Source organism: Marmota monax, unplaced genomic scaffold (genome assembly GCF_021218885.2).
Source record: "Marmota monax isolate L192 unplaced genomic scaffold, Marmota_monax_Labrador192_F-V1.1 WCK01_AAM20220418_F8-fsc00293, whole genome shotgun sequence".
Lineage (NCBI taxonomy): Eukaryota > Metazoa > Chordata > Mammalia > Rodentia > Sciuridae > Marmota > Marmota monax.
Window position 1 is genome coordinate 985,281 of NW_026694586.1, and position 72,089 is coordinate 1,057,369.

The following is a 72,089-nucleotide window of genomic DNA, read 5'->3' on the forward strand; positions in this document are numbered from 1 at the left end:
AGGTGTTCCTGAAGGCTTCCCCACCTTTTAAGGATGTTTCATCCCCAGTTTTTTTGTGGGTTTTTGAATTTCCAGGTGGGCCAGAGACATGATATATGCCAAGCCTGGAATGCCAAACACCCACAGGAATAATGTCCTCCTGAATTATCTCTGGTCTTTTTGAACTAGTCTTCTGTATAGCAGGGCTTCTGTTGTTTAGAAACACAGGGTTCCAGGAAGACTCACAATTTTCCTTTGCCTGACCTCTCCTTGAGATGTCCCAGGACTTCTTCAGATTTAGAAATGGGTTCCTATTGGGTGGTAGTCCATACTGGTGTAGCATGAACCTCTTTTGAAGATCTTGTTCCAGTTTCTCCTTAAGCTCAAGGCTGAGGAAATTCCGTGGGGGCTTGTTGATGGACTTGTGGTCACAGGAGGCCCTGTTCTCAGAGATGAGATTGCTAAAGATGTTCTGAGACTTTTGGACCAAATAAGGTAAAGCCTCTCTACTTTGTACTTGTTTTCTTAAAATATGGTATTCTAGATGTTGAAGAGAAGAGGAAAGCAACTGGGTCCCCTCTTGGTTTGTGGGGCATGGAAATCCAGATGCAGTATTCAGTTGAAAATGGCATGGCATGCTTGGAAGAGACAATGTGAGATGTTCCTGATGGTGGATCTGAGCCAGTGATGGGGACTGTGACCAGGATAAGGATGGAATCACAGGCTGGAGTTGGACAAGAGGGTGGAGCAACTGAGAGGAAAAGAGTGGTCCAGGTGTAGTCTGCACCTGCACTGGAATGTAATTAGGCACTTCATTGAATGCAATCGAGGAAAAGTCTGCTGAGGGCCCAGACATTCTGACAGTAGCCACCAGGGACTCGCTGTGCAGAATGGGGAAGCCCCAAAAGAACTGGCTGCATTTCTTCTGTAAATGGTCCCTCAGGACCCTAGTGTAAAAGAGCTGCTGAGAATCAGAAAGCTTCTCTGACTTGCCTTTTGTGTTCCAGATGGTAGTATTCTGCTCCCTGCCCAGTGACTTTACTTTGCTCCCCTGAGAATTCAGGGAGTAGACTGTTTCATCTTTTGTCTTCACATTACAAATTTTCCTTTCTGCTCTCTTGCTGATCAGTGTCTCCAATAGTTTATGGACATTGGGGTTAATGAAAGAGGTCCCTTCTGTCTCTACCTGAGAGTGTGGGTGGTTTCCCCAGAGAGAGTCCTCGGGTGGGTGAGAAGCATGATCTCTCTTGGATTCACTGTGTGGGGAGTGGGAGAGGTCACAGACTCTGGCAGCCATCTGCCACCAGGAGAGGGATGAGATGGGACAGGTGGAGAGAATATGGCCTGAAATTGCTGGGAGAGGAGATGGCAGTGGGACAGGAGATGGCAATGGGACAGGAGAAGATGATGGGCCAGGAGAAGGTGATGAGACAGGAGATAGCAGTGGGACAGGAGAAGGCAACCAATAGTTTTTGGGTGGAGAGGAGCTCTGTGGGTTGGTTCCCAGTGAAAGTGTCATTGAGTCACACTGAGAAGAATTCAGGCTGGGGCCTGGCAGAGATGCACAATGGGCCATGTGATCAGGAGAATGAGATTGGGGAGAGGAAATTCTGTGTGGCTGAGGTGAACATTGTTCTAGAGGAATCATAGACTCTTGTGATTTAGAGGCACTCAGGGATGAGTGAGACTCAAGTGTATCTGAGGAAGTCATTAGGTCTGGTGAGGAAGTAGAGGACAGAAGCAGAGGGCGCTTGCTCAAAGAAATCAGGAAAGCCAAAGGGAAGAAGGCAGTGGCCAAAGTATCCTCCACAGGCAGTGTACGTGATTTGTGGACTCCAGCTGACTTATCTGGGTCATCTCCTTTTATGAGCTGATGAAAGCTGCTGTCATTCTGGAGCTTCTGTAGGTGGCTGCAAAAGATAGAGGCACAGGCTTCAGCCAGGAGCAAATGGGCACAGGAGGTAGGGCAGGTGGTGCAGGGGTAAACAACTGTGATCTATGGCTCCTCACTGCCCCACTCACTAATATTACAAAGCCCTTGCTGTCCCATAACTCCAGAGCTTTAGACACATACTGCCCCACCTGAGGCTCCTTCCTCCCCTATGTGAGCTTTGTGTTGCTGGATGATGTCATAGTAGCAGTAGGAAGGACTCAGGATGAAGTGGAAAGTTACTCACTTTTGTAGAAGTGAAAGCAGATCTTCAGGCTCTTCCTCTTTCTTCCAGCAATCACTATAATCTGAAAATAAAGACCTGGTTATTGTGGAGAAGTGAGGATGAGTGGAATGTCCACATGGGGCAGATAAAGAGAGTAGACTCTGGTTGCAAAGCACCACTGTTCAAGTCTACATGATAAGTGACATGGATAGCAAAGAACATGGAGGAGCAGCATTTTGTCATTTACTTCCATCTCCACTAGCCTCCGTTGTACTAATAACCACAGTATTGGGAGAAAGATTGGACAATTTCAAAGAGGAATGTTTCTTAGGGAATTGAAAGCTTGTCTACACTTTGACCAGGAAGTCCCACCTCTTTATCCAGATGAAGCAGGGGAACAAAAGGAAGTCATTGTCAATAATAAATGACTGTTCCAGTCAGGAAGATGGGGGCTAGTAAAAAGTAAAGGAAACCTAATGATCTTTCCCCCTCATCCTCCCATGTTTCCTTCCCCCTTCTCCTCCAACCTGTTGTTAGGTTAACTGCCCCAGGAATTGTTCCTCCCTGCAGGGAGTTGTAGAGTTGTTAATTAATGCCTCCTGTGCTGTTACCTTTCTGCCTGGATCATTTCATCATGGGGCCCACCTTTGGGTCATGTATGCAGGATGGGAGAGAGAGGCTAGATAAGTGAAAAAGGAAGTTATGAGAACAGAGGAATTCTAAAGTGTACAAAAGGGACAAGACACCTCCATGTTTTTGAATACCCAGCCCTGGGGCCCCTTTTCTGTGGAGAAGTCTGTCTCTATTCTATCCTTTAAGTAAAACTTGCTTTCTATGTTTGCCTCTGCATTTCTTGAGTGTTCAGTCTTCACCCCTGGGGAAACAGAACTTGGCCCTGATTGATTCTCCTCACTGGCAGGATCACAGATAGCATGGCTCCAATAGTGCCCATACCTCCCTACTGGACATCACCCACCTCTTGCCCACCACAGCTTCATTCTGAGTGCAGGACCTGGGAAGTGTGTCTGGTATGATGATTTTCTTTCCAGGATCCTCCCTCTCAAATCTTTGTAACTGACTTCCTCTGGGACATGTCTCTGGTCTCTTTGGGACAGGTGACCACAAGTCCCCTCTGGAGTGGAAGGGCAGGGCCTTACCTTTCAGAATGTTGCTCTTCTTCCTTTTCTTTTTCACCTTCAGGTGCTAACCAACAAGAAAGAAAAAGAGGCTGTGGCCCAGTTCTCCTTCTGCTCTCCTAGATCAGCTGCAGGCATTCCATTTTTTCTGAACAGCATCACGTTCTACAGTTAGCTAGTTCTCTTTGTTCAGAGAACATTTTCAAAGTGGCAAAATAGTTCATTTTTCTTCTTTGGGATTTTCTACATGAACTAAACCATGCATGTCCTGGTATAATCACTGATCAGGCTCTTCTACAGAGGCTCTTCTCAGCTTCGACACAGGGTTCTGCTACCTGAGGCCAGAGGTTTCTCCAGTGGGTGATGGAGTCCTCAGGGCTCAGCACAGCCGTCACCTCAACTCAACACAGAGGAAAGGCTGGGATCTGGACTTTAACCTTCCACCATTGCAAATGAGTTCTGAGAGGAGGCACAGTAAATAGCTATCTGGGAATCAATGAATCTCACAGAAAAAAGAACAGCAATGGCAAGGATACGAACTCCTATCTCTACCAGTAACAAAGGGTTTAAAACTTTTTACACCTGCCTTCCTGAGTTAAAATTTTAACCTGCACAACTAGTTCCATAACTGTCTGAAGGGCCATTCACGGTTTCCAATTCACCCTCATTGTAAACTATAGAACTCAGACTCCTTCTGTAACCCATGGGTCATTTTTGTACCTAGAAAATGAGCCCTTCCAGTGCCTGATGGATTGACTGTGCTTCAGCATACAGGACAGCTTTCTGATTCATTTGAGGTCTGCTTCCATCCTGGTTATTTGTATTTTCATTATGGGGCTGAAATCATGTTGGTTATTTTTGCTTATATCTAGGGAGAGTCTTTCCCTGACCTGAACCATCTGTCCCAGAATGATGGTCTGTTCTGTCCTGAGTTTTATCTTTTTTGAAGGGCATCTATTTATTTTGGAAAAACGGAAAGAAGAGTAGACACAGTTTTTGTTGAGTCTGGTCTGAGGGTTTCTTACCTTCTTGAGTTTTTTCTTTTTCCTTGGTGGTGGGAAGAATAGATCACTCTGGAGGAAGGGCAATAAGAGAAGAAAGAACTCCAGTCCACACACAAAGGCAAGGATCCTATCCATTTCCCAGGTGGTGAATCTGGAGTTCAGCCATGAGGCACTAATGCTATTCAGAGGAAAGAAAGGATTCTCCATCATCTGAATCACACTGTCCTGTTTGGACAAATGAGCCCTGAGAGTTTTCTTCAGCAATAAGGAGTAGTGCCCTGGCCTGTGTCACAGGGCTGTGCCTTCTCATCACAAAGGGATCCTGACAGAAGGGGAGTAGCAACAATAAGAGGCAGCACCACACCTCTGCCCCACCCTCTGGCCAAGCATTTCCTCCACCCTCCTGTGCCTTCTAGATCTTTCCTTTCAACTTCACCTACTCACCCTGTCAGAGGACCCTTTTGTCCATTCCATATTCTTTCCCCCCAGAACCCAGATGTGACCCACTTCCTTGTAGATCTCTGCTTGAGCTCCAATAATTTCATAGCTTTTAGAAATTCGTATTATCTCTGTAATTTTTATGTCTCAGGGATTATTATTTTCAGGATCACCTCTCTTTGAAATTCTAACTTTTCCATATAATATATTCTTGCCTTGTATCAACTCAGCATAGAATTAAAATCGTTTCTATGTTTATTTAGTTATATAAATTTTAAATAAAAATTTTCAAATTTATTTTATTATCTTCATCTAGAGGATTCATTTTGCTGGCTGCAAATTTTTTTCATGCTCTCTTTATCTGAGAGTGTCTTTATTTTTCTTCATTATTAAAGGATATATTTTCTGGTTATGGAATCTCAAGGTGATCCTCCCCGGCTTCCTTTGATTATGCCACTCCACTACCTCCTTCCATTGTTTCTGACTGGGAATCAACTGATAACCTTACTGTGGTCCAGAAGTTTTCCTCTGCTGCTTCTAAGAGAGATCTAAAGAGAGATTTTGCCTTTTCACAGTCTGACTGTGATGTGCTTAGGAATGAATCTATTTGTTTTTATTTTACAAAGGCAAAACATTGAATCTAGAGGATATACACACAGACACACACACACAAACATAAATATGTGGTGTGTGTGTGTGTGTGTATAAATTTGATAAGTTTCCAGCCCTTATTTTACAAGTGTTTCTTCCCCCTTCTCCCTCCTTTCTCTCTGGTCTCTCTTTCCACATGTGTCAATAGCCATGGTGATGGGGATGTCCAGGTCATGCAGCACCACTTGCTGAAAGGATCTCTGCTCCATGCTGCTGTGTTACCTTTGCTCCTTAATATACATCAGTTGGCTGGACTGATGCGGATCTGTTTCTGGTCTCTCCAATCTGTTCACTCACCTATTTGTCTATTCTTTCTCCATTATCCCACTGTCCTGATAACCATTGCTCCACAGTAGGTCTTGAAGTCAAGTACTGTCCACCCTCCAGCTTTGTTTATCCCCAGTATTGTTTTAACTCTTCCGAGATTTTTGTCTCTCCTTATAAACTTTAAAATTGTTTTTTTTATCTTCACAAATGAACTTATTGGAAATTTGTTTGGATCACATTTAATATAGAGAGCAAATTGGGAAGAAGTGACATCTTAATAAAGTTCAGTTTTTCTATCCATGTTGTCAAATACCTTCCCATTCATTTAGATCTTCCTTGATTTATTCCATCACAGCTTCAAAATTTTCCTCATATTGGTCCTATAAATATTTTGTTAGTTTTCTTTCTGAATATTTAATTTGGAGGATAATAAAAATAATAATTAAAAAATTTATCTTCTAATTATTCATTGCTGGCATATGATGAAGAGACAGATTTTTCTACATTAATCTTCTTTCTTGCAACTTTGTATAATTACTTATTCATCCAATGTGTTTTCTTATTGATTGTGTTTGATTTTCTACCTAGACAATCCTGATACCTGCAAAGATAGTTTAATTTCTCCCTTCCAAATCTATATAATTTTCCATCTTTATTCTTTTAAAATGAGATTACATTAATTAATTAATTTATGAGGGTTGACACAGAGATAAATCCCAGTTGGTTTTACTATGTAATTCTTTATATTAATTGTTGAAGAATATTTGTCTATATTTTAATCCTTTTGCATCTCTTTTTGAAAGATATTGGTCTGTAGTATTTTTATACTATTTCTGTCTCATTTTGTCATTTGAGTAATACAGACCCAATATAATGAGTTAAAATATTGTTCATCTGCTTCTACCTTCTGAAAGAGATTATAGAGAATTTATTCCTTAATTTTTTTTATTAGGATTGACCAGACAACTATCTGGGCCTGAGGATTTCTGTTTTAGATGGTTATTTATTTTGGTACTGGGAATTGAACTCAGGGGCACTCAGCCTCTGACCCACATCCCCAGCCCTATTTTGTATTTAATTTAGAGACAGGGTCTCACTGAGTTTCTTAGTGCCTCATTTTTGCAGAGATTGGCTTTGAACCTATGATCCTCCTGCTTCAGCCTCCCAAGCTGCTGGGATTACATGCATGTACCACTGTGCCTGGCTTTGTAAGGTTTTTAATGTATAGATTCAATTTCTTCAATAGTCATAATTCTGTTAAGATTGTCTATTCTTTTGTGTGAATTTTGGCAGATTTGTCTTTCAAGAAACTAGTCTACTTTGTGTTGTTCATTGAATTTGTGGGCAAAGGGTTGTTCAGACTGTTCCTTTATTATCTGGTTGATGTCCATAGGATTCAGTATTAATGATGCTTCCTTAATTTTTTGTTATTCTTGAGTTGTACTTATTTAGTTTGTTAGCCTGTCTAGAGATCTATTTATTATATTGTTTTTTCTTTTCATTTTATTTGCTTCTTTGTATTAAATTTAAAATTATTGACATTCTAAGTAAGTTATAGAAATTATGAAAATCTTAGGCTACAGCTAATAAAACCTTACATACAAAAGTTACTTCTAATTTATGACAAGATTTACTTCCCAAATGGCTAATCACAGCTAGAATGATAGAGTACTTGGGAAATGTGGCAATATGGTTTATGTAAGTATCCTACATTATAAATCTACTGGAGATGCAAAGTAATTGGACTTTGTGGAATTCAAATCAAAAGAACAAGCAGCAAAAATTATTGTTGTGCCTCCAGATCCTAAGGGGAGAAAAAAATCAAAGGATGTAACAAGATCACAAGTAGGAGAATTTTTTGCAATCATTTCAGTTTCTCAACATCCTAACCAAAGCAGCACCAAGAAAACCTGGTATACTTGCCAAAACAGTGAAAATCAAGCCTATTCCAACAAAAGTGCTGCTATTTGTTTAATATTGAAATAGGTTAAACTAAACTAACATTAATGATAACTTGTTTAGTAGAAAACAAAAAGAAGAAAGGTTGAATGAAAAAGAAAGACAACGGCTGGGGTTGTGGCTCAGTGGTAGAGCACTTGCCTAGCATGTGTGAGGCACTGGGTTCAATTCTCAGCATCACATATAAAAAATGAGTGAAGTAAAGGTCCATAAACATCTAAAAAGAAAAAGAAGGAAGACAATGTCCAGATCAAAGAGTTAAATACAGACACAAGCAACATAATCATGTGTAAAATGAAAGATCAAGGATTCATGTCCAAGGACTGTGAAGTTGAAACACCTGAACTCCAAATACAACTGGCAACAAAGAGGAAAAAAACAGAAAAGAGAAGTGTCCAGCTTACCTGGAGTCATAACAGGAACAAGGAAGAGAAGTAGTTCTGAAGATGGAGACTACCTAGTTCCCAGAACAAAAGTAAAGAAAATGGCTCAGAAAGACCACATTAAAGAAGAAGCTACTGAAGTTTCCAAAGTAAACAGAGGTAGAACATTAAGGTTATGGTTTGATATGCTGTTAGTCTTTCAACCCCCTTAAAAATGTCTTTAACTGTACTTTGATTTCTCTAGATTTAGAATTCTCTGCAGAAGAAGAAAAGGATACTGGAAATGTGAATGACAGTTCTCTACTAAAAACAAGAAGGAAGCATGACATGACCTTCATCCTCTTGTGGGTATCTTGCACATATAAGGAGATTGTGATGGGCTATACAATGATGACATCCCAATGAATTACACTCTCCAGTAAATCTTTAGGTGGTTTCCTAACAATGATTTCCAATTTGGCCCCATGGTTTGATTTGGTCAATGATCTATCATAGAGTGTAATATAAGAGAGGCTACAAAAGAGTTTACACATTGGGCTTGCTCTCTCAGAATACACCTATCATCCACTGAAGCTCAGTCTAGCCTAGTGAAGGATGAGTGAGCATAGGAAGCACAGGCATCAAACTTCCAGTACCCTTTTGAGAACCTTGATATGTGGGGGAAACCATTTTAAACATTCTTGGTTAAGTCAGTTCATCAGCTAAATGTAGCTCCCTGAATGGCAATACTAGCTGAATAAACCGCAATCAAACCAGATGATCTCAAGTATTAAAATAGTAGTGTTTGAAGTCACTATGTTTTGAGATGGATTCTTGTTAAGCAATAGTTAACTGAACCACAATGGTGGTTTCTGTGTAGGTTTGCCTTCGGCACTGATAATTTGAATAGGATTTAAAATGAAGTCAATTTTGATATTTAAAACCTTTATAGTAGCTTGTATAAGCTCATGTTAGATTTTGCTCTACTTAAATGCCCCAGCTAAGATAAAATATGTTGGATTATTTTTATTGTCTTTTATTTCTAAATATTCAGTGTAGTTGTAAATTTGAAAGACCATTACTTTATCTTAAATTAACATTTCTGTGTTAGTGAATTGTTCTTTTTAGAAAATCTTCCAACTCTTTTACCCTGCTCTAGAATTGTTAGGGATATCAGCATTGAGACTGAGGGAAGGATGGAGAGCTCTTCTGCCTTCTCTGAGGCATCAAGACAAGCCCACTAAAGGAAGAAAAGCCACACACACACAGTGTTGATAATTATGCCATGAATCTGGCTGCACTTGTACCAAAAGCTGCTTTCAAGTTTTTTACTTAGTGAGCTAAATGGTGATTAAAAAAAAATAGAAACTCCTGTATAAGAAATACTATGCACTACATAATTTCTTACTCTATATAAGTATAGGATGTAACTAAGTGAGCTTACCTTAGTCCATATTTGATAGTACTCTCACAACATTTATATAGTGACTTTAGAAAATCACTTCTAAGGACTCTGAAAAGCAATCTCTCCTTCTTCATGTTCCACGAACTCCTGAAAAATCCTTTAAGTCCCTCATAATCATTGGCCTGCTTGAGTTTTCTCTATATGTGCCTGAGTTTTCTCCTAGACAATGTGTTGGGAGTTATACAGCTTTTTAAAAAATTAATGTTTTTTGTAAATTTAACTAATCTGTGTACACACCATAGCAATTTTTCACTTCTAGCAGCTGCCCAGTGTATGCTTGTTAAGTGAACACAAGAAAGATTTGGTCAATTCTGCTGCAATTTATTTTCACTGAGACTAAAGGCAAAGCAAATTAAATGAGTGCAAAGTCCAAGAAAATGAATCTGTCTTGCTGAAACAGTGCTCACTGTGAGGAAACAAATACTTTAGATTTACTTTGAGTGAAACATCTTACAGCAAATATATAATAGAGAAAGGGGGTTGGAGGGAGAGAGATCCATAAATTAGAAGCACATAACTTGCCCAACCCTGCTTAGCATCAGGGTCTATTTCTAAGTGAGCTTCTGTAATAAGGAAGAAGACCTATAACATAAATATTTCTAATAGTAATATTTTAAAAATTATTTTTAGTTGTTGATAAACCTTTATTTATATACTGCACTAAGAATTGAACCCAGTGCCCCACACATGCTAGGCAAGCACTGTACCACTGAGCTACAACTCCAGCCCCATCTATTGGTAATATTGTGATTTGGATATGACGTGTCACCTGAAAACCTCATGTGTTAATTCAGAATTGTCTAGAAGTGAAATCATTAGATTATGAGAGCAGGAGCATAATCAATGAGTTGATCCATTTGATGGAATAATAATTTGATTTAATTACTGGGGTAACTATAGACAGGTCAACTGTGGCCCAAGGAAGTAGGTCACTGGTTACTGGGGGCATCCTTAGAGTTATATTTTGTCCATGGCTATTTGTTTTTTGTTTTCTATCCACTACCCTTTCTCTCTCTCTCTTTCATGGCTGCCATGAGCTGAGAAGTTTTTATCTGTTATGCTCCTCACCTTGGGTCCACAACAATAGAGTCACCTGACCAAGAATTGAACCCCTGTAACTATGATCCCCCCAAACAAAAAAAAAAAACTTTTCCTCCTGAAGTTGTTCTTGTCAGGTATTTGGATCACAGTGATAAAAAATTGACTAACTCAAGCAATATGAGTCATTGCAATGAAAACATGACAGCACAGCTATTCACTGGTACATTCTAAAGCAACTGAAATTGCATCAAGATGCCCTCAGTTCCTTAGGTCATGGCACATCTCGTCAGGTGAGACCCAAGTGCCTTGATGTTAGAGGACCTTCCCCAGGTCATATGATCAGTGAGTTGCATAACAAGGTCTGGCACCCATATTTTTAACTTGTGATTATTCACAAGTTATTATTTTCTCTGTCTTGGCTAAAGATAGACATCTGGAATCTAAAATAGGCCTAATATAGCTTATTAACATGTGTATTTCATCTTTAAGGAATATGTAAGAGGAAGGGGACTGCAAAAAGGAAGATCATGAGTAACCATGACAAAATCTGTGACTGAGCAAACACAGTGGTATCCTTAAAATAAAGTCTGTCCAACTTTCGGAAACTTCTCTTTCTGCACTTATAGACTTCAAAGTCTATGTACCACACAGGTTATAGATAGTCATTGGGTCTGAGAATAGTACATGTGTTGGTTCTGACTTCACACATATCCTCTTCTTTAATGTGCTCTGGGTGTGTATCGCATGTCAGAGTTTCTTCAGTTAAGCTCTGATCAGGCTGGTTATAAACCAACTTGTCCAATTATTTTACATCCTTGATTAGATTAGAGAACTTTTAGATGTACAGAAGACATAAATTTTCTTCAGGTGAAACGGAGTGAGAGGTAATTATTACCCTTCATTAAAAAGCATGTCAAGCCCTCTTGCTCATGCAGCTGCCCTGCCTTGTGTTAATCTCTTCGCTATGGGTCTTGGAGGCAAGCATGTGGAGGCTCAGGTTTCTGCAGAGAACTGTGGGATTACCATTAAGTACACACTTAGGTTGAACTAGTCTGTGACATTCAAAACTGGTGAACTTTCAACCTATTCAGAAGGGTCTGCTTTGAAATTTCTTCTTTCAGATTTTTCGTTATGAAATACCATTAGGTCTTGGGGCAGCTTGTACGTACTTAGAATAGGAAAATTCATCACTAAAAAAACTGGGGGTGAGGAAGAAAAGAATGGTCAGAGAAAAATGACAATCACCATGTTTATAAAGGAAAGGAGTTAAGAAAAATACTTAATAACCTTAAATGATATTTAATTGATGGTGTTTTGATACTAAAAACATGTCATAATGGGGTTTTGTTGAAAAATACACATAAAATAAAATGCTATTTTAATGATTTTAAGTATACAATTCTGTCACATTAATTGATTTCACAGTGCTGAACAATACTCAGTATTAACCATTCCCAATTTTTTTTTCATTTTTTAAGCAAAGATTCTATACCATTAAAAAAGTCATCCACATCCATCCCTCCTCTCCTTGAACTTCTGCCAATTTCTGTTGTAGTTTATGTATTTATGAAATTTTCTATTCTACATATCTCCTTTAAGTAGAATTGTTTAATACTTGTCTTTCTATGCATGGCTAGCACTTAACATTATGTTTTCAAGTTCACTAATGTTCTGCGTACATCCAAACTTCATTCCTTTTCAAAGCTGAATGATACATTACATGTATATAAAACATATTGCTTATTCATCCACCTATCTAAGGACATTTGGGTTATTTTCATCTTCTGGCTAATATGAATAATGCTATTATGAACACTGGTGTGTGAGAGTCACTGAGCTCAGTGTTCTTGGGTATATGCCTAGAAGTGGATTTGCTGGATAACATGATAATTTTATGCTTAATATTTGAAAAGCTACCATACTGTTTTGCAGGGTAGTTACACAATTTCCATTTTCAACAGAAAACAACACGATCCCATTTTTCCATATTACCATGATTTAAAAAAAAATATTTATTCTTAAGTTTTAGGTGGACACAATATCTTTATTTTACATTTATGTGGTGCTGAGACTTGAACCCAGTGCCTCGTGCATGCTTAGGCGAGCACTCTACCACTGAGCACAACCCAAGTCCTACCATGATTTTTAACTTTCCACATAGATTACAATAGCCATGTACCCTGAGGTTTTGATTTGCTTTACCCTAATGACTAATAACGTTTTCTTGTGTTTATTGGCAGTTGAACATCTTCTCTGGAAAAATTTTTGTTCAATTTATTTTTCAGACTAAGTTGCTTCTTTGATATTTAGTTGTAGCCATCATTTATCAAATATAAATTGCAAATATTTTCTTCCATTCTGTATATTATCTTCATTATTTATTTAATTCGATTTTAACAGATTTATTAAAGTACAATTACAATAAACTGTGCATACTGTACCTATTTAAAATTCATAATTTTATTAATTTGTGTGGCCCAATGGGGCAGTGTACTGAGCCTTTAAATTGTGGATGGAATGAAGGTAAATGGAACGGAGTTTTATACTAGTAAATCCTCTTTGGAGAGCCATGAGTAGGCAACAAATTTGGAAAGAGCTACATGAAAGGTATATAGTTGACTGTATATCATGAACCTACTTGTATTCAGATATTTATCCCTGGAAATATGGAGACAAATGCTTTGATTAAGGTGTGCATCCTGGCCCCAATACAGGCAGTGGGCCTGGTACTGTGGTACATAGAAAGTTTATATCAAAGTGCTAAAGTAGGATGGAACACAGCTGAAGAGGTGGCTATGACCCACTGGCAGGTATACTCCTACCTCCAAATCATCTTTTCACCCAAGTACAGACAGGAACAGAAACAGTGAGCTTTGCAACCAGTATGGGACTGGTATATTGATTATACTGACACTTTGACAAACAGTAAATGACATAAATATGCCTTAGGAGCTGATGAATTTTTTCAAGATTTCTCTAGTAAGAGAGTTAATCAAACCACCACTTGCAAAGGTCTTGAGAAGTTGATGTAAAATATGGATATCCACACTGGCTTGACAGTGACTAGGATACCCATTTGTAGACCATGCTTTTCACGAACATCCCTAAGTGTTAGGTAGAAGTCCAATAATGTAGCAGGGTTACAGGGTTTCTTTGAATTGCCTTTAATAAATAATTAATTTGTACAAAACAACCTGAGAATAAACAGGCAGAAATAAACAGAGCCAGAAAGATATCAGGAAAAAAAAATCAAGGGAACTAACTCCTGACAGGGTCTACTGGGATCATTGTAAGGCTGGGGTTAATGGTCATAGATTTCTCCATGTATTTCAGAAGGGAAATTTCATTAGTAGAGCAGGTGCACTAAGATAAATTTTGCCAGATTATCAGTTAATTAACTGATAATTAACATAGGATTGATTTGTAGATGAAGCCCCCCTACCCCATGGGATTGTTGCCTGTGACAGTTCCGGAAGTACCAACTAGGGTCAAAAAATTCCCCCACCCAAAATGAAGGGGAAGTTAAACATCTGATTGGTGAAGAGTGCAGAAAGTGGATCCAAGTTCTCATGGTAAACATAAGTTTGCCATTAAGTTCCTTGTGTCATTCTCTGCTCAGGGATGACCTACTAGTGCCCTGTTTGACACTTACTTTCATTTATAATCAAATTCTCTTTCTTGGCTTTTCATGTCTGACTCTAAATTATCTTTTGCCAGCACACAAGAATTAAGGTTTGGAGTTTTGTCCCCTCATTCACCTATGACACTAAGCACATGATGTGTCATAGCACTTTCATCTTTCATGTAACTCTCAGGGAGCAAGAAGAGTTGGTGGAGAGAGAGAAGGGCTAATTAAAGTAATAGATATGGACCATACTAGGCAAACCCACCTTGGCCATCTGGACTAGAGTCTTTGGAGATGTGTAAATAAATTTAAGAACTCAAAAGGCTGGTATGTCGCCCCCTTATGGACACCTGGGTGCTCTGGTTCCTGTCACAAGCTGTGCATGTCTAAGCTGTGCATCCTGATGTTATGCTGCCAGAGTGGATACCCAGGCAGAGCTGGTGTTTTACACACTGCATTCATTAAATCCAGGATAGAGGACAATTCAATTGGAGCTCAAGGGACTTGTTTACCTGGGGATGGGTTAGCAATTTCTTGCAAGAATGTCAAAAGCCAACAGCCTTCCTAACTTGATCCCTGTTGGTTCTGTTGGATTTTGGACTTGTGGTCACAATTTATTCCCTGAGTGGACTTGAAAAAATTTTAAAATACCATGGGGCACTACAGTTGATCTCCTGGTCTGGCATGCCATTCAATTTCAGATTTAGTAATCACTCACATACCCTGCCTGTTGGCCAACATTAGCTCCAGTTGCTGCTGCTATGATGTGTAATTGAGATGATACCACCAGAGCCATCTTTTTATTTTATTTATTCATTTATTTTTGGTACTGGGAATTAAACTCAGGGTCACTCAACCATTGAGCTACATCCCCAGCCCTATTGTGAATTGTATTTAGAGACAGTGTCTCACTGGGTTGCTTAGCACCTCACCTGTTGCTGAGGCTGGCTTTGAACTTGTGGTCCTCCTACCTCAGCCTCCTGAGCTGTTAGGATCACAGGTGTGCACCACTGTGCCAAGCCCATCAGTGCCATCTTGCTGGATGGCAGATTTACCTTTGCAAGTCCTTATTCAACATTTACTTTTTCATCTATATTTGCAGTCTTTCACTGTTCTTGCTTTCTTCTTTGGAACTTGTGCTGTTATCAAAACAAAGAGTTTTTGCTCCCCTGATGTCAAGCACCTCACATACCACATGAAAACCCAAATTAAGGCCTTGTCTGATTCTGTTCCCTCTGTAAGAGAGATAATAAGTCATTTATTTGGTTCCTGGGACTCCTAGGGGGACAAAAACCAGGTTGTTACTATTTCAGTATTTCTTCTGGTTCATTTTGTGCATGTGTTTCTACTGCTGTTATCAACTTTGCTTACAAGCTGGTCAGATGGCCTTGTAGCATGCTATTTACATAATGCTAAAACCTCTCAAAGGCTCAGGTGACATCACAAAAGAGAGGCACATGAGATTGTAAGAGCCAGTCATGAAAGGTGAAACATATACACTTAGCTTGACATGACTGCAGTCATCTTGAGTCCTAACTGCCATGATTCCCAGGATAGCCCTTGTTAGTTACTCCTGTAGAGGCTCCCAGCATAGTATAAGTAGCAAAACCATTAGAATGATACATAGAGCTTTACAACCAGACCCTTGCTCCAGGAATATGCCTGGCTCTGACAAACCTACATTTCTGCTAAAACATTCACTTTTGTACCAAACCCTACATACACCTCTACTTCACACCCAAATTGTGGGAATGCAACCAATCTTGCTGCCATCCAGGACCACAGTTTTGTCAGAAATTCCCAATAATATGCACTCTGCAATCCTGGATCAATCTATGTCTCTTTCTGATTTCATGCCACCTTGGTGCTAGTTCTCATACACTGGGTCTGGGTTGTTTTGAAATGATAGCTCATAAGACAGTAGGAAGCCTCACAATGAGGGTTAGAAATGCTCTATCTTGGACTAAAATTAAAAAACTTTCTGTATAAATTCACACATTTTTTTCATTAATGAAACACATTAAAAAAACTCATACATAAAGAAATATCTTAATTTTTTATAATTTAAAAATATTTGTATAATTTATGTAAAGATGGATACTTCTCAGATTTGTTTATTTTAATTTTCTTCTCTGTCTTGGCATAGTTTGTAGTTTAAATGTGATAAATCTACTCCAGTCACAGAATAAATAAACCCTATGAGTAGCCATTCTCTTTTCATAGCTAAAGCAAAATTTGCTCCCTGATTCTCCTTGTCTATAACTCCCACTCTGCCTGAGTTTTTTTATTGCTTTCTTAACTCATTGGAGAAGAATACAGAGAATTTCTGATTTTTGATGATTTGACTTACAATTTTCAACTTTGAATTGACTCCAAAGTGTACCCATACAACCATTCTGAGTTGTTTGTTTGTTTTTACATTCAGTATAGTATTCCATAAATTACATGAAATATTCAGCATCTTATTATGAAATAGGTTTTGTGTTAGTTGATTTTACTCAAGTGTAGGCTGATGTAAGTGTTCTAAGCACATTTAAGATAGGTGAAGCTAAGATGTAACATTTGGTAGATTAAGTGTATTAAATGTATTTTCAACGTGATATTTTCAACTTATGAAGTTTTATTTTGGTACAGTTCTACCATAAATCTAGGAGCTTCTTTATAAAGTTCTAGTATTTAAAAAGAAATGATTCGGAAAGAAATCATAGAGCTAGAGACTGCTTCCTCTGCTGTCACTCATCTCAAAGAAACTCTACACTGGGCTTCCCAGCTCCTTAACCAACCACTTCTGCTTCTTTTATATTATTGACAGTTATTGCTAACTGATTTTTAAATTTTAATTCTTCATTTGGAAATAAAAATTAATAAAAAATGAGAAATTATTTATTTACCAAAATAGCCAAAATTTAAAAATTAGCCAATATCCAGAAAAGGTGATGTGAATCTACTGTAGTTAACTGTGATAGAGCTATGGGTCAGTATTGTCACAATCAGAAAACACTGTCTTAACATGGCCATGGCTAAAAATTTCAAACCATTAATAAAGGAGCTTCACTGCTGGACATGTGGCTCAGGCAAACTGCTGCATTTAGTTATAGAAAAAATGCAAAACTACAACTGGGTCAATCAAGTAGGAAGTTACAACTCTGAAACATGCTAGATTATCATACTCAAAGTCCAACTAAGCACCATAAGAACAAGTCATGTCAACACACTTTTAAGCTATGAGAAGCAGGTTTTAATAACATTGTACAGCATGGTAATCTTTATCTGAAGTTCAGAATGAGACAAAATAAAATACATTATTTATGAATACATTACATTTATTTTGGTAAAAGCATAAAGAAAATAGAATACTAAACAGATGTGATTTGTGGAGGGTTCCTTAGCCCCTTCAATGAAAGGGCAATATTCATTCCTTAGACATTTGGGGATATCTGTGGTTTATATATTTTTTTATTATTCCATGCATCTTTCCACTTAAGACATACAAAATAACATGCATATTTTGTGTGTCTTAAATGGAAAGCCACAAAGCAGTGCAAACTGCACAGGAAATAAAATTAAACTTAAAAACAAAAAAGGCCAACTGTGAGTCCTATCTCACAGAAAGCACTAAAAGACAACAAAAAGTGAATTCTACAACTTCTTTTGCTCTAGAGCCATATCTTCATTCCCATAACCTTTAGGATTCAAATGTGACATTAGGTTTTTAATCATTGTGTTGATATCTCCCTACTTTATTTTGTACAATAACTTGGGTTCTATCAAAAGCACTGTGATCATTCAAACTAGGGTCCTTACTCTTCTTCAGTATATGATGCTTGCTTTTCTTGAGGTTCATCAATAAAATGAAGGTGTTGGACTAATGCAGTTTCTGTTTCACCTACTCTGCCTGTGGCAGCAGTACCTGGTCTCCACCCAAGGTATAGTCCAGGCCTTTGGGCTTGGGTGATGATGACTAGACAGAAAGCAGATCAGCCCAGACCTCATGGTGATGGGTGAACACTTATTAACACAAAGAAGAGGTAATATAAATGTATAGGAACAGAGGCCAGAGATTCTCCAGGGTAACGAGCCCTGACCTGTCCACATGACAGACAGAAATTTGCTTCCGGGGTTAAAAAGTGGAAAAAAATACTTGTAAATTTGAAACATACCTGGGGTGACTCATAGAAGAATTTGCTATCAGCTGTGTGCATGACTGGAATTGTGTCTAGTGTGGTGGTGAGCAACCCTGCAATGTCTTGGTCTCTGCGATCAGTGTTTATGGGTAACATACTAGATGAGGCAACTGAGAAGCAGTTAAAGGAATTTTCTCAGAGGTAGGTTCTGTTGTCAGTTTCCATCTAGTATGTGATAGAGAGATGGGAAAAACCCAAAGGTTATGGCTTCAGCACCCATCATTGAATCACCCTATGGAGACCCCTTTGATCCAGAAAATGCTCCCAAATCAAATACCAAAGCAGTTGCCAGTCTCCACCGAGAGCAGATGTTTGAGCTAATGAGGCAGATGAAGCTCTGTGTCCAGAATAATCACCAAGAAGTTCCAAACAGATTATTTCAAAATCCACAACAGGCTTATGCGCTGAAGGCACAAGTAGTGATGCAAATCATGGATCCTGCAATTGCTCTGAAAATTCTGCATTGCAAGGTATATGTCACACCACTGAGACTAGGCAAATCTCAGGCTTGTGCCCAGCCCTGGTGCTGGTCCTGACCCTGGGCTGTATCCAGGACCTAATGTTATACTCAATGAACAGTATCCTCCAGCTCCTTAGCCTCAATACATGGCTGAAAGACTCATTAAGGACATTCCTCCTCTGATGCAGACTCCTATCCAGAGTGGAATTCTAGCTCCAGGGCCAATACCAGCAGGAGTTCCTGGAATTGGTCCTGGTTCCTTCACTCCTGGAAAAGCAATGCAGGCACAAGGAATACCAGGAGTTAGCCCAGTGCTCTTAGAACAGGGACAAGTACAGATGTCAGATCCTAGAGCTTCTGTGCCTCAGGGACCCATGACTTGTGGAAGCCTACCTCCTCAAGGACTGTCAGGAGGTGCTCCAAATGACCCACATGGAGGGACTCTGCATTTAATTACTGGAGAAGTAGAACCTAGGGGTTATCTGAGTCCATCTCATCAGGGTCCCCACATGCACAATTACTCTGGTCATGACACCTGTGGTCCTTCCTCTCATGATATGAGAGAAGGGCCATTATCAGATCCCAGATTACTAATTGGAGAGCCTACAGGACCCATGATAGATTGAAGGGGTCTATCTATGGATAGTAGAGGAGGCAGAGGTTCTCAAGGGATGAGGCTTGAGCCATGGAAACAGAGGTCTTAGATACAAGAGTAATGGAGATAAGAGCAGTGGAAAGCTGGCCATGGAAGCCAGAGGGCTGGAAGCAAGAGGATTAGAGATGAGACACCCTGGGCCTAATTCAAGAGGCCCCAGGACTGGTGGAAACCAGGGTCCTTGTCCTATTAATATAGGGATCCTGATGGACTCAGACAGGTCCCAAGCATTTTAGGAGTAGGACATCCTGGAGGTGGCATGCACAGGGGCAGGCATACAAGGGGGAAAAATGCAGGGAGCAGGTATGCAGGGGGCAAGCAAGCAAGGTGGAGGCCAGCCAAGAAGTTTTAGTTCTGAGTAGAGCCAGGTAACTCCAGAGGATCAATACAAAGCTACTTTGATCATGCAGCTTCTTCAGCTGACTGCAGATCATATTGCCATACTGCCACCTGAGCAAAAGCAGAATATCCTGATTTTAAAGGAGCAAATCCAGAAATCCATTGGAGCTATCTTTTCTCCAGTGCATGTTTTTCTTCAGGGCATGTTTTTGGCAACTTTGTCTAATATAAGGTATTTGTAATTTTTTGGGTTAGTCTCTGTGTCCGCTATTCTGTACCATTGGTCTACCAGTCTGCCTTCAACAAATGGTGCTGGGAAAACTGGAACTCCATATGCAACAAAATGAAATTAAACCCCTATCTCTCACCATGCACAAAAGTTAACTCAAAATGGATCAAGGACCTATGAATTAAACTGGGAACTCTCCGTCCAATAGAATAAAAAGTAGGTCCTAATCTTCATCATGTGGGATTAGGCCCCAGTTTCCTTAATAAGACTCCTATAGCACAGAATTAAAACCAAAAATCAATAAATGGGGTGGAATCAAACTAAAAAAGTTTCTTTTCAGCAAAAGAAACAATCTGTAGGTGAGCAAGGAGCTTACATTCTGGGAGCAAATTTTTACCCCTCACACATCAGATAGAGCACTAATCTCTAGGATATATAAAGAACTCAAAAAGCTAAGCACCAGGGCTGGGGTTGTGGCTCAGTGGTAGTGCGCTCACCTCGCATATGCAAGACCCTGGGTTCGATCCTCAGCACCACATAAAAATAAATGAATAAAATAAAGGTATTGTGTCCAGCTACAACTAAAAAAAGCTAAGCACCAAAAAAACACAAATAATCCAATCAACAAATTGGCCAAGGACTTGAACAGACACTTCTCAGAAGAGGATATACAATCAATCAACAAATATATGAAAAAATGCTCAGCATCTCTAGCAATCAGAGAAATGCAAATCAAAACTACTCTAAGATAACATCTCACTGTCAGTATGGCAGCTATTATGAAGACAAATAGCAATAAGTGTTGGATAGGATGTGGGGAAAAATGTATACTCATACATTGCTGGTGGGATTGCAAATTTGTGCAGCCAATATAGAAAGCAGTGTGGAGATTCCTTGGAAATCTGGGAATGCAACCACCATTTGACCCAGCTATCCCTCTCCTCGAACTATACCCAAAGGACTTAAAAACAGCATACTACAGGGACACAGTCACATCAGTGTTTGTAGCAGCACAATTCACAATAGCTAAACTGTGGAGCCAAAGTAGAGGCCCTCAGCAGATGAATGGATTAAAAAAAATGTGGCATATATACATTATGGAATTTTACTCAGCAATCAAAGAGAATAAAATCATGGCATTTGCAGGTAAATGGATGGCATTGGAGAAGATAATGCTAAGTGAGTTAGCCAAACACCCAAAACAAATGCCAAATGTTTACTCTGATATAGGGAGGCTTACTTATAGTGGGGTTAGGATGAGGAGCATGGGAGGATTAGATGAATTCTATATAGGGAAGAAGGGTGGGAGAGAAAGGGAGGGGGCAAGAATTAGCAAGGATTGTGGAATGTGATGGACATCATTATCCAAAGTACATGTATGAAGACATAAATTGGGTGTCTACATACTTTATATACAACCAAAGATATGAAAAATTGTAGTATATATGTGTAATAAGAACTGTAATGCAAAAAAGTACATGTATAAAGACATGAATTGGCATGAACATACTTTATATACAAAGATATGAAAAATTGTGCTCTAAATGTGTAATAAGAATTGTAATCCATTCTGCTGTCATGTATTTTTTAAAAAAATAAAATCAATAAAAAAAGAAACCCATTGGAGCAAATTGAAAGATTCTCAAAAAATACTTGGCTGCAGTTTCATAAAGTTTATTCTGTAGCATAGAAAATGAGTGTAAGAAGTTGACTTCTGCATCCCTACACTTTAATGATTAGAGTTTCCCTCCTAGAACTTAATCACATTTCTTGTTGTCTTTGTGTTTTCAATTTTAATTGAGGGTAGGGGGTAAAGAGAGTGGATCTGTTAACTTTAAGTCCCTGTAAATATACAAAAATAACTCTGAAAATGATTATATCAAATAAGATTACAAAGAGTGTGCAGCAATATTACAGTCTCTATAATACGCTAACTACATTTTTAAAATATTGAATAAAAGAATGTGAAAACTGCACATAAAAACTGAAAGGCAGGCTGGAGTTGTGGCTCAGTTGTAGAGCATTCAGTGTGAGGCACTGGGTTTGATCCTCAGTGCCACATAAAATAAATAAATAAAATAAAGGTATTGTATTGTGTTCATCTACAACTAATTTTTTTTAAATACTAAAAGGTGCCCTGTAAATTTTAAGGTATTAAGATAGTTTTAAGATTTTGAGTTGTGTAACACATTTACCTCAAAATTATAAGAAATATATTTTTGATAAACCACTCAAAATACAAAATTCTATTTTGGAGGCAATAAAGTTTTGTTTTAAACATTGTTTTAGTTTAGGAATTATTTTGAAATGTTAGAGCTAATAGGATGAGTTTAAATATGTGGTTTTAGAGGTTTTTTTTCCCCCTAGAGCTATGTTATTGAAAAATCAAGGAATCCATCTGTTTTAATGTTGCTTTATTTATACTTCTCTTGAGAGAGAAGCAGTATTCTGCCTGGGCCTTGTCTGTGATGATTTAAAGGGATAATTCTATGATAAACCCGGTTACTTAAGTCTTCTCTGATGAGATCCAGTAATTTCTCAGTATCTGTCTATTTCTTAAGAGTCTTTAAACCCCAAATCTGAATCTGAGTAATTCTCACATCCTTCCCCCAAATCAGTATCAAAGGACCATTTGGTCTGAGTGAGGACATGCAGCATTGAGCTTTTCAAAAGAGTGGAAGGTTTCTTTCAGGAAAGCTCACAGTTTCCTGGTAACTAGCTTCTATATGTAAATAGTATCCATTTGGTCAATAATAATCAGGAGTTAAAAATCTTAGTCTCAACATCAGCATGCCTTTTTTTCTTGTTTCATAATCTGCTTTTTCTGTTTCCATTGTATCATATAATTGAGGCAAAGATAGGTAGAGATGTTACAGACTGAATACTTTTGCTCAGTTGACTTATGACTCACTCTACTTTTGACATTAGTCATTTAATTCTAACGTACTTATCCATAAAATATACTTAAAATCAATAGGAAGGTGGAACTTAACACGTTTCCTTAGAGGTACCACTTAATTTATTTTAAGGATGTGAACACATAAACGTTTTATCACAGTTTAAGTAATAATTAACAGAAGAATAAACACCCAGATAACCTGGTGATTTTCCTCTAGACCAAGAAAACCAGTATCTAGTTATAGAAGGGAAAACATATCTTTTAATACAAGGACAATGTTGAGACTTAGAAATGAAGTTACTTTTCCTTTTGCTAGGCTTTTACATTTTAAATGGGTAATTCATTCTCATTTTACAAAGTTTTCATTCCTATGCTGCTGTTAGCTATTTGCTTTGTTCTTTGTTGTAGTGGTTTGTACTGCTAAGTTTCTTGTGGTTTAGTGTTTCTCCTATATTAGAGGTAATAATTCACCTGTGTATGTGTGAAAGTTCTACTTAGTATTCATTTAGAGTTAGCTTGGTTACTTTGAAATTGTAGTTTCTTTATCCTAAAGCTTTCACTGAATGAAGGGCTCAAGTTGTAAAAACTATTAAATGTGATAATGTTTATTTTAGTAAAATCTCTGCATTGTTCAATGAAAATGAAATGAAATATTGTACAATTAAAGCTGGAAAAATAAATTTATACCTGGATTTTTAGAAAAGTAATTATTATTTCCATGTTCAGAATATTTTATTTGCTTAATTATAAATATTGATATAAAATTACTATTTTCTATTTTTAGCAGAAAACATTAATCGAAAAATGACTATGCATCTTTTTGTAAGAAAAACAAAAAAAAATCTCTATTTATACTGGACACACACATTAGAATTGACATCCTTCTTCTGACATGCTTTATAAAGAAGACAGTGTTCAGGGAGATTACTCCTTTCCATCAGTGACTGATCTCAGAAGCCAAGTTCTATGACTCTTGGTCTATGTGTTTCCTCTTCCTTGTTGTTTTAAATCTAAAGCAGGTTGAAGCTGTGCTGATAAAGTACAGAATGTGTGATTCCATCTTTTTTTGTGATAAATGTTGATGCAATAAATGCTTCACTTGGGAATGCTCACTCCACAGCCCAGATTGCAGTACCTGCATTTTCTATTCAGGAAAATAAACTGAGGACCTTACTCAATCACTAGATTGTAGAAACACAAGTCTCAGGTTGGAGAACATTTCCTGAAATAATGCTTACACTGATTTGGCATTATCTTCTCTTATTGATCCGTTTCCAGTAGGAATCATAAGCTAATTACTTCTATTGCCCCATCCTGACAGGGACTATCAGTTATTGCATTATCTTTTAAAAATTTATTTATTTTTTGTTATTCTTTTTAGTTATACATGACAGTAGAGTACAATTTGACATATTTATACAAACATGGTGCACATCTTACTCTAATTAGGATCCCAGTCTTGTGATTGTATATAATGTAGAGATTCACCGTGGTGTATTCATATATGAACATAGAAAACTTATGTAGAATCATTCCACTGTCTTTCCTATTGCTGTTTCCCCTCTCTTCCCTTCCTTCCCCTTGGTCTAATTCACTGAACTATTACCTCGCACCCTTGTGTGTTAGCATCCACATATGGGAGTCATTAGTGCCTTTAAATCTAATCAGATTAGAGAAGCAATTCCAGCAACCCCAGAATCCACTCAAGAAACTCTTACTTAACATTTTGGTCTTTTAGAGCTATTCTTATTAGCAAAGTAGTAGGTGCTGTTCAAAACTGTAAATGCTACACCTTCATGTGACTGTTGGCACAGTGGGTTTGCCTATGCCAACATTACCACAAACGTGAGTTGTGTTGCTCTGTGATGTTACTAGGTCATAGGAACTTTTCAGCTTCATTATAATCATGTGAAGTCACCTTCATATATGTGGTCTGTGGTTGTCAGATAAGTCCTAAGGCTGTGCATAACCATATATGAATTGGCATGATCACGGGGTCCCTAACTTCATTCAGAGGTGGAGGCCAGTGCATTTCCACATCATAGCATCTTTCTGGGTTATTTCCTGCTTCTCTTTTCATAGGGAACACAGACATGGTGGTCACCAAATTCCTGTACTGCACACTTGTAATAGAGCAGTTACCAATAAACATATAGTTTATTAATGTTTTCCCTTTTGTAAATAATATATATATATATATATATAATATGTATATACTTAATTTTTATTAATTTATCTACTTCAATTCTTTTTATTACATAATTTAAAAAATTGTTTGTTTTATTTAGAATTTTTCATTTATTTACAAGAAACTTAATTGTGTGCTTTTTAGGTGTTTAAATAATAGTGCAGTATTATTTAGGTCTGTCTGGTTTTGATTGCTCATATTTATCAATAGGGTTTTCAACCTAACTCATTTTGTACATGTAATTCATTTTCATTAATTTCCCAACTACTTCCAAATTTTCTTTTGATTTCATCTTTAAAACAAGTTGCTTAAAAGGATATATTCATTTTGCTTTCCATTTTGTAATTGTAGGCATTTTTTCTCATTTTTGTCTATTTCTCCATCAGAATCAGGAATTATGACCTATAAGGAACTCATAAATATTTTTCGTGGTGGTCTAATTAAGGTGTGGTAACTTTTTAAAATGTTTTTTATTTGTGCACTATAATTATACATAATATATCATTTTGATATATTCATATATTCATGTAATGCAATTTTCTCCATTTCAGGCTCCACTACTTCCATTTTCCTTGCTTCTTCCCTTTTTCTGTTCCTCTTTCTCTACTGTTTGTCTTTCTATTTATTTATTGTTTTTTAATTAGTGTTTTATATATATATATATATATATATATATATATGTAAAACAATGTTATATATATTAATTATATATATGTATATATATAAAGTGGAATTCACTGTGTTATATTCATATATAAATTACATATATATAATTTCATTGCATAGTTTCTTCCCTCTCCCAGTCCCTCCTCTCCTTTAATCCCTTTCCTCTACTCCACTGATTTTCTTTCTATTTTCATGGGATCCATACCCTTTTCTTCCCCTTATCTCACTCTTCTCTTCCACTTGTGAGAAAACATTCCACCCTTGATTTTCTGCATCTGGCTTATTTCACTTGGCATGATGTTTTCCAATTCCATCAATATGCCAACAAATGACATAGTTTTACTCTTCCTTATTACTGAGTAAAACTCTATATTTTGTATATATATATATATATATATATATATATATATATATATATATATATATATATATATATATATATATATATAATGCTTTCTTTATCCATTTATTGATGGGCATCTAGGCTGGTTCCATAATTTGGCTCTTGCAAATTGTGTTGCTATAAACATTAATATGCTATGGTATCCTGATTTTAGTTCTTTTGGATAAATAACAAGGAGTGAGATATCTGCATCAGGTGGTGGTTCCATTTCTAGAATTTTCAGGAATCTCTTTACTGTTTTCCAAAGTGATTGTATTGATTTGCAGTACATCTACAATGAATGAGTGTAACTTTTTCCCACACCATCACCAGCATTTATTATTATTTGTATTCTTGATGATTGTCATTCTAACTAGAGTGAGATGAAATCTCAATGTAGCTTTGATTTGCATTTCCATGATTTCTAAAAATGTTGAATATTTTTTCATATATTTGTTGATCTTTTGTATAATGCATGGTAATTTTTATATTTGTTCCAATTGTATACATTATCATTGCTGTACTTATAAATTTAATCATGAATAAGAATACATGGTATATCTTCCTCATCTCTTGAAAGATTAACATTTGTGCATCTACATATTTGGAGACTTTATTTACTTGAAAGTGATGTTACATGTGTAAGCATATATATATGTAGGCATAAATATATCTTCCTTATAGAAGTATTTTTCCATTCTTTTATTTTCAATGTTTTTTATGTCATTATTTGGAATGAGTTTTATGTAAATATCATTTAGACTTGTATCTCTCCCATTTCATAAATCTGCCCTTCAATAAGAGATTAATTAAATCCTACCCCTTTGCATGTTTGTCTTAAAAATCTGGAGCTCTTTCTGCCACTGTGTTTTCAATTTGCCATGCTTTCAAAGTAATTATAAATATATGTGTGCATATTTGTACACACACATATATGCTACATGTGCTCATAAATATATAATTTATAACCAATTGAATGTGGATATAATTTAATTTCCTGACATTTGCTCAAGTCTCAAGAGTTATTTAATTCTCCTTTTTTTTATTCCTGTAGAGGTTTGAAACTTACACATCCCATATCTGTTCTTTGGGGGATTGCTACTACATAGGAATTTAATTTACTTTGTGCTTCTGTCCTTACCCAGGGTTGATGGATCCTCCACCCAGTCAGAACTAGAACCTCCATACATGTTGCTTTCTTTATCAGCCTACAGACACAGACTCCTACAAAACTGATACTCAGGTTGTCACTTTGAACTTAGTTGTAGACATTAAATGGTTATCGATATTTTCACTCAATCTTGTGTTTTGCTCCACTGGCCACAGTGCTGCCTTGGGGGAGTCTGCCTGGGTGGTGGCTTGGATGATCCAGAGCAAAAAATATGGAACCAATGAGCTTACAAATGTCACTTTTTTAGGAAATTAACATTTTCAAGGTTTTATATGGCTGTATATGCTATAGACAGAAGGCAGTAGGAATCGTCATAGAGACAAAAAACTAATTAGGCCAACCTTTAAATAATCTTCATGTAACATAATACTTTCCAGTAGGGATCTTAGAGCTCATGAAAGTATGACACAGGAAAATATGGCGTTTGTCCTATGAGCTCCCAGGAGGAAATTTCAGCATAGCAACAGACTCCACTGTAGGTTCCTGTAGTAAGCACCCTATTAGAAGTCTCTCCAAAGGGGCTGCTGCTTTCCTTCTGTATCCTTACCCAGGAAAGATTTTTTCATCTAACCATGACTTTGATGTGATTGCCTTAGTGCTGTTTGGTGTAACTCTTCTATAGAAAATCCCCCAAATCTTTGATACTTGTGTCCTCTATAGAACACACAAATTTAAATGCTATTTGTTCTTGACTTAGTTGTATATTGGATATGCTTGAGAACTTTTAATGGTCCTCACCAGCAATTGAGAGTCTAATTTAATTGGTCCAGGATAGGCTGCATAACAGGCCTTTTGAAAGCTCCCAGGTGATACTATAGTATTGAGAACAGGGAGGCACAAACTGTCTATTGGTAGGTAAAATTTACTTCTCAACTATTTATGCATTCATTGATAACAAGGACTAATGCATAAGTCTAATTGTGGGTTTTAACCTATCTTGTATCCTGGCTTTCTTGGGCAGGTTCCTGGTGTGACCCTAGGCTGAGATCTGCTGCCCATACTCCTGTACCTGAGTTCTTAACCTGAGATCCTGAGCTCAGGATCTTTTTTTTTAATTGGTTGTTCAAAACATTACAAAGCTCATGACATATCATCTTTCATACATTTGATTCAAGTGGGTTATGAACTCCCATTTTTACCCCAAATACAAATTGCAGAATCACATCGGTTACACATTCACATTTTTACATAATGCCATATTAGTGACTGTTGTATTCTGCTACCTTTCCTATCCCCTACTATCTCCCATCCCCTCCCCTCCCATCTTCCCTCTCTACCTTATCTGCTGTTGTTCAATTCTCTCCCTTGTTTACCCCCCCCTTTCCCCTCATAACCTCTTATATGTAATTTTGTGTAACATTGAGGGTCTCCTTCCATTTCTTTATAATTTCCCTGCTCTCTCCCTTTCCCTCCCCCAACTCGTCTCTGTTTAATGTTAATCTTTTCCTCATGTTCTTCCTCCCTGCTCTGTTCTTAGTTGCTCTCCTTATATCAAAGAGGACATTTGGCATTTGTTTTTTAAGGATTGGCTAGCATCACTAAGCATAATCTGCTCTAATGCCATCCATTTCCCTGCAAACTCCATGATTTTATCATTTTTTAGTGCTGCATAATACTCCATTGTGTATAAATGCCACATTTTTTTTATCCATTCATCTATTGAAGGGCATCTGGGTTGGTTCCACAATCTAGCTATTGTGAATTGTGCTGCTATGATCATTCATGTGGCAGTATCCCTATAGTATGCTCTTTTAAGGTGCTCAGGGAATAGTCCGAGAAGGGAAATAGCTGGGTCAAATGGTGGTTCCATTCCCAGCTTTCCTAGGAATCTCCATACTGCTTTCCAAATTGGCCGCACCAATTTGCAGTCCCACCAGAAATGTACAAGTGTACCCTTTTCCCCCATTCCTCGCCAGCACTTATTGTTGTTTGATTTCATAATGGCTGCCAATCTTACTGGAGTGAGATGGTATCTTAGGGTGGTTTTGATTTGCATTTCTCTGACTGCTAGAGATAGTGAGCATTTTTTCATGTACTTGTTGATTGATTGTATGTCCTCCTCTGAGAAGTGTCTGTTCAGGTCCTTGGCCTATTTGTTGATTGGGTTATTTGTTATCTTATTGTTTAATTTTTTGAGTTCTTTGTATATTCTGGATATTAGGGCTCTATCTGAAGTGCGAGGGGTAAAAATTTGTTCCCAGGATGTAGGCTCCCTATTTACCTCTTTTATTGTTTCTCTTGCTGAGAAAAAAATTTTTAGTTTAAGTAAGTCCCATTTGCTTATTCTTGTTATTAACTCTTGGGCTATGGGCATCTTATTAAGGAATTTGGAGCCCGACCCACAATATGTAGATCGGAGCCAACTTTTTCTTCTATCAGGCACAGAGTCTCTGATTTGATATCAAGCTCTTTGATCCATTTTGAGTTAACTTTTGTGCATGGCGAGAGAAAGGGTTTCAGCTTCATTTTGTTGCATATGGATTTCCAGTTTGCCCAGCACCATTTGTTGAAGATGCTATCCTTCCTCCATTGCATCCTTTTAGCCCCTTTATCAAATATAAGAAAGTTGTAATTTTGTGGATTGGTCTCTGTGTCCTCTATTCTGTACCATTGGTCCACTGCCTGTTTTGGTACCAGTACCATGCTGTTTTTGTTTCTATTGTTCTGTAGTACAGTTTGAAATCTGGTATCGCTATACCTCCAGATTCACACTTCCTGCTTAGAATTTCTTTTGCTATTCTGGGTCTTTTGTTTTTCCATATGAATTTCATGATTGCTTTATCTGTTTCTACAAGAAATGCCGTTGGGATTTTAATTGGCATCACATTAAACCTGTAGAGAACTTTGGGTAATATCGCCATTTTGATGATGTTAGTTATGCCTATCCATGAACAGGGTATATTTTTCCATTTGCTAAGATCTTCTTCTATCTCTCTCTTTAGGGTTCTGTAGTTTTCATTGTATAAATCTTTCACCTCTTTTGTTAGGTTGATTCCAAGTATTTTATTTTATTTTTGAGGATATTGTGAATGGAGTGGTTTTCCTCATTTCCATTTCAGAAGTTTTGTTGCTGATATACAGGAATGTCTTTGATTTATGGGTGTTGATTTTATATCCTGCCACTTTGCTGAATTCATTTATTAACTCTAGCAGTTTCTTTGTAGACCCTTTTGGGTTTGTTAGATATATTATCATATCATCTGCAAATAGTGATAATTTAAATTCTTCTTTTCCTATTTTTGTGCCTTTAATTTCTTTTGTCTGTGTAATTGCTCTGGCTAGTATTTCAAGAACTAAATTGAATAGAAGTGGTGAGAAAGGGCATCCCTGTCTTGTTCCAGATTTTAGAGGGAATGCCTTCAGTTTTTCTCCATTTAGAATGATGCTAGCCTGAGGCTTAGCATATATAGCTTTTACAATGTTGAGGTAAGTTCCTGTTGTCCCTAGTTTTTCTAGTGTTTTGAACATAATTGGATCCTGTACTTTGTCGAATGCTTTTTCTGCATCTATCGAGATGATCATATGGTTCTTATCTTTAAGTCTATCGATGTGGTGAATAACATTTATTGATTTCCGTATATTGAACCAGCCTTGCATCCCAGGGATGAATCCTACTTGATCATGGTGCACAATTTTTTTGATATGCTTTTGTATTCGATTCACCAGGATTTTATTGAGAATTTTTGCATCTAAGTTCATTGGAGATATTGGTCTGTAGTTTTCTTTCTTTGAAGTGTCTTAGTCTGGTTTCGGGATCAGGGTGATGTTGGCCTCATAGAATGAATTTGGAAGAGCTCCTTATTTTTCTATTTCTTGAAATAGCTTGAAAAGTATTGGTATTAATTCTTCTTTGAAGGTTTTGTAAAACTCCACTCTATACCCATCCGGTCCAGGGATTTTCTTGGTTGGTAGTCTTTTGATGGCTTCTTCTATTTCTTCCTTTGTTATTGGTCTGTTTAAATTGTGTGTGTCTTCCTGACTCAATCTGGGCAGATCATATGACTTAAGAAATTTATTGATATCTTAACTATCTTCTATTTTATTGGAATATAGGGTTTCAAAATACTTTCTAATTATCTTCTGTATTTCTGTGGTGTCCTTTGTGATATTGCCTTTTTCATCCCATATGTTAGTAATTTGAATTCTCTCTCTTCTTCTCTTCATTAGCGTGGCTAAGGGTATGTCGATCTTATTTATTTTTTCTAAGAACCAACTTTTAGTTTTATCAATTTTTTTCAATGTTTTTTTTTGTTTCAATTTCGTTTATTTCCACTCTGATTTTAATAATTTCTTGTCTTCTTCTACATTTGCTGTTGTTTTCTCTTCTTTTTCTAGGGTTTTGAGATGAAGTGTGAGTTCATTTATTTGTTGGTTTTTTCTTTTTTTGAGGAATGAACTCCAGGAAATGAATTTCCCTCTTTAAACTGCTTTCATTGTGTCCCATAGGTTCCGATATGTTGTGTCTGTATTGTCATTTATCTCTAAGAATTTTTTAATTTTCTCCTTTATGTCTTCTGTAACCCCTTGATCATTCAGTAACATATTGTTCATTTTACAGGTGATGCAGGATTTTTCCTTCCTTTTTTTATCACTGATTTCCAGTTTCATTCCATTATGATCAGATGAGGTGCATGGTATTATCTCCACACCTTTATATTTACTAAAAGTTGCCCTATGGCATAGTATATGGTCTATCTTTGAGTAAGATCCATGTGCTGCCGAGAAGAACGTGTATCCACTTGATGATGGTTGATATATTCTATATATGTCGGTTAAGTCTAGGTTATTGATTGTGTTATTGAGTTCTATAGTTTCTTTATTCAGCTTTTGTCTGGAGGATCTGTCTAATGGAGAGAGCGGTGTGTTGAAGTCACCCATAATTATTGTGTTGTGGTCTATTTGACTCTTGAACTTGAGGAGAGTTTGTTTTCTGTACATTGCAGCACCATTATTTGGTGCATAAATATTGATAATTGTTATGTCTTGTTGGTGGATGGTTCCTTTTAACAGTATATAGTGTCCTTCTTTATCACTTTTTGATTAACTTAGGTTTGAAGTTGATTTTATTCGATATGAGTATGGCCACTCCTGCTTGCTTCTGAGGGCCATGTGAGTGGTATGACTTTTCCCAACCTTTCACCTTCAGCCTGTGTATGTCTTTCCTATCATATGAGTCTCCTGAAGGCAGCATATTGTTGGATCTGCTTTTTTAATCCAGGTTACTAGCCTATGTCTCTTGATTGGTGAATTTAAGCCATTAACATTTAAGGTTACTGTTGAAATATGGATTGTACTTCCAGTCATGTTTATTTATTTATTTATTTTAGTTTGGCTAGTGTTTCCTCTTTGGTTATTTTTCTCCCCCTTTACTGAGATACCTCCCACTGTTAGTTTTGGGTGCTATTTTTCAATTCCTCTTCTTGTAATATTTTGCTCAAAATGCCTTGCAGTGCTGGTTTTCTGGCTGCAAATTCTTTTAGCTTTTGTTTGTCATGAAATATTTTAATTTCATTGTCAAATCTGAAGCTTTATTTTGCTGGATACAGTATTGTTGGTTGGAATCCAATATTTTTCAGCATTTGAAATACATTGTTCCAGGATCTTCTCGCTTTCAACGTCTGTGATGAAAAATCAGCCATTAACCTAATTGGTTTACCCCTGAATGTAATCTGCCTCCTTTCTCTTGTAGCTTTTAATATTCTCTCCTTGTTCTGTATGTTGGATATCTTCATAATTATGTGTCTTGGAGCTGGTCTATTACAGTTTTGAATGTTTGGGGTCCTGTAGGCTTCCAGGATTTGGAAATCCATTCCATTTTCATATCTGGGAAGTTTTCTAGGATTATTTCATTTAATAGGTTGTCCATTCCTTTGGTTTCAACCTCCATACCTTCTTCTATCCCAATGACTCTCAAGTTTGGTTTTTTTATGACATCCCATATCTCTTGGATAGATTACTCATGAGTTTTAAGCATCCTTTCTGTGTTGACTATATTCTTTTCGAGTTGATAAACTTTGTTTTCATTATCTGATGTTCTGACTTCTACTTGATCTGGTCTATTTGTAATATTCTCGTTTGAGTTTTTAATTTGGTTTATGGTTTCCTGCATTTCTAGGATTATTGTTTGAGTTTTTTTTTAAATCTCTATCTCCTGGTAGAGCTCGTTCTTTACAATTTGAATGTGTTTGTTTAATTCGTTTTCAAAATATACTTTCATTGCTTGGACTTGCTGTCTCATGTCTTCTCTTATATTCCATTCCATCTGAGTTAGGTATGCCTTGAGTTCTTTCTGTGTCCATTTTTCTGATGCTTATAGGTCCTCCTGTAGATTTAAGTTGTCCTGCATTATTTGTAATCCTTTTTTCCCTTATTTTTTCATGTTGTTCACATTACTTTCCAGCTCTGTTTGACTGCTGTTGTTCTTCTTTCTCCTATATATTTCTTTTGGTTTTGTATATCTCTGTTGTCTCTCCTTTGTGATGGGAGACTATGCCTAGAAATTTTGGGCTTTATTGTACTTTAAACCTGATTCATTCAATTCATAAAAGGCTTCCAGATTCTGTATGCATATAGTGATTTGTTGTCTGTTCTTAGGACTTTATGTGTAGGTTAGGTGCTATGATGGTATGAGGGTTAGTATGTCTTGGCTACTTTAGAAAATTGCTCTACTGAAGGGGGATGCTAACCATCAATTGGATCAGTAGCTAGGTATTTAGGAGCCCTATAGACAGCCTCGAAACATTCACCTATTTGCATTTAGACAATTACACGTAATGGAAGACGTAATGCTTGGGATGAAAGTTGGGGAGTAGGGGAAGGAAGGTGCTCTTATAAAGAAAGAAGGAGAGATAGATAGATAGATTAGAGGAGAATGGAAAGAACAATAAAACTTGAAACAGGAAAGAAAGAAAGAAGGAAAAGGGGAGAAAAGAACAAAGAGAGGAAAAAAAAGAAAAAAAAATTGATGTCTTAGAGATCCATTTTCTTCTCTTCCAGTAGGCGGAGCTGTGCCCTCCGAGCTGAGCTTCTGCCCTCTTTGTGCTCATAGCAATCCCTGTAAGGTGGCTCCTGGGAGTCTCTCACTTCTCTAGCCCCTCCCCCCCTTCCTCCTGCCAGCCAGCCAGCCAGGTCCTGTTCACCGGAGGCGGTTCCCCAAAGATCTGGTTACACTTGCAGCCCCACCATGTGTCCTATTTCCCTAACGACTGAGCACTCTCTCCGTCATTCATCTAAGCCCCAGTGCTGTGGTGCGGTGATCTGGGGACCAACAGTTTTAATTTTTCCGGACCCCTTTGGTGGGCATGCCCCCAGAAACTGGCGGCTAAGACCTTGGGTGTCGCCACTGGTGGTAAGGGGAGTTGGTGATCGGGAATCCCTTCTGCTTCCCTACAGACAAGCCCCCAGGGAGATTCATGAGGTTTCCTGGCTGCTTGTATCTGGAGGGGGTGGGAGTCACACACCTGCTAAAGTGGATTGCCCTGGGAAGGAATTCTGTCGGCCGAACTCCAGTGACGTCACCTCTCTGCTATGGCGGGCCACAGGTTCCTTGCCGGAATGTCCGAAGGGAGGGGTGGGACTCGTCTGTCTCTGGTTGGTTTCAGCTCCCGGTTTGCTACTTCATGAAGGCCTGGCTAGAGACCTCTTCCTAGAGTCCCTGTGCCGCACCTGCTGGGCCATGCCTTGGGGGCTAGCCGCCCAGTTGTGGTGGCTGTGGGTGGGCGGTCTCTGAGTTGAGTCGTACGGGCAGTGGCTGGCGGGTCCGGACCTCTACGCTGCGCTGCATGGCGGAGATTCACTCATCTGGGGCAAACTGTCACCTCCAAAAATCCTACCAATTGCTGGCCAGTCTCTCTTGAGTGGAATTTCGCTAGGAGCCTCTCAGCAGGTAGAATCCAAGTGTATTGATGCGTCTCTCTGACCCCGTTACTGAGGAGGTACTGAAAGCGCTGCCTCCCCACCCGCCGCCATGTTGGATCCCCCTGAGCTCAGCATCTTGATGGAGTCCTCAGCCCAGTTCATCTGCACTGACCTGGAGGGATGACTCACTGATTCAATGAACCAGGCAGAATCATTAAAGTATGTTGGAAACCTTGTTCAGATGCAGCACCAAATTGTGCTCTCTGTGACTCCTTAAGAGTACAGATGGTCCTTAAGCTATATGAAGGGTCAAGGTACCACCAGATTAACCTGTGATATGTATGCTCATGCCTTAAAAAAACTACTTTTTCTATGCCAGAGAAAATGAACCAATCAATATACAAATAGAATTTTTCAAACTAATGTCAGATAGGAATCCAATTTATTTGGGCTGGATTTAAACTACATCTGTCATGACTAAAGTTGGATAAATCTCCCTAACTTTGTTCCCACACCCTTCCTTTTGCTCTGTTGTGGCTTTTTCTTAGCCTAACCTTGTTTTATGGCTACTAGTGTATATGAACCAATGCAAGCTCCCTAAGGACCACACATTTGCCTCAGTTAGCTTTGTGCCTCATCTCTTTCTTCTTTTATCTTCTCTTAGTAGGTTCTGCTCGTGTTGTCAGAATAAATGATTGATGAACTGAGTTACAGTGATTTAAACTCTGTGACAAAGGTAATATAAGGTAGAAGAGAGAGGATAAAAGTAGAGAGAAAATGATCTAATGCCCCAAATTTTAAATTGGATCTTGTATGGAGGGTCACTAAGACCACCCCCCAATCTGATGACTTACCAGGAGGACTCGGAGAACATAGTATATAGTTTCACTCATAGCTAGAATTTATTACAAGAGATACAAAGCAAAATCAGCAAGGAAGAAACACAGTGGTAAAGTCTGCAAGATATAGGTACAAGCACCTGAGATACTTCTCCCAGTGGAGTCACACACTCCTCCAGTACTGTGAAATATTACCCATCAGAGAATCTGACCTGAGCCTAGAAGTCCAAGATTTTAATGGGGCACATGTCATGTAGGCATCCTCATTCTAGCATGCACTCCAATTCCAGACTCTCAGAAGGAAAAAAGGCATTCAGCAAAACCCACTCTGTACAATATTTTAGGCAGAGCAAGCCACTATCATTATCATCAGAGTTGTGGGCATTTTCCTCAAATCCAAGTTCTTGGATGCCAGGCAAGAGCCAACATTGTAAGAATGCCATTCTAAGGGTGCCAACAAGTATCTCTATGATAACTCTTGCCCAAACAGACTCCATCACTTTCATGTTCATAGGATATTGCACATTCCCTCACATTCCAGCCAATTTTCAAATAGTTTCTTATCCTGTGTTGTATGCTGGGGACAAAAATGTAACAAACAAAAAATTCCAGTTATCAAATAACTTGCTGTCTGTCCAGCAGAAGAAACTGACAAAGAAAGGAACAAAGTAGAGTACAGTGTAGTAAGCACTAAATAGTATTAATACATTTGAGAATGATTGGTGGAATGTATGCTTGAGAATATATGCTTGAAGCAGGAACATGCTTCCTGATGTTTATCCCATTTATAGAATAAAATATACAGCGTTGTAATATTTGTTAAATTTCTAGGAAATTAGCTTACAAATATATTTGTTTGATAGTTGTAGAGGGGAAAAAGAGAAAGTTTTTTGAAGCTCATACATCCAATCAGGACCTGGTGGCTCACACTTGTAATCCCAGAACTTGGAAATCTGAGGCAGGAAGATTGCAAGTTCAAGGCCAGCCTCAGCACAGCAGCAAGACCCAAGCAACTTAGTGAGATTCTGTCTCAAAATTAAAAAGAAAAAGGGCTAGGATTGTATTCAGTGATACATTTCCCCTGGGTTCAATACCCAGCACCCTCCCCCCCAAAAAAAAAGAAAAAAAGAAAAAAGAAAATTCACATCATATCCCATCAGAACTGAAATACACAGAAGTCAACCTTGACACAAAGTTTTAAAAATTAGTCAGGTTGCCATAAAGCAGTTAAAGACAAGGACAGTGAGCCCTAAGGAGATATAAAGCAAGGATCATGGGTTTCAACCCATCAGAGGTTTTCTCTGGAGTAAAAGTTGGCTTCATGAAGTCTTATTATAAATGAGAGGACAGATTGGTTAGACAATATCCAAATGCAGTTTTGTGTTTAGAATAAATGTTAAAATATAATTTTGTGTTAACCTAAATATTAATATTTCTCCCCTTTTAGCTTTAACATTGACCTACAACTATAAATTCACCAAAGCTTCAAGATCTGCCCCCAACCATCAAGTAGAAATGGATCTAGATTTCACTTTAAAATCTAATAATCTATCTTCTCTATGCCAGTGGCTTCTGTTAACACCTATGAAGAGAATGAGCATTGCCTCCCCAGCCTCAGCTTGGAAGTGTGGATTGCTTGTCCACCTCATCAGGAATCATCAAATACACCACAGACCACCATGTGGGAAATGGACCCCTTGACTCCACACCTAGTCTTTTGGGTGAGGGTATTATTATCTTACCAGCTGTACAAGGCAGACCCAGCAGTGTCCCTGACATCTTGGTCTCCCAATATCCAGTCACTCTGGTCCTCTCCTAAGGCTGCTTCAAATCCAGCCATGAAGTCTTTGCCCCCACATCTTCTAAATCTTTCTGACCTTTTCTTGCCCTCAGCAGAGACACAAGAATCCACCCTTGACTCCCATCATGCACTATCTTGCAGCCAGGGTGGTCTTCTCAGAAGTGTGCCAAGTTAGTCAATCTCCTGCTTAGTGCATTGTGATTGTTCATGAGGTGAAGGTGAGGGCCCTGATTAAGACCAACACAACCTTTCACTTCCAGCATCAGCAACAACATTTATGGATAAACAGATATGGATGGACACACACACACACACACCATGAGTATTAAATTTGCTAATTTAAATATAATGGCTCAAAATATGTTTTGGTTCTTCTTCTCTCATTGGTCAGTCTAAGAGATTCGCTTCCTCTAGTTTTCAGGGCTGAGATTAACTATTAGAAATTAAGGTAATCTGAATTTGTAATATGGCTATGTCCCTTCAGAGAGGAGCTATCTACTTTCCCCCCTAATATTTGTGGAAACTATATTTTATTGAGGTAAAGTTTACATACTCATTAAGGTAAAACCTGTATTTATTAAGCAGTCATTTCCTATTCTCCCATCCGGCCACCTTCTGGCCACTATGAACCTTTCTATCTCCATAGATTTACCTAATCTGGATATTACATGTAAATGTAATCATACACCACTTTATTTTTAGTATCTTAACATGTCAGAAATTTCAATTCTTAAAAGTGAGAAAAAAGAACACTTAACCAAATCCTGTATACAGAATTCCTTGTACAGATTTTCATTGTTTTTTGGGAAGTTTATTGCAAAAAGTAAATTTAGAGCATTATCCATAGCTTAATTAATGTTAATAGTAGTAGTACTCACAATAACTGAATAGAAATTTGAAAAAGTTGCATTTTCCACATCTCAGTCATCCAAGTAGTTGTTTAATAAATGAGAGACAGGTTGTCACTGGAAATTAAAAGAATATTGTCAATCTTTTTCATAGCATCCCTGAATCTTACTATCACTTTCCAAAGAGATGAATTACTCATAAAACAAACGCCATGAGATGGTTTGTTTTGTTTTGTTTTTTCTTTTTGGTGGTGCTGGGTAATTGAACCCAGGTTTACACACATGCTAGGCAAGGGCTCCATTGTTATAGTTAAAGTTTTGTCCCAGGGTTTCATAAACTGACTTCCAGACCACTCATGTATAATCGAATCAAGCCTTTATTGAAGCACACCGGTGGCGGCTGACAAGAACATAAAGCTGTTCCCCTGATCAGCCCCGAACAATTGCAAGGGCACTCCTTATAAGCCTGAAAACTGCAAAAGGGATGTTCAGGGGGTCTAGCCAATGCAAGCAAGCCAGGTTACAGAAGCGGGACAGTGCACTCAAGCAGAGGGAAGCCTAACTAATCACAGTTAGCCCAGTCACCCCAGTTACAGAAACAGAGCCCCGTTACCCTAGTTACAGAAACAATACCCCATTAGGTAGTTCCGTGTTCTTAAAGGTTTCTATAGCAAAAGGAAAAGAACATCTTGCTCCAGTCATGACTCTTTTACTTGGCATGGTTGTTTTACAGGATGAAGTCATAAAACAAAATGGAGTCACATTTGCTCCTACTATGACACCACCACTGAGCTACATCCCTATTCTGAGAAGAATTTTTAAAAGCACAAAAGGAATTTTAACATGATCTATTAATGATTTCCACAGTGAGATCCCTGAATATAATATTATATGAGCTGCATATATTTGAAAATGAAAAACCACTTTTTGCTTCCCTTTCCTTGTCTGCAAAGTGGACACCATAGCTGCTCCTGATTCATGGCATTTTTGTGCTGAGTATGTGTTCATATAAAAGCTGGGATTGTGGCTCAGGGGTAGAGCACACACCTAGCCCAGGCAGGACCCGGGTTCAATCCTCAGCACCATATAAAAATAAAGGCTATCATCACCTAAAAAAATAAATATTTAAAAAAATCACCTATTGTTGTTATTGTCATTACTACTGATTATTTTTACATATTCTATTTAAATCCCCATAATTTCATGTCTAAAGAACTCACAAGCAATACTGAATACAGATTCAATAATAACACGTATAGTCTTTGGTAGATTAAGTAGATAAAATAATTTTTAAGTAGTAGATGTGTCTTTTATATTGCACTATAAATATATTCACATTTATATATTTAATTCCAGCATTATTTTTTGATGGTTTGTAGAGCAGCTACACTTTATTTATATATGAAGACAAGACAGACTTTCTTAACCAAAGATAGAAAAGATATGAAATTATGTGAATACTAAAACCTCTGTTTTCATATAGAAAGTTATCATTAAGTCATAAAAAATATTCTATTCCATGAGTTTCTGTATTTATACAAAACAAATGCCACATAAAGCTTGTTTATAATGGACCAAACCAAAATAATCTTATGTATCAAATTTTTAAACTTTAGAAACAGTTAAAATTGTCCAATTTAAAAAAGCATAAAACTTTCTTAACTTTAGGCAGTTGCCTTTATTTTCTGCTATTTAACTTTAAGTAAAAGGAAATAGCTTAACTCTGCATAGCTTAATAACAACAGACAGTCCAAGGAAAACCGATTAAGATATTAACAATTTTTACTGTCATTAAATTTATAAATATTTTCTAATTCAATACAATTTATCAGCTTAGATGTTTCTGAACTGTCAACATAATTGTTATATGTGTTTCCAATTTCCCTTGTCTTTATTCAGCAGTAGCATCATGTTACAGCAAGTTGTAAGACACATAAATGACATAATCTGAAAAGAAATAAATAATGATCACTTCTTCTGACTACTGTGATGAAGTCATCTTTTAAAGTACTTTAAAAAAATGGGCCAGGGAAATTTTAGACTTCATTCCAGGGAACCATAACAGAGCAAAATTGGTGTGCACTACATTGACTTGGACCCATATTCACATTTCTCATATCTTTTGATGGACACTTGTCATTTGTGTAAAACCCACAATAACAACAATCTTATACATTGCATGATGTTCACTTGGAAAAAGTCAAATAGTAAAAACTGTCAAGCAACACCAAGTGATAAAGGGCGGTTGTAACTCCTATACTTCCATGGACCTCTTCTGTTCTTGCCTATGTAGAAACAGCAGTCTCAGTTCCTGTACCACCTCAGATCTTTCTGTTCCTTACCAGGATCCCCACACTCTCTCATCAGCTCTTCTAGCCTGCTCTTCACTGTGTGGGCATTGTTATCCTTGGTGATTTTTCTGCAGGAAGTAAAAAGTCTGCTGGAACATATGCAGTAAATACTCCTTGAATTCCATAAGTACAAAGTTCTTGGACATGAGTTCATTGATGCAGGACAGCCAGAACCCCGAGCCAGCCAATGCTCCTGACCCAAGACATAGTTCTGGCTGCTGCCATTCACTGATGCTATCTTTCTGGTCCAGATGTCACAACCAACACATGCAAAATGGAAGATGTAGGTGAGGAGAGATGGGGTGATGCTGGCAGGCAGAGGAATACAACTGAAGAGGTGGGCCAGGCACTCCAAGGCAAGGGAAGAAATATGCTCACTCTCGGCTTAGAGGATGGGAACTGCATGATTCAACAATTTGGCTGAAGTAGGACTTTGTAACAAGTCACTCAGTAAGTTACCATTTTCTCCTGAGGATGGGGATGGTAATGAAGTGGCAGCAGTAACACTGTTTGTCCCATACAGTCTTCAAGATACCTGTCAGGAGCCTAAGCACCTTCTGCACCTGGTCCAGCAGGTGCTTCCACAATTCCTTCTTCCAAGCCACACTGAAGTCCTCAAGGAAACAGACCAGCTCTTCTGAAGTTGTCTTCAACATGATCAGCCCAAGGTGGGTTGTCACAGAGGACTGGATCAACTATAATATGTTAGTAGAAAAGTCATGGTAGAACATGGGCCAATCTTGACCTCCTATATAAAAGTAAGTTTGCAGAGTTTGTTCTGGATAAAATCAGGTAAGGTTTTATGGTGAGACAAAATGAATTTGGGCAGGCAGCCACAGATTTTCATCTTATCCTGAGATGGGACCCTCAAGCCACATTTTATTGATCAGATTCTTAAAAACTGTTAAACTGGACAAAGCCTGAGTTTACAACCTCACAGAGAAAGTGAATTGTGCTTGAGAAGAGAAATGAGTTGTTACGTACACAGTATTTGTTGGCAGTCATCCAGTTTCAGAAACAGAAGTTTACATTGCACAGATTTTGGGATAATAGAGTAATCTCATCTAAGTATACACTTTGGAATTTCCTCCCTAAGAACCTGTTTGAACAGTTTAGAGGGATTGCAAATTTTTGTTTTCTCATGATTTTCCTTGTATAGGTCACAGTAGACCACCAATTAGCCCAGTTACCAGTGGACTTCGTTTTTTCTTTGTTATAACTGGTACAGCCATCAAACAGGGATATAAAGATGGGCTGAGACACAGAGCCAACAATGAAGTCAACAAGAGCACTGTTTACATTATTGAAAATGCAAAGCAACTGCAAAACGAAAGTGAAAAAATTAACATTGGTGATGTAGTAGAAGTTAATGCAGATGAAACCTTCCTCTGTATTCTTATTCTTCTATCATCTGGTACCATTGATGAAACCTGTTATGTCACTACAGCTAGTCTTGATGGGGAATCTAACTGAAAGACAGATTATGCAGTATGGGATACCATTGAAATGTGTACAGCTGAGTCCAGTGATAACCTCCAAGTAGTGATTGAACAGCCTCAACTTGACCTATACAAGTGTGTTGGGCGAATCAATATCTATAGTAATAGTCTTGATACTGTTGCCAGGCCTTTAGGACCTGAAAATCTTTTGATGAAGGGAGCTACATTAAAAAAAAAAAAAAAAAAAAAAAAACCAAGAAGATACATGGAGTTGCTGTTTACACTGGGATGGAAACCAAAATGGCTCTGAACTATCAAGGGAAATCTCAAAAATGTTCTGCTGTTGAAAAATACATTAATGCCTCCTTGATGGTATATTTATTTATCTTATTCACTAAGCTGCAGGATGCACTACTCTATCATAGGTATGGTAAAGTACCCCATACAATGAATGAACCTTTGTATAACCAAAAGACACAGAAAGAAGTGGAGACTTTAAATGTTTTGAAAATGCTCACTGACTTCCTATCTTTTATGGTTCTATTCAACTTTATCATCCCTGTCTCCATGTATATCACAGTAGAAATGCAGAAATTCTTGGGCTTCTTCTTCATCTCATGGGATAAAAATTTTTATGATGAAGAAATTAATGAAGGGGGCTTGGTTAACCCATCAGATCTCAATGAAGAACTCGGTCAGGTGGATTATGTGTTTACAGATAAGACTGGAACACTTACTGAAAATATCATGTAATTTATTGAATGCTGCATAGATTGGCACAAATATAAAGGTGTAACTCAGGAAGTTGATGGATTATTTTAGACATTTAACATATTTTGACAAAGCAGATAAGAATCAAGAACACTTTCTGCATGCCTTATGTTTAGAAATGAAAAGAAATGATGCTGTTGATGGAGCTACAGAATAAGCTAAATTAACATATATCTTCTCCTCACCAGATAAAATAGCTTTGGTGAAAGGAGCTAAAAAGTATGGGTTCACAATTTTAGGAAGTCAGAATGGATGTAAGAGACTAGAAAACCAAAGGAAAAAAAATAGAAGAGTATGAACTTCTTCACACCTTAAACTTTGATTCCATCCACCAATGTCTGAGGGTAATTGTGAAAACTCAAGGAGGAAACATACTTCCTTTGTTTTTTTAAAGGAGCAGATTCAGCAGTTTTTCCCAGGGTTAAAAAAAAAAAAAACATGAAATTGAGCTTTAGCTCATGTGGAATGTAATGCAATGGATGGGTATAAGACACTGTGTGTGGCCTTCAAAGAAATTACTCCAGATGACTATGAAATAATTAAGACAGTTTATGGAAGCAAATATGGCCTTATAAGACAGAGAAAAAAGACAGAAAAGGTTTTTGATTATATTGAGACAAACATGAATTTAATTTGAGCCACTGCAGTGGAAGACAAGCTACAAGATCAAGCTGCAGAGACCAGTGAAACTCTGCATGCAGTCGGCCTGAAAGTCTGGGTGCTTACTGGGGCCAAGATGGAGAGAGCCAAATCCACATGCTATGCCTGTTACCTTTTCCAAACTTGCACTGAGCTCTTAGAATTGACCACAAAATCTCTTGAAGAACGTGAAAGGAAAGAAGATCGATTCCATGAATTGTTGTTAGAATATCGGAAGAAGTTGCTGCATGAATTTTCTAAAAGTACTAGAAGCCTTAAAAAAGCATAGACAGAACATCAAGAATATGGATTAATCATCGATGATTCCACATTCTCATTTATACTAAATTCTAGTCAGGACTCTAGTTCAAACAATTATGAAAGCATTTTCCTACAAATTTGTATGAAGTGCATTGCAATGCTTTGCTGCTGGAAGGCACTGTTAGAGAAAGCCCAGATTGTCAGAATGGTGAAGAATTAAAAGGCAGCCCAATAACACTGTCCATCAGTGATGGTGCCAACAATGTTAGCATGATCATGGAATCCCATGTGGGCATAGGTATTAAAGGCAAAGAAGGTAGCCGAGCAGCCAGGAACAGCGATTATTCTGTTCCCAGGTTTAAACATTTAAAGAAACTATTATTGGCTCACGGATATCTATACTATGTGAGAATAGCACATCTTGTACAGTATTTCTTCTATAAAAACTTTGTTTCATTTTGCCACAGTTTTTATACTAGTTCTTCTGGGGATTCTCACAATAGCCACTGTATGATGCTACTTACAATGTAGAATATCCACTTCACCTCCCTGCCCATTCTAGCCTACAGTCTCCTGGAATGGCACATGAACATTGACACTCTGACCTCACACCCATGATTGTATATGAAAATTTCTGGTAATGCTATGCTAGAGTTGGGCCCCTTCCTGGAGTGAACATTTCTGGCTACCTTTGAAGGGACAATATTCTTCTTTGGGACTTGCTTTCTCTTTCAGACTGCATCTCTAGAAGATAATGGAAAGTAAACAGAAACTGGACTTTTGGAACCATTTTTTTTACAGTCTTAGTATTCACTGTAACTCTGAAGCTTGCCTTGGATACTCGATTCTGGACATAGATAAATCATTTGGGGTTCTTTTTTTTTTTTTTTTTTTTAAAGATGCAGTGTTTATACCTTTTTATCTTTTTGTATTTATTTATTTTTTAGTTTTTGGCGGACACAACATCTTTGTTTGTATGTGGTGCTGAGGATCGAACCCGGGCCGCACGCATGCCAGGCGAGCGCGCTACCGCTTGAGCCATATCCCCGGCCCCTCATTTGGGGTTCTTTAGCCTTTCATGTCTTTTTCTCATCCTTCTGGGGAGGAATTATTTGGCCTTTTCTCAAACAACAGAGAATGTATTTCATATTTGCTCAAATGCTGTCTCCTATATCCACATGGTTGGCCATAATACTTCTAATATTTATCAGCCCTTTCCCTGAGATTCTCCTAATAGTATTAAAGAACGTAAAAAGAATAAATGCCAGGATTCATCATTTAATTTCATCATCTGCATAAAAAGTAAAAAGTAAAAACTTCATTTTCCAATGCAGATGAATCCAAATCTTTAACTATGTTATTGTCCCAGAAGCATATTGACAGTGGTTACAGCTAAACAAGAAAACACAAAGAAAGCACCACAAAAAGTCATGATCTCAGGATATTCGATATGCAACAAAAACTAAACCACTCTCTTAGGTGTAGGGTTCAGAATACATGTTCATTAAAATACCAATTGCTCTTCTAAGCATTTACAATTATTGTCATTAGCCATTATGGCCAAAGTTCTAAGTTAAGAATTTATGAAAGTTTAAATCAAGAATACTTAGAATTCTGGCTTTAGATAAAATAATCTAACTACCAAATGGGTGCTCTTTTAACCCATTGACTTTGTGAATGGATTTGAAACAATAGTATAAAGTAGAAGTCATGCGATGAGAATGAATAGATTTTACTAAATACAATGTTACATTTTTTTTTGCCTGGAAGAAGATATTAGGATATTTGGATTATATTTCTCATTCCTGCTGAGTGATCATCTTAAATTATTATTATTTTTTCAAACAAATGGAAGGAATTCTTGAAAATAGTGAAGGACTAAATGGTATTGATGCATCAGACAGAGTAGTTCATCTTTTCTCTTCACCCACATGCTAATTGTGTCTTGATAGAATATCTTTGCCCCAAAATACCTTGAACACTTGTGTGAAATGTGTTGACTTTAGGTATTATTGTGGGAACAGAATTTTTTTTTGTTTTTCTGAACTAAATACCACTTACAGGTGTAGGACTACTAGACTTGAAAATAAAGCATAAAAATTTAGTCACTTAATAGCCTCTCAAAATAGGGAATAAACAGTTTTTTTCCAATGTTAATTTTACTGAAATCTGAGATAAAGTGGGTGAGATAATTTTAATACAAAAATAAAGCCATTCTAAACATTAGCCTTCTATCATTTTATGTGGAGAGACTAGAAAAATAACTTATTTTTAAACAGTTTTTTTTTTTTCAGAGAGGTTGCAGTTGTGCACCATAATGCAGCACATTTTGTTTTTCTCTTTTTTAACTTGCCAATTTGGGAAGTCATGAGATCCATCTCAAGATGGTTTTGCCTATAGAACCATGACTCTGTGTCTCTCTCATAGCTAATGTGACCAGTGCAAGTGGTATAATTCTAAACTATTAGATTGATCTTGGTCAGAACCTCAACATACTGGACTAGAAGACTTTAGACTCCTAATGAGTTCACTTAAAAATAAATATGAAATGATTTTATTCAGTGGTAAAATCAGATACATTTGATATAAATGATCTCACATTTGACTGCTAAATTAAAATGGTCTTTTAAAATTGCACACACAAAATAGTTAACTGTACATTATTACTTAGTCATCCCTTGTGCTGGAGGGAAGAGGCAGAATATCCAGGCTCCTATTTGCTGGGAAAAATTATCAAGAACCTCTTCTATCTCACATTTTCTTTAATTGGTTGTACAATCATGGAAAAAATTCTGTCATCAAACTTTCCAATGCCCTGAGGGAGGCTTCTTCAGATGCCAGGTTGGTCATGTAGGAGGCCACTCAATGAGCTGACTCTTAGGCTTCAGACCAGTCCCACCTGCACAGTTAAGGTCATGGTCCCTACAAGCTCAGGAAGTCCCCCAGTCATGCAAAGACAACCCCTTCCCTGCATGTCTAGGCCTCTGATTCTTGTATTTTTTTCCTTTCTATTTCCAGTGCTGAAGCTTGAACCCAGGGTCTACTACATGTGAGGCAAGGGCTCTACCACTGAACAATCTCCCAAGCCCTATCTTTAATGTTGACCCAAAAGAGCATCAGGTCACAGCTCCTGCAATGTCCTTTGCCTTCCATTCTTATTTTCCTCCTGACAAGTGGCACTTCTTTTAGGCCTTGGCTATGGAAATCAGATTAGAAGTGGTTTATATAAATTGGAGAAATGGCCTATGCTGTAGTCAGCATGGATTGTCATATCGAGTACTACAGGCTGGGCGGCTTAAGCAACCAAAGATTGATTTTTCTGTTTGGATGTACAGCATGGTTGGGTTCTGGTGAGGGCTTTCTTCCTGGCTAACAGATGGCTACCTTCTAGTGTCCCTCTGTGACACAGAGAAAATAAGCTGTCTGCTGTCTCATAAGAACACTAATCCATTTGTGGGAGTCCCAATCATGACCTCCACCAAACCCGGTTACTTCCCAAAGGCCCATCTAAATATTGTATATCTTCATGTTAGCTATGCACATATTGATATTGCTGGTTCTTCTCAATAAATGTTGTCTCTTCATTACAAGAATAACAAGAACTCTTTGTTGGAAAGAAGAAAATGCAATGGTTAACAACACAGAAGCATAAACAGTTTCTTGTAAATTCTTTTTGTAGCCTCAAGACAATGAATTTTATTACTTTTAGTCAACCAAGTTTGACAATATAAATATACTTATAGAAGAAAACACAACATTTAAATAAGAATTAAGTTCATGAAAGTTTACAAAACATAGCAAATACACCCTAATTTTTAATATTATTTTAATATCTCAACTTTACTTTTGTACCATGGTCAGACATGTAAAAATATACTCACACTATTTTAATTTTTTTTAAATATTTTTTTAAGTTGCAGTTGGACACAATATCTTTATTTTATTTTATTTTTTTTGTGTGTGTGGTTCTGAGGATCGAACCCAGGGCCTCACATGTGTTAGGTGAGCACTCTACCGCTGAGCCACAATCCCAGTCCACACTAATTTAAGATATAAAATGATAGTAACTTACTAAATTCTTCATTATAAAAACTAATATAGGAATCCTCAAAGTATTGAAAAAACACTTTATGAAAGTCAGACCCACATCACAACAACTTATATCCTTTCTTTTAGCTATATCTTTGAAAGGCACATTTTGATTACTAGTATTTACCTAAAGACAGTACTTTGATTTTTCATTTTCCAGTCATTTTTTCCATTTATCTCAAAACTGAGCAAATGGAAGGTTGTAGATGATAGGAAAATGTCGCGACCCCTTGCCCACAAGGAAGACGCAACTCGAGAATCTTCTTTCAACAGTTTATTCAGGTCCCTGGATATTTCTTCTTCTTCCTCTCGGGTGCCCCTCCCAGCCTTAATAAAGCATCCCAAGCCCCAATGCAAAGCTGCCGCGTGGAACTTTCTCACAGGGTGGTGAAAAATCATGTGCCAACTTTCCCAGATAAGAAATTGTTTGTCACAGACCACAGCGGAGCCAGCGCCATCTTGTAATGGCGACCATAATCTGCAGAAATGGCAGAAGCGGCTCACCACAGTTCCCCCTTTTCTGTTTTATTAAAACAATACAGGCGAGAGTAGAGGTCCTATCCCACTGTGCAGAAGTGGCTGCATAGTATGGCTCAGTCCCAAGGAGGGCCCTTCCCCAGATCTGAGGCCATATCAGCCGACGCCTTTTTTCGTGGGACGGGGCGTGGACGCGTCTAACCCGCATGCAATAGGACATGCTCTCCTTGAGGTCCTCGTCAAGGATCACTCAAGTGCAGTGCCTTGCCTCGCATCCTGTATCATGACGATGGTGGATGAAGGGGGATAGCTGAGGCTGAACTGCGACTGTTTATAACGACAAACAAGTTGACAGCACCCTGAAAGAAAGGCACGAACTTCAAGGCGATAGAAAAGCACTAGTGTGGAAACCCATCTGCGTGCAATGGCAGTAAGACCGGCAGAGTGCAAGGGCTTTCCAACACTAAGAGAATAACAAGGAAAGTCATGTCGATCCCAGTGCAATGTTATAATAACTTGGGGTGTAACGACCATGACAAAGGTTTACTGCTTAAGATGCGCAAGCCAGACTTGAGGTGAGTTGCCATTTTCTAAAGCTGCAAGAGCTTGTATGATCATAGCCTTTTCTTGTGCATGGCGAGTTTTAAGGCGACAGAGAAGCCACAAACAGAGCACAACACTGAAGCAACACATTGCACCAAAAATGCCTACTCCCACCCACTCTTTGAAGAAGGAAAAAGCAGAAGATATCCAATCGGTGAATTGACCCAAAGTCACTGGTTCGACACGGGTACTATTCAAAACAGCAATCTGAGTTAGTTGAGACTGGATCAAGTTTTCTGCTGCCATGGACCAGGTTCCGGATAGATACTCTCCGATGATGCGGGAGGCATTTCTGGAATCATTAAATCTGACAGAGGTTATGCATAAATGTGCACGTTGGTCAACACAACCCAAAAGCACCAAGTCTGCCAATTCTTCTACCTGAGCTTGGAGTAAATCTATTCTTTGGTTGGCAGCAAATCCCTGACAAAATATGTTGATTAATTGAATTTTGGGACTCAAGTATGGTAGAAGTTTGTTGAACAACTTGATTAATGGTGGCAGCAGTTTGTACTTGACTGGCCATGGCCACTCCGGCCGTAACCGCTGCAGCAGCAGACACTGCCACAGCTGTCACTATAGCTGCCGTAATTCCAAAATCCCTGCGGACTCTAAGTAGCTCAACAATGGGGAATTTATCTGGGTCCGCAGTGACTGGGATTGGGACAAAGGTTGGAATTTTCATAACCACTGCTACAGTCCAAGAACCATTCCAACACTCAGATAAGAGACAGGTAACACTAGAACAATCCAGCATCCCTGACGAGGTGTCATTAGTCAAAAGGAGCAAGAATGGGGATTGGACGCAGACCATCACAGGGGGCAATGTGGCATTATATAGCAAAGAGTTGAACGAAACAGATGTAAGTCTATTACCCCGTTCACTCTCGCGAACAGTACCAGAAACATTAGCCAGCCAGCTTCTGACTCCCAGCAATTGAGCCAATGCAGAAATATCAGCTGAAGCCCCCTTCTCATTGGAAATCAGCCATTGAAACCAGGACCAACCTACTCCTGTAGAGGAGTTGGCACTATGGTTAAAGTTATAAACATACCTCTTAAGAGAGGGGGAAAAAGAGAAACCCATAGCAACTTGAAGTCTCTCCCAAGAATGATCCTGACAAGGCGTAAATGTTGGGGGGAAACCAAGATTAGGGGTACAGTAAGGAGAGGCCTTGAAATGAGTGGCATTGTAAGTACTATTAGAAGAAGGAGGCACTGGGATTAGTACCTTGGAGATCATAGCCAAGGTAGTTATGTTAAAAGCAGAGCTATTTACAGGGGTCCCTGAACCTAATTGCTTCCCTGAAACTACTTGGCTCAGTACGGCATTAATAATACTCCCTGAGACCTGATTGGACCGCAATGGATCCTCCCAGTTAGTCAAATTTTTGATCTTAAGGCTGATGCAATTAGCGTTTCCAAGGCTGAAACAAAAAACTCCTGTGAGATTAACCTGAGATTGATTAAAAATGCTCTCCACATCCCCTCTAGGAGAGGCACAGGGAGCAGACATCTCACATGAGGTAGAGAAAAGAGTGGGGAGGACACTAGAACTACCATGAACCGGCATCGGCATTGGCCAAGCCTGTGCCACTGCCCACCACTGCATTGGTGTCGTCTGTGCCATCGGCACCAGCACCAGAACCAGAGCACGTAGCAGAGTGAAGATCCTCATCACAGGGTTGCTGTGGTATCTCTTGTTGTTGGTCGGTTGATGTCAAGACTCTTCTTGTCAGACGTTCAGGGACCCACAACGGCTCCGTGCGATCCTGGGGAAAAACACATACAGATCCTCGTGCCCATGTCAGCACGGGGTCGGGGCCGTTCCATTGGCCCGTAAGAACATCCTTCCACTTAACATAGCCAATCACAGAGGGCTGAGGGGACACATGTCTATCGGCCACAGAGTGACCATGAATATCCAAATTTAAAAAATTAATGGTAAAGAGAGCTAAGGACAGGCGTTCTTTAGGAGTGTGTTCAGCTCCTATTCCCCCTTTTTGTTTTTGTAAAGTTTCCTTTAAGGTGCGATGAGCACGCTCAACAATGCCTTGTCCTTGAGGATTGTAAGGCAGACCATGAGTAAGTTGCACTCCCATGGTAGAACAAAAGGATGTAAATTGTCTGCCAGTATAAGCAGGTCCATTATCAGTCTTAAGGGATGCAGGAGCACCCCATGCTGCCCATGCTTCTAGGCAATGAGTAATAACATTACGTGCCTTCTCTCCCGACAAAGCAGAGGCATGAATAACTCCAGAGCACGTATCAACAGAAACATGTACATACTTGAGGTTACCAAAGTCAGGTATGTGCGTCACATCCATTTGCCAGACAACCAATGGCTTCAATCCCCGTGGGTTCACTCCATAAGTAGGGGGATGAAGAAATGTGACACAATGGGGACATTGTAATACTATCTGACGAGCATCCGCTCTTGAAATGGAAAAACGCCTGCGCAGCGTTAAAGCATTAACATGGAAATTCTGGTGAAATAATTTAGCCCCCTCTAAGGAGGAAGCCAAGCATATCAACTGGCCTCTAGTGGCTGAGTCTGCACAGGCATTACCCTGTGATAACGGACCAGGAAGAGAGGTGTGAGCCCGTATGTGCATTGGATAAAAAGGAGCAGTGCGGCTACAGATAAGTTGTTGAAGCTGACTAAAGTAAGCAGATACATTATGGGCATTACTAATAGCTCCCACGGCCTCCAGGACTTTGAGTGCTTGTACCACATAAATGGAGTCCGAGATAAGATTAAAAGGAAAAGAACATTGTTTAAAAACCTCAGTAACAATTTGCAGTTCAACCCATTGTGGATTACCAGGAGCAAATTGATGCTGAACAGGGGGAGAATCATTAATTACATAAGCTCCCATTCCAGACTTGGAACCATCAGTGAAAATATTAACAGCCCCCGGAATTGGGTTGGGTGAAGTTACCTTAGGGAAAATGATGGGATGTTCTTTAACAAAATGGAGTAATGGATGAGAAGGGTAATGATTATCAATATCCCCTTGAAACGAGCAACATAGAATAGCCCAGTTGTCTAGAGTAGCACACAAAACATTAAGCTGAGCCTTAGTATAGGGTATAATAAGAGAAGAAGGTGATTGTCCGAAAAATTGAATGCTTTGGTGGATCCCTTTAAGTGCTAACGCTGCAACAGCATCAGGATAGTATTCTAAAGATTTTCCTGGGGATATATGTGGGTGGATCCATAGTAAAGGCCCATCTTGCCACAGTACTCCAGTAGGCTGCCGCATAGTGGCAAGCACACATAACTGGAAAGGTTTATCACTGTGGAGCCTGCATAGAGTAGCATGTTGTATAGCTTCTTCTACTGTTATAAGGGCTGCCCTGGCCTCTTTGGTGAGGCTACGAGGAGAAGCAAGATCTGGATCACCCTTAAGGGTAGCATACAAAGGCTGGAGCACACCATTAGGAATATGTAAATATCCCCTTATCCAATTAATATCTCCCAGCAGTTTTTGAAAATCATTCAGAGTTTGGAGATCCTGAGTTCTTATGGTGATTTTTTGTGGTTTCAATTTGTCATGCCCAATGATTGCTCCCAAATACTCAATAGAATTCCCCGTTTGAACCTTTTCAGGTGCGATATGTAGCCCATATTGAGCTAACAGCTTTACTAAGTCTCTATAGGCCTCATTAACTATCTGCTCTAACTTAGCGGCCAATAACACATCATCCATATAATGAATGATCTTGATGGAGGAATACTTATGTCTGAGAGGTGCGAGTGCCTTCCCCACATACATCTGGCACATCGTGGGACTATTAGCCATTCCCTGCGGCAACACTACCCACTCAAACCTAAGATCTGGCTCCTCGTGGTTACACGAGGGAAGGGTGAAAGCAAAACGTTGTGAGTCCTTAGGATGCAAAGGAATAGAAAAGAAACAGTCTTTAATGTCAATAGCAATAATATGCCAGCCCTGAGGAATAGAGGAGAGCAGAGGCAGCCCTCTTTGAATGGGCCCCATAAGTTGCATTTGAGCATTAACTGCTTGTAAATCATGCAGTAGGCACCACTTTCCTGATTTTTTCCTAATAACAAATATGGGAGTATTCCATGGAGAAGTGGAAGGTTGGATGTGACCCAAGTCCAGTTGTTCTTTGATTAAATTATGGGCTGCTGCCAATTTAACCGAGGGAAGAGGCCACTGAGGCACCCAAACAGGCTCCTCTCCTCGGTGAGCCATGTTATGGGTATTTGAGCCCCAGTGGCCCCTAGGAAAAACCCAGACCAAATCTGTTAAGCTTTTGATGACCTTGCACAGGATGCCTACGCCCCTGTAGATGTTTTCCTAGTCCTAGACCTGGCCTATACCCCATATTTTGCATAATCTGTTGAGACGCCGGGGAATAGTCATTACTAAGAGTGAACCCCATGTCTTTCATCAGATCACGACCCCATAAAGAGATAGGTAAATCAAGTACATAAGGCTGAAAAGTGCCATTGTGTCCTTCTGGGTCCTTCCAAGATAGATGTCTACAGCTGATTTGAGGGGCTTGGGCATATCCCAAACCTCTCAGTGATTGATCTGAGAGCTGCACCGGCCACCCCTTTGACCAGTCCTTTTGTGCAATTATACTACGATCTGCTCCAGTATCGAGCAATCCCAAAATTGATTTGCCTTCTATGGTTAAGTTTAAAGTAGGACGGTCATTCATATCTAAGGACAAATAAACAGAATTCCCTCCAGTAACTCCAATCTCATCACTTGTCCTTGAAAAGGAATCAGCAGAAAAGCGGGTATGCAGGCTGGGTAAAAGTAACAATTGGGCAATCCGATCTCCTGGGGAAATAGATACAATGCCCCTTGGAGCTTCCACCATAACTTTTATTGTCCCTACAGTATCAGGGCTAATAACTCCAGGAAAGACATGAAGACCTTGCAAAGTAGAAGATGCACGTCCAATTAGCAAACCTACAGTGCCAGGCGGTAAAGGCCCTTTGAACTCAGTTTCCACCAATTGGACTCCCATCTTAGGTGTTAATACGAGTCTGGAGGTGGAACAGAGGTCCAATCCCGCGGCACCTGTAGTGGCTCTCCGCGTCTCATGGGATGGCGTAGAGATGGCCATGTCTCGGGTTTGGGTGTGACATTCTCCATTGCCCCATATATTTGTGGGCCCTGGGGTCGGGGGCCCCTTCGGCCGTTTTTTGGCCCAGCTGAAATAGGCTGTCCATGGATGTCCCTCATTGATCTACACTCTTTTGCCCAATGCTTCCCTTTTTTACATTTTGGACACAGCCCTGGTTGACGAAAGCCATTGGAAGGGCCACCGTGAGGGGGTCCAGTAAAATTATCTTTTTTAGGACATTCACGTCTGAAATGACCGGGCTGACCACAATGGAAGCATGTTCCGGCACCAGGATTGCCCCTTTTTGCCACCCGAAGGACAGCAGCTGCAAGACCTGCATTAGTTAAAGGTCCTCCAATCTCTCTACACACTTTCATCCATGCTTCTATGCCCTTATTTTTATAAGGAGTGATTGCCGCTTTACATTCCTTGGTGCATTGTTCAAAGACCAATTGCTTGATAAGGGGCATGGCTCTATCAGGATCCCCAAAAATCTTTCCAGCAGCATCCACCATCCTTGCTACAAAATCTGAAAAAGGTTCTGTAGGGCCTTGTAGAATCTTGGTCAAATTGCCAGACACCTCTCCTCTATTTGGAAGCGACTTCCATGCCCGAATACAAATATTGTTAATTTGATCATATGCCTCAAGAGGAAATCCTGTTTGTTGATTTGCAAATCTACCCTGTCCCAAGAGCATATCCTTGTCCCAATGGGGGTGTCCCGCTGCATGGTTTTGGGCAGCCTGCTCTATTGCGCCCTCTAGCACGAATGCTCTCCAGTCCAAATATTTACCCGGGGAAACGCAAGCCCGAACAAGGCTAGCCCAATCAGAGGGAGTCATACAGTATCTAGACAGATTTTCCACCTGAGTCAGCGTGAAGGCGGCATCCACCCCATAAGTGCGTACAGACTCCGCCAGGGTCTTCACAATTTTAAAATCTAAGGGTTCATGGACTCTTCCCCTGTTGTCATCCTGAAAAACTGGATAAGCAAGACCCATCTCAGCGTGAACAGCCCTCCATGTTTGGGCATGGAAAGCTCTTCCCGAAACGCCCCCGCCATCCGGCGGTGGATCCGGGGGATCGCTTTTCTTGAGCCCTTGCTTATCTGTGTTCCCTTCTCCTACAGCTAAACTCCCTAGCTGACGAGACAGCCTCTCGAGCTCTTCCTCCTCATCCTCCTCCTCCTCTGACTCACTTTCGCATGGGGGTGTACGCAGCGTACTGAGATCTGGATACAACCGTTTCCTCCCCCGTCTCATGCTCCGCACACTCCCATCCTCCCGAGTCACTTCACTTTCTGCCATCTCCGATTTTTCCTCATGCAATCGCTCTAAAACCTCCTGTCCTTTAGTAAGTGCTTCCTGACATCTATCATCTGTAAGGCAACTACGGACCATTTTCCAAAGGGGTATCACCCCACCCTCTAATATGCCCTGCTCAGAAGCAAAGTCAAGATCTTTGCCTAATTTATCCCAACTAGGCACAGTAAGGCTGCCCGAAAATGCAAACCACGGTGCAGCGATATCTATCTTCTGTAAAAATCTCTGTAAAGTACTATGTTTCACTTCCAGTCCCTTGGAACGTAACAGGCCATCTAGGGCCAGGAGAAGCGGACTTGAAGATGCGGCACCCATGACACAACAACAAAGAAAGCACAAAAAAAAGAAAGCGAAAGTAGGAGCGAAAGTACACAGTGCAGCTGCAATAAAATGTAAGGCTCTCTCTTTCATTACAGAGGAGCTGTCCCGCTTTGGTCGCGGATCCCACTTACTAGGGACTAACCCCGCTTTGATCGCGGATCCCACTTACCTGGGACTAACCCCGCTTTGATCGCGGATCCCACTTACCTGGGACTAACCGGTGCACCACCCCTGACTGTTGAAAGTTCTGGTTCCCGGGTTTCGGCACCACTTGTCGCGACCCCTTGCCCGCAAGGAAGACGCAACTCGAGAATCTTCTTTCAACAGTTTATTCAGGTCCCTGGATATTTCTTCTTCTTCCTCTCGGGTGCCCCTCCCAGCCTTAATAAAGCATCCCAAGCCCCAATGCAAAGCTGCCGCGTGGAACTTTCTCACAGGGTGGTGAAAAATCATGTGCCAACTTTCCCAGATAAGAAATTGTTTGTCACAGACCACAGCGGAGCCAGCGCCATCTTGTAATGGCGACCATAATCTGCAGAAACGGCAGAAGCGGCTCACCACAGGAAAACACAGGTTTCCAATTAGCTCCTTGAAGGAAGCAGTATGCTCATTCATCACACCCATGAACATCAAGAGAATGAACTGAGGAAGAGAGACTGCAGGTCTGTCCTACATCCTAGAATAACCACCTGGATATGATTTTTACACAAAATTACTCATTTTTTAAAAAAAATCATTAAAGTAAACCTAAAAACCAAAAGACCTAGATTACCAATTGCCCAGTTTAGTCCAGTATTAATTACAAGCTTTGAGATTGAAGAAGAAATTAAACTTCTCTCCTCTGGAATCACATCTTTATTTCAGGCTCATTTCAATTTAAAACACTTGGAGACTTAATAGTGTTACAAATTCCAAGAATATGAGACATACTGATATTCAAAATAAAATATAAAAGCTTCAAAATCAAATATAAATGATTTGTGGTTCTCATGTTTCCCTCTAATTTGGGCTAATAACCTAAAACTGACTCTAATTATAAAAGCATTTTTTAATTTCAAGCACCACTATTATTTTAAGAACTTATAAGAACTCCAAAATGCAATCCAATATACACTCTGGGCTATGGTTTGCTTTTCAGTGACTTTAATAATGAATTAGACCACTATTCTGAAGTACTGATTAATCACTTGATCCCATGTAAGAAACAAAAGGGAATTTTTAAAGTTATTATGAAATTTCAAAGTACTAGAGGTCTACCTTAAATTTATAGCATTCCCCTCAAGTCTCATTTGAGTATATCCATTTGTTTTTAGATGCCTTTCCTTACTAAAACAAAATAATTCATCAAAAATACTCTAAGGTGCCAGGAATGGGAAAACATGCCTGTAATCCCAGTGGCTTGGGAGGCTGAGGCAGAGAGATAACAAGTTCAAAGCCAGTTGAGTAAGGCCATAAACAACTTAGCAAGCCTCTGCCTCAAAATAAAAAATAAAAAGGGTTGGGAATATGACTTAGTGATTAAGTGCCCCTGGATTCAATTCCTGCCACACACACACACACACACAAAAAAAAAAAAAAAAAAAAAAACAATTCTAAGATACAAAACAAACAGAAATGGTCATCTGTCACTTCAACAAAATATTTAATTTTTAGGTCTCCCAAAATGACCACTTTAGCAGCACTTACTCAAGTTCTAAAATAGCAGCTTTTAAAATTAAGTCAGTGTTGATTTATTCTTATTTATTTTTCTACTGACTACTCTGTTAAAGTTAAGAGTGATTTTAGATTTACCCAACCTCAAAGGCCTTTGTAACACAATTTAAGAAGAATTAACAAGAACATTCTTCTCAGTGCTTAAAAAATATAGAAAAAGTTATTATATTCAAAGTCAACAAATATCTATTTTTTTTCTACTTGGAATTATACAGTAATTTAGTCACTTTAGCTGTGTAAACCACGAATTTACGTTTTAAAGTAACAAAACCACAAAATGCAAATTCTCTACAAAAATACAATGTAGAAGACTTATCACTTCTTCCCTGCTATAGACATTTAATATTTGGACAAAAACTGTAAACTTTTGATTACATTCAAAATGTAATCTTTTTAAAGTAACTTAAATTATTTGAAGTTTTTGCACCAGATTACATTGCTGTAAGAATGTCCAAGGGTTGTTTCACCTGCTATCCCGAGAAAAAAAAAATGGCTTCTTGCAATGGAAGGTCTGGATAAAGGAGCTGCCCAACTGAGTAATCCAACCCTGACTTCCCCCTTTCCTGTGCTCCACGTCACACAGGCATTTGTACTAGATGACCAAGACTCTTCCCATTTCTCAGTGTGGAGCAAGATTTAAGATCTGACTCCTCATTACAAACATCTGACTTTCAAAAGCTTTGTCAAAACTTGTGAGTCTTAAAAAGTTCATAAAGATCTTGCACAAAGTTCATATCCTAAATACATGGCAGAACCAAGTTTTTGATTTCTTCAGAAAAGGAACTTTTGCTTGAGGAAGGATATGGATATGTTCTCCATTCAGGATGTTTAAAAGGAAATGCTAGACCCTTATCAACTGCAACTATTTGAATAAGTAATTCTTTATCATTGATCCAGTTTGAGTAAAACATTTCTCCTTTTCATAGCTGAGCTAATCAGTTAACATTTGCCTTGTTTATATTTCTGATGATGTAATCCAAAACAATTGTTTTCTAATATTCTCAGGCAAAGAATCACCTTCAAATTTCCTAAGCCAATATTCGTCCTCCTTGAAACCTTCAACGAATAACTGAAAAGAACCAATCTTAGGAGGCAGTCCTATCTTATAATCTCTCTACCCACTCTTGGCACTTTCTGTGAGGCATACTTTTTGCCTCTAGGTTTTGCAGGTCAATTGCACTGTAGTAAACGTCTCACTCACCAGCCAAACCACTTTTTTTTGGTACAATGTCCAGATGAAGCTTTTCATCCCAAGGTAGGTCAAGGGAGCCCTTGGTTAAGAAGCAGGTAGCCTCTGCAAAAGCAGCAAGGGCAGCAGAGCTTGTGGACCTACTTGGTCCATTTTGGATTCAGTTGACCATAAGGCTCTTCTGATTTAGGTTTAAACACATCAATAATATTCCTCTTAAGATCCTTTACGAAGTAACTTCCAGTTGACCCTCAGAGACTCTTTCTGGAAAAACTTCCACTTTTATTATTTGTTTTGCTCTCAATATAATAATACCAGCAAATTATGGATCATCTACAAATACATTCATCTCTGAAGTTTCACCCAGGCCCACGAGAGACCAGGGGACCGGTCCTTGGGCAGAGCCGAAATTCCTAGTCACAAGCCCTGCGGAGGGCGGCTGCGCCCTTGTAGCCAGTCGCTTCCTGCAGCATCAGGGCGCCCCTATCCCCTGCCCCGCCAGGACGCCTCTCCTTGGTTGGGCCCAGGAGATCCACCGCAGCCTCGATTCTAGCTCCTCCTCCTCTTCCTCTGCGTTCGCGCCTCAGGCGGATCCCGCCGGTCAGGTTCACAGGGCTCCACCACGGACTCCGTCTCTGCCTTAGGTGCTGATACCTGATGAGAGCAGCGGGTGCCCAGACCAGTCCAGTGATTCACGCGGAACTGGAGCGGCTACGTCACACCTATGCCACCTCACTAGCCAAAGGGCCAGATCAGTGCCAGCCCCTCAGTTGTCCCGCCCCACGCAGTCAGCCAAACCCCACCTCTTGGCTCCGCAGGGTGCCGACCTCGCGTTTGCGCAGAAAGATTGGGGCGGAGGGGCGGGCCTCTCATAATTTTTTTTTTAAATACTTTTTTTTCAACTAGTAGATTAAGCATGTATCTTTTTAAAAAATCAAATTAAAAAAAAAAAAAAATAGAAGACCAGTCCAGAAAGAGGAATAGGTGGCGGGAGAAGGGGATGGAAAGAGAAAGTACTAGGGAATGACATGGAGTAAATTATATCTCATGCATGTATGACCCCGCTATTATGTATAGTTATAATGTAAATAAAGTATTTTTTAAAAAATTTAGCAAAGCATTAATCAATGATTGAATTTGTTGCTCTGAATTGAAGTTTCTCCATTTTAGGAAAACTTACCTAAATGAGGAAGCACCTTTGAATTTGAACTCTGTATACTTTCTTATAAGTCAAGAGTAGAATCTGGCTTCTGTAAAATGTCATTTCAGACAATGCTAACTGGTAAGGTCACCCTACATCTGTGCTACTCACTGACCTCCTGTGGCCGTTTAAATTTAAGTTTAACTTAAAACTCAATACCATAAAAACAAACAAACAAAACCCAAAACTCGGTACTTAGAGTTTTGCCATCCACCATTCAAATTCTCAACAGCCACACAGGTAGCTAGAAGCCACCATGTTGGGCAGCTCTGCCAAAGGAACATTTCATGATGGTAGAAGTGCACTTTGCAGTCATCACTGGAGATTACTTTCTAGATTTACTTAATGGTAACTCCACTCTATTTAGCCCAAAACCTAGTAAAGGAAATAGAGTATATAAAATCATAGAGATTATTTTTACTAGTGAGTTAATAGATGGTAAAATTATACCATATACCACATTAAATGAAAAGAATATTTTTATGCATTTTATTCATATAAAATACACATATTTGTTGCTTATAAATTACATGATTGATATTTACATATGAATTTATTTGTTTCACCTAAGTGTTACATAATATTTGTAAGGCAGGCATTGAGTAATGCTTTAAAATGTGACCCAAGAAACATAAAAAAGGGGAAACTCTGCCTCAAAATGAAGCTACCTCCTGATGGCCATCCAACAGACTGACTTTTCTCCAGACATTTTCTTTCCAAAAATTTTTATTTGTGGTATCTTTGACACCTTCAGTGGAAAATAAGACTTCATTTTCATATATTTTGTTTAGTGACAGGTGAAATCGTTCATATTAATAAGAATCAATTAAAACTACCAATTGCCACATGGAAACCCTTCTGAATTCTAAAATCCTTCTGCAAACTTTCCTACATTTTTTGGAGTGTGTGTACTCAGTCAATATCAACCACTGACTTTCAACAGAAACTTAGAGTTCCCTGAGCACTCTGCCCTTGGGGGTTCACTATACTCCTTAATTTTGTGCTATTCATGTTTCTTTGAAATCTATTCCACAATAATTTGGCTACCACATTCTATGTCTGATAGAAAGAGCCCACCTTCATGGTTATGGAGCAAGTGAGGCAGTGTAGGGGGACATCTGCCTGGGAGGGAGGAGGTAAGAATGGTGGAATTGAAGGCCTTGAAACACACATGTAGCCATCTATGGGAAGGGAGGGGATTGTGGGATTTTGAGATTGTTGGCTGATTATATCAAGGGTAAATTGAAAAGAAAAAGTGGGTCTTCCATCATCATTCAGGGAGAACCTCCAAATGGAACTGAACCCCAGGAGCAGAGGTGAACTAGAGAGAAGACCAAATCTCAGTAAAACCTGCTAAAACTGCAAACCAAACCTGACCAAATGCAATTTTTCTGGGAGTAACTGAGTATCTATCTTAAAAAATAATGTAAATTTAAATATGATGCTGGTGCCATAAGGGAGAGAGAACTCTGTGTTGCAGATTTCCTGTTAGAAAACTTTACCTTGTTATTGCTGTCTCTGTTGACAAGTATATAAATGAAATTAAAAGTTAAATGTGAGTCTTGCCAGTCTTTTAAAATACAAAAATGTAAAGAGGAGAGACAACATAATTGATAAAGAAGATCCATGAGAAACAGAGTCCTGGGGTCACTCAGCTATGGACTATGTAGACAAGAACTCTAATACAACTGATCAATATATTCAGGGAACAGAAAAAATAGAGGAATTTTTAAAGATAATGGGAATTAAAAAAATAGTTATTTTTAACTAAAAAGTCTAATAATATCTGAAATTATAATAATAGATGAATTTAAAAGAAGATGTTATTAGATTATTGAAAAACATGGCAGATTAAAGGAAAATATCTAAAAGGAATCACAAAGACAAAATAAGCATAGAGGAAAATAAACAAAATCATAAATCTTATGCAGGAATGCTCAAATTTATTTTTTCTAGGAAAGAAAAAAAATAAAGCAGAAGCTGTATTCAAAGAATTAAAATGATACTGGTGGAATATTTCTTGTATTTCTCTTTGCTTGATCAGGCCATTTAAAATATAATGACAGCCAGATACTGTGGTTTACACCTGTAATCCCAGTGGTTTGGGAGGTTGAGGCAAGAAGATCACAAGTTCAAAGCCAGCCTCAGTAAAAGTGAGGTGCTAAGCAACTCAGTGAGACCTAGTCTCTAAATAACATACAAAATAGGGTTGGGGATGTGGCTCAGTGGTCTAGGGCCCCTGAGTTCAATCCCTGGGATTCCCCACTCCACAAAAAACATGACAAATGGAACTGCCACATTAAAAATTTTCAATATTCTATTAGAAAGTTAGAGGTATGTTCTTTTTGGGTGGGAGGCGTGGAGGGTACTGGGATAGAATTCAGGGGCATTCAACCATTGAGTCACATCCCCAGCCCTATATTCTATTTTATTTAGAGATAGGGTCTTACTGAGTTGCTTAGCACCTCACTTTTGCTGAGGTTGGCTTTGAAATTTCCATCAGGAGCTCCTGCCTCAGCCTCCCTAGCCACTAGGATTACAGGCATGTGCCACCATGCCTGGCAGAGGTACATACTTTTAAAAGACATTCTCCTAATAAGTAAGATGTGTATTACATATATTTTTGAGCTTGTTTTACTCTTATAAATATGAACGTAATGGCAGGATCCAGGGCATAAAAGTGATTTCTTAAAGAAAGTAAAAGTTTAAAGCAAAGTTGTTGTCAGATGAAAAACAATAAATATCAACTTTTAAAGGAAATAGTTTAGCAAAGAAAGAAATGTTATGCACAGTGAGAAGTGGAGGCAGAGGAATTGGAGAGCTGGGACTATAGAATATTGTATTTCTTCAATTTATTCTGCAATGTATTAACTATAATTTCAGCATTTTAAATTTTTCCTGGAAAAATACACCTCTGTAAATTGTGTTATTAATAGATATAGATGTACCTTCAAGGGAAAGCGTTCTATGCGGCAAGAAAGAATGGGAAATGCTAGCACTAAATTGAGAATTGTGGAAATATAAACCCTCCCCAAGTTATTTGGTTATCCTACACACATTACCAAGCCTCAGTAGTATTGAGATGCTTCATTATCTTCCAGTGTTCTTAAAATTCATGTTAAAAAAAATCTCGGCTACATTAAAAAATGTTTCAGGAAATGCAAATTAAAACTACTTTAAATCACTGGAGTGACTCTGCACTATGTACAGCCAGAGGCATGAAAAGTTGTGCTCCAGTTGTGTACAATATGTGAAAATGCATTCTATTATAAAATAAAAAATGTTTCAGGGAAAAGATTGGCTAAAAATAAACTACCATCACTGTTATGAGTTATGCTGTCATCATCATAATATCCTAAGAGTAAAGTTGACAATTCAAATACGAATTGGTTGAAAATGGCAGGAACAAAACATGGATCAAGATTTCATGGACATCAATCTTTTTTTTTTAAATGCAAAACAATAAATTCAATGGTATTCTGGATTAGATCCTGATACAAGGAAAAATTTCAAAAACTGGTAAACTATTGAAATCCAAATGAAGTGTGAAGTTAAGTTAATGGTAATATACTAATGTTATTGTTTTAATTTTGACAAAAGCATCCTGGGAGAGGTAACATAAGAAGAAAATAAGAAATATATGCAAAATTGATTTTTATTACTTTTCTATAAGTCTAAAAATTTTCACCAAATTAAAGGTATATTTTTAAAAGGTAAAATAATTGTGCCCTCAAAGAATAAATTCTCATTCTGTGATAAGCCTTTTGTGCATATATGTGCAGGTGATGTGTGTGTGTGTGTGTGTGTGTGTGCGCGCGCACGCGAGTGCATGTGTGTCAGATGGTCAACTGCGGATATACAAGCACAGCTAAAACACTTAAATCTTTTCCTCAGTTGATAACCCCAACACTCAGAATTTTTTCCATACTTTTATTGTTGCATTACAGTTTTACATAATAGTAAGATTTGTTGTTACATATTCATACATGCATACAATATAACAACATAATTTGACCCAATCACCCACAACCCTTTCTTCCTCCTTCCCTCCTCCCATCCTCTGGTCCCTGTTTTCTACTGACCTTCCTCTAATTTTCATGAGATCCCTAACTCTCACCTTTCTTTTCCTTTTTTCTCTCTATCTTCTCTATGTGAGAGAAAACCCAGGACCTTTGACATTCTGAATTTGGTTTATTTTGTTTAAAATAATGTTCTCTAATTCCATTCATTTTCCCATAGGTGACATAATTTTATTTTTCTTTGTGGCTAAGTTCATTGTGGATATATTCCACATTTTTTTGATCCTTTCATTCATTGTTTTGTAAAGTTTCATGATTCTTAATTCAGTGTTCTATTTTTCTTGTGTGTAAGTGTTTAATGCAAGTGTTCATTGGAGAATTGCTTTTGAGTGCTAAAGTGCCATGTTTTCCACACTCCAAACTCCTAAGCAGCTCTGTAAAGACAAATCATTCCTTATTTATGATACTATATATTCGAGTCTCTGAAAATATTATCAATATTGCTTACTTTGTGCAGAGTTTCTGAACTCCAGTCAGAACATATAAATGTCAAATTCAAGCAATGAATTTTGATTAATTTTGAAATTTTACTTGACACTATTTTTTATGAATAGATGCATATGGAAAATACTTTAAAATGCTGTTTTATTAAAAACTGTTTACTATGGAATCTAAACTGTTTAAATAATTTTTCAGATTGTCAAAATAAATAATATTTTAAAATTATTTCATTACAGTGATTTATGACTCAGTATTACAGTACTCTGCCGCAGTCTGGCTGGGCACAAAATAACCGAGCCACCACAAAAGCCTTGTAGATTCAAACAGCAATTCTTTATTCCCGAACTGTCACTGGCACTCTACACGCACGTTCTGGGAAAATCCACTGGCACTCTACACGCACGTTATGGGAAAAATCCACCTCCACCGGGCTCTGCATCCCAAATACTCTCTGAATCTCACGAGAACTCAATGGGAACTCAAGGAGCGGGCGCCTGAGGCAGCAGGATATGCCCTATTCCCAGCAGGATCCACCTTAAACCTGGAACCTCCCTAAACCCAGATCCGTCCTGGTCCTTGAGCAGGGTCACCTTTCTCAAACATTCATGCAATGTCACTGCAAATGACCTGGGTCCAAGGCAAGCCCATTTCCACAATGGAGAGCCTCCCTCTAAGCAACATTGGGTAGGCTGACAAAGAAATTGCCATGTGTCATTCCTACTTGGCTATGGCTCTCAGCAGTACTCTAAATATTTTTCACACTTAACTAAACACCTGGCATTAAAAAAAAATGATTCCATGAGCAGAGAAGATTCCCTACCTTCCCTTGGCAGTTGAGAGCCCTCATCTTTCCCTGATAAAATCAATAAAGTTCTAAGGTATGACACATGACATGAGCTTTCAAGCCCTTAACATGTCTTTCAAGATAGGACATCTTTCATTTCCATACAAAACCCAGCATATTTTGTTCATATATTTTATTGATGCTTTATATTTGAACATAAAGTTGTGATTGTTGATATATATTTGAAAATACACACAGTGTACCAATATAATTTGACCAGTATCATTACCCAATATTTCCTCTTTTTCTTGCCTCCTCCCATCCCCTGGTCAGCAGATATCCCTTTGATTTTTGTGAGATTTCCCCCAACCTTTCTTTCTCTTTTTCTTCTTTAGCTTCCACATATGAGATAAAACATAAAATCTTTGACTTTCTGAATTTGACTTTTTTGCTTAGCATAATGTTCTCAAGTTCCATCCATTTACCAGCAAATGACATAATTTCATTCTTCTATATGACCGAGTAAAACTCCTTTGGGTATGTACACCACATTTTCTTTATCAATTAATCCATTGATGAACACACAGGCTGGTTCCATAGTTTGACTAATGTGAATTGAGCTGCTATAAACATGCTACAGATGTGTCACTATGGTATGATGACGATATTACTTTGGGATAAATACTAAGGAGTGGCATAGCAGGGTCATAGTTGTTGTACAAATAACAATCCTACCAAAAATGTAAAATCAGATTCTTTTTCCCCACATCCTCACCAGCATTTATTATTATTTGTATTTTTAAAATTTGTTCTAATTAGGTATAAACGACAGCAGAATGCATTTCAACTCATTGTACATAAATGGAGCACAACTTCTCCTTTCCCTGGATGAATTACAATGTAGAATTACACTGTTCATATAATGATACATGTACATAAGGGTAATAATGTCCATATTATTCCATCATCCTTCCCATCCCCACACCTCTCTCTACCCTCTGTCAATCCAAAGTTACTCCATTCATCCCTAGCCCCCTACCCCACATTTTGGATCAGCATCCGCATATCAGAGAAAACATTTGGCCTTTGGTTTTTTGAGATTGGCTTATTTAATTTAGCATGATATTCTTCAACTCCATCCATTTACCTACAAATGCCATAATTTTACTCTTCTTGTTAGAGCTCTAATCTCCAGGATACATAAAGAATTCAAAAACTTAACACCAAATAAAACAAAAAACAGAAAACCCCTACCCAATCAATAAATGGGTTAAGAAACTGAACAGACCCTTCACAGAATGATATACAATCAATCACCAAATTCATGAAAAAATATTCAATATCTCTAGCAATTAGAGAAATGCAAATCAAAACTGCTATAAGGTTTCATCTCACTTCAGTCAGAATGGTAATTATCAGGAACACAAGCAACAATAAGTGTTAGCGAGGTTGTGGGGGAAAAGGTACACTCATACATTGCTGATGGGACTGCAAATTGGTGCAACCACTTTGGAAAGCAGTATGGAGATTTCTCAGAAAACTTGGAATGGAACCACTATTTGATCAAGTTATCTTACTTCATGGTTTACACCCAAAGGACTCAAAATCAGCATACTCCAGTGACACGGCCACATCAATGCTTATAGCAGTTCAATTCACAAGAGCTAGATTATGGAACCAACTTAGATGCCCTTCAACAGATGAATGGATAAAGAAAATGTGGTATGTATATACAATTAAATATTGCTTGTATTCTTGATGACTGCCATTCTAACTAGATAAGATAAAGTCTCAATGTAATTAGGGTCAGTTGCTAGTGATTTTGAACATTTTTTCATGTACTTGGCCATTTGTATTTCTTCTTTTAAGAAGTGTTTTTTTTTTTAGTTTATTTGCCAGTGGATTTTTCCTTATCTGAGCATAAGCATGTGGGCCATGGGTACCCTATATTTCACCCAAGGGCTGGAGACACAGCACACAGAGCAGGAGTATATAGGCAGTGTGGAGGGAACAAAGTCATTTTTGAAGGCCTCCATGAGTGCAGCTTGTTCACAAAGCAGCAGTAACTGGGATTATAGAAAACAGTCCTCAACACCAAAGTAAATTAGTAGAAACACACTAAATATCATGATTTAAAAAGTGATGGTGCCTTCTAAAATATTTTAAATTTAAGTTTAATGAAGGAGATGTTATGCCCAAATATTTTAAAGCTGATGAAATCTGACATTCTGCTAATAAGAAAAAAAATCATGTGTCCCTGAATTTTCCATTGCTAAGCTTAATAATATAGTTAACTTTAACAATATAGTTAGACTTGTCAAAGAAGGAAAGTCTTCATTCTTTCATATATGTCTGTTTTCTTGTGTTAAACACGAACACTGTGAATACTAACACATACAAAGGGCATACAAAGAATGAGTAGCTCCAAAAATCAAAGGAAGCTGTTTAGCTTTGAGGTACTGTAATCTTTAGATAGACAGATTTTTCAGAAGGATTAAAAAACCAATAATATTAGATACACAAACATGTATTATAAATAGCATTTTAAAATTTTTGTTTGGTTTTTAGAATTATTTGACTTAGAATAATATAGTACCTCTTTTATAAGGTATGATATTAGAATAATTTAAAACTTTTAGCATTAAATATGTTAATCAGAAACCAAGAATTATCCACTTTCTTTTTAGCAGCAAATAACATATTCAAGTTCTTAAAATTAAAATTTTCCTTGTAAATAACTTAATTCTATTGTAATCTGACATATTCATAGGAATACAGTAAGTTTCTACCTGTGGCTTCACTTAACATAGAATATTTAATTATATGTTGCACTTAGAATATTTCTATGAGAATTAGGAAGAGAATATTTAGTTCATGTTAATAAAAACCACGTGAAGAATTGTTTATTATAAGCATTTCATATTTAAAGGTAATAATTAAGGAAATGGAGGTTCAGAGCTTATATTTATAGAAGATATTAAAAGGAGAAGAGAGAAACAATGGTATATTAGTGCAAATAATTGGCATAAAGAAGAAATAACTATAAAAAGAGATCCTATGGAAGAAGCTAATAGATGCAGATGAAACCTTGCACTTCTCATTCCCTATATCATTGGTGGTATTAGATAAAATGCCATATTATGATATAATGCCACTTATACAGATGAAAAACACACATCTTAGCACCTAGTCTTAAAGCATAGTAATTATTACAATTTATCTAGAATTTATTTTGTCTCAGTTCTCAACCTTTGAATTACGGTCAGTATAAATTTCACAATTTTTCTTCCCAATATTTCTTTAAATCAAAATACAGTCATTTGCTACATAACATTTCAGGTAACAAAAGACTACATGTATGATGGTGGTCTCATACGAATATAATGCAGCTGAATAATTTGGCCCAGTGACATTGCAGTCATCAAAATGTCATAGCACAATCCATTATACATGTTTGTGTGATGCTGGTGTAAAAAAACCTGCTGTGCCTCCAGGTGTATAAAAGAATAGCACATCATTTTAGGTATGGTACATAATAGTTGATAACAGTAGTGAATGAATATGTTGCTAGTTAAGGCTTTTAGTATAATATACTTTTATTAATTATTTTTTTTAGAATAAAGAATGAGGCTTTATTTTCTGTTTGGATTTTAATTTGCCACAGCCATGTTTATTTAGAAGCAGATTGAGGAGCAACAACAAGCAAAACTGTAGCTATACAGTTTATATAATAGCATATTTAATTGGCAAGCTGCTTCAGGCCTTGCTAAGAGAGTTCACTGTAAAAAGCAAATAAAAAATTTAACTTTCTGTGTAAATCAGGGGTCATAAATTAAGTGAACAAAATTTCAAGATAAATGTTTATTTATGTCTAAGTGATTATACATGAAATATTTTTTTCATTTTTAGCAACATTAGTAGAAACATAATAAAAACATAATTGGGAATGTGTAACTTGAATGGAAAATGGGTTTTCCTCTTAGTGTTTGATAGTATTTATCCTGATTGTCATTGTGATTTATATGATTGTGATTTACAGTTTTTTTTCCCCACAATTATTAAGTGGATAAAATCTGGTCTATCTTTTTAAATTTTACATAATATCTTCTTAAATGCATTTTTGTGTGCATATGTGTGTGGTGCTGGGGATTGAACTCAGATCTTTATGCATGCGAGGGAAGCTTTTTACCAACTGAGCTATATCCACAGCCCCGTAAGTGCAATTTTAACCAAGTATTTTAGAAAATCAATATAAGAAATTAAAATCTGTGATTTCTTGTTGCTATAAAATTTAAGACACTACTAAATCTAATATAACTGGCTGACCAGGATACAATAGTCACCTAATAAAGCATAACTCTTGTAATATGGAGTTCAGTCTTCAAGAACTTTGGATATTTGATATTCATACAAAACAAGGAAATTCACAGACTTCAGAGATTGAGCCCTCAAACTGGAAATGGTGGCAGGAAAATAGGAATGTTGTTATTCAAGAAAAAGCTTTCACATTTAAACAATATTGAGAATAGACTTCTGAGTTTATGCATGAGTCAAAGATCATAGCCATATACATATAACTACCAGGAAGGAAATAGAAACAGATATTCAAAAATTGACCACTTCTTTCTTTAATGAATGTTAAACAACTATGGCATGTGTCCAATAGTCTTAAAAAATCTAAGCATTATACTAATAGAAAAATACATGAAAACGAGAGGCAAAGTAATGATTATAAAAGATGTTATTTTTGGGGGGTACTGTGGATTGAAACACTACTGAGTCACATCCCCAGCTGTTTTTTTTAATTTTTAATTTTGAAATAGGGTCTCACTAAGCCTTGCTAATTTGCTGAGACTGGCTTTAAGCATGCAAAACTCCTGCCTCACCCTCCCAAACTGCTAGGATTTTAAGCATGCACTAAGTTAAAAGATTCTTAATATGAGAAATCATATTTAAAATGAATATCATTGACAGTTTATATCATTTAATCTGCACTTTAGAGAAACAAAGAACTTCTAGATATGTGCTAGCCTATACTATTTAGAAGCCAAGACATATAAACTAACATAGTTTGGAATATTTTAATCTTGCAAAATAATGATAATATTTTAAAATAATAATCATGTGATATAAAAAATTTCTCACACTTTCTATTATAGAAAAAGCATAAAGATATAAGTAATTTTAATTTTTATAGGAAGAACTAGGTTGGGTTTAAATAACTGTGTTTTCTATCTCTCTCTTTCTCTCTTTTTTTTTTTTTTACCATTCCTCTCCCTACCCTTTGTGTATAGGTTCTGAAGATCAAACATAGAGCCTTACACATCCTAGGTGAAATCCGAATTTTTATCATTCTTTTTACATTCTTTTAGTTTAATTCTTCTAAACACACACACACACACATTAAAAGTTTACTGTGAATCTTTTTGCTGTGTTACACAGCAGAAGCCTCATGCTTACTGCCTCTTCATTGAATCAAAAGGCCACGTCAAGTTATGAACCTATACCATCTAAGTTTCTGTAAGTATACTCTATGATATTTAAACAATAATGAAAACACATAATGGTGTATTTCTGAGAATGTCTCCCCATATTTAAATCATAAGTGTACTATAAATACTAATCCAATCTTAGTTCACAGCAGGATGTTCATACATTTTTTGTATCTTTTATTATATATAGGAGTGCTTCATAATTCACAAAGTTCCTCCTGATACTTATTTATCATGTTATACTCATTTCTGATCAATACTTCATCTCAATACTTCATCTGCTCAATACTTCATAAACGCTTTTTGTGGAAGCTGCTTTCCACCCTACAATTTCACAAGCATTTTGGATGTAACTACTTTCCAAGGTATTTTTACAGTTTAACTTCTTAAAAATAATCATGTTTAGTAAATATATGATTTACAAGTGAATAAAGGAGTTAAATGTATCTAAGGGAAACTTTTGAAAGGATATCAGAAGAAATTATTGTTCTCATACATCACTGTGACCAGAGTTAATAACAATATTTGTATACTTGAAAATTGCTATAGAGAGGTTTTGGAGTGTTTTCTACACAAAAAAAGGAGATGTGAGGTAATACATATATTAATTAGCTTGCATTAGCCATATTGTAAATCATAAACATATAAAATTATATTTGTCAAATAAAATTGAAAATAAAAGAACAAAATAAAAAGACTACTCCCATAGTCTATTAGACATTTTCCTTTTCATGCCTGTCCCTCTCTTCCTCCATTACTCCACATTTACTGTCCTCTTTAATCCTTGGCCAGAAAGCTACCGCCTTACTTCATCTTCATTGAATAGATAAGTAATTTAAGTGTTTTGTATTGTGCTTAATTTCCCGCAGGAACACAAGTTTCTTTTTTCAAAACTCATGACCTATATATATGTGTATGCATGAAATATTCATTTGAAAGCTGAGTGATATCTACATTTTTTTTGCTCTGAATTTCTCTAATAAAAACTTTTAATGCAAATGGAAACAAAGAGGAAAAAAGGCTTCAAAAAAATCTAAATGTTGTCTGAAGGGTACTGACAATGTGAAATTCCCAAATAAACTTTGACATGAAATTTAAATTCATATATTAAATGTATCTCTCTGATCATTGGTTGAATAATGTCTGATTTAGTTGAGTTCACTTCTTAGTAAATTCTTTAGGAATTGTGTGGGATGGTATTTTTCCA

At 37.9% G+C, this 72,089-nt stretch overlaps 2 pseudogenes; one reads left to right on the forward strand and one right to left on the reverse strand.

Annotated features, from left to right (window-relative positions):
* Window positions 1–18,283: 18,283 nt before the first annotated feature.
* LOC124077209 (cleavage stimulation factor subunit 2 tau variant-like) lies at window positions 18,284–42,425 on the forward strand (annotated as a pseudogene).
* Window positions 42,426–58,159: 15,734 nt separating this feature from the next.
* Window positions 58,160–72,089, reverse strand: part of LOC124077210 (phosphatidylinositol 4-kinase type 2-beta-like) — a 16,554-nt pseudogene continuing 2,624 nt past the window's right edge.